The sequence below is a fragment of the Sapajus apella genome, unplaced genomic scaffold (assembly GCF_009761245.1).
Source record: "Sapajus apella isolate SASKATOON/1434 unplaced genomic scaffold, GSC_monkey_1.0 scaffold105, whole genome shotgun sequence".
NCBI classification, from domain to species: domain Eukaryota; kingdom Metazoa; phylum Chordata; class Mammalia; order Primates; family Cebidae; genus Sapajus; species Sapajus apella.
Genome location: NW_022437045.1, coordinates 3,989,060 through 4,061,148, shown reverse-complemented (window position 1 = coordinate 4,061,148; position 72,089 = coordinate 3,989,060). Strand labels below are relative to the sequence as shown.

At 36.4% G+C, this 72,089-nt stretch overlaps 1 long non-coding RNA gene across 1 annotated transcript; it reads right to left on the bottom strand.

Annotated features, from left to right (window-relative positions):
* Positions 1-55,141: 55,141 nt before the first annotated feature.
* LOC116536912 lies at positions 55,142-66,158 on the bottom strand. The gene is made up of 3 exons (XR_004262867.1): positions 66,147-66,158; positions 63,570-63,577; positions 55,142-55,235 (listed from the first exon to the last, which is right to left on the bottom strand). It is a non-coding gene; the product is annotated as an uncharacterized LOC116536912 (long non-coding RNA).
* Between the last annotated feature and the right edge of the window lie 5,931 nt (positions 66,159-72,089).

Sequence of the window (72,089 nt, the reverse complement as noted above, 5' to 3'; positions counted from 1 at the left end):
GAGCCCCGTGAACGAGAGGGAGAAGCAGAGGCTGCAGCTGCAGCAGTGGGATTTTGAACAAGACTAGGGACTCTGCTGGTAAACTTGGGGTGGAAGATTCAGGGATTTTGATAGAAATGGTTCAGAACTGAGAATGGTTTTGTTTTATTTTGCCATTATTAGTACACATTTTCCTCCTAAAATGATTTGAAAAATGGGGGTGGAATCTCTGAAATCACCTATTAAAGCAGCAAGAAGAGATGTAACAATAAATAATAATGGCAGTAATGCACACAATTAACGTTGTTTGTTCACATCTTCCCTCATACTAAGTGGAAGCTTCCCTTTTGGTGCTTGGAGAGTGGAGGCTGAACCTGCCTCCCTCAGATGCCTCCCAGATGGCTGTGATTGTCGCTTGGCTCTGCACTGGTGAAAGCTCCTGTGACAGCAGGTTAGGGAGTTGGCTGTGCCACTCCACCTGTGATCTGTTCAGAGGCTGGAAGCTGTTTACACACTAAAACGTAAATCCAAAATGCTCTAAGCACAGTCAGGTAATGGGAACTTTACTTTGAAAACCTGGTCTGTCCATAGATGTGTCCTGATACATTATTAATAATCCTCTCTTACTTTGGGAAAGAAACATCTCATGTTAATTTAATTGGTATTGTGCTACAGTTATTTGAGGCTGTAAAAAAGCAGTATGTTTTACTTCAGAGCACAACTGCATTATAATTGGCATATCTGGGGTGATTTTAGGACTTTTAGGACATGGCTAACTTTGTAATAAAAAATGGTTATTTACTCTAGTGATTTTCACACTATTTTTCATGAAGAGAAGCTTTTCAAATGAAGAGAAGCTTTTCAAAGAGGTCAATTAAGTATTTTGCCTAAAATATCCCAACTAATGGAAGAGATTTATTTTTAAGCCTTTGAGCTTTTTTTTTTTTTTTTTGGTCTTTTACATTGTTAATAAAATAATTTGATTTGATTTTGGCATGCAATAGTCTCATTAAGAGCAGTTATCCTCTTAAAATTAGTTTTATTATATGGCTTAATTTTTCTGGCTCCTAATTTATTCAGTCATGAGAAAGGCTCTGCTGCTACAAAGATCCTTAAATGTCCAACCGGGAGATGTGGGGAAGATTGTACCAAAGTCTCAATGGGGTAGTTTCTCCTGTGTGACAATTTTGCCGGTAGCTTTGGTTGCTCACGTGGCCAAAAAAAGTGTGAATTGCCAACAATCCTCCATTATTGTTCAGATATGTTTCCTAAAATAGAAATGGGGGGGGTCCTTCTGACTTTCTGCATATGCAAAGGCCAGGAGTGAGGAAAGTATGCTACATTTGCAGAAATGTGAATAGCTTAGTATAGTGGGGTGTAGAGGTAAGGAGAGAAAGAGAAAATATTATTTTACGTAAGGCAGCATTTTCCACGCTGCATTCTGTGAACTCTGGCAGCCCTCCACAAGAGTGAAGGTGTTTCCCAGGAAGCAGAGGGGAGACACTCCACAGAGAACAACACCCTGGCACATCAGCACTAACAAAGCGGTTCTTTTTCTTAACCTCCATGTTCATATTTGAGGGCTATGACATAGCATAATTTAAAAACGCTGCTTGCATGAATTTGAAAATCTGTGCACGTGAGACAAGTAGAAAGTTTGAGGATTTTGGTGAATAATTTTTTGGTGATTTTTTAAAAAGAAGAAATGGAATATTTTATGAAAGCATAATCTAAAATATTAATTATTGATATTTGAGACATTCTGTAAGGCAAATAGGTGCTGCTTATCACTCGTACTGATTGATCATGAATGAGTTGTAGGTGCCCAGAGACACTGATTCTTTCTCTTCCCAAGAAAGGCCAGGTGGGGCCTGGGGTAGCTCCAGCTGCCAATATCCTGGTTGGTTTCATTCTTATGCTGTATGAATATTGTCCTTTTCTCTGAATGTTATGATGTGAGATGGATGGGAAGTGCTGTGCTGAGGTCCTTTTCTTGATTTTATCACCAGTATGTTTCCCTGTTGTCTGTGGAATTTTGCTCTGCAGATGTCAATGTGTCTTCTACTAAGGGAAGATTGTACCCTCTCTCACTACAGGAATCCAGCCAGCATTTTTGAAATATAAACACCTCAGCAAACCATTATGAAATATTTGATGATCAGTTATTTCTGTTTCACGAAGCCTTAGGGAAAAATAGCATCATATGATTACTGAGCAGAACCTATATGCCAGGCACCCTGATAATCTGTGAGATTGGTCTATTATTATCCATTAGAAGACACACAAGTCAGTGTAATGAGCAGGTTTAAATTCTAGCACCACCACTAACCAGTTTTGGCAAGTTACTTAACATCTCTGTTCTTTAGTTTCCTAATCTATGTAATCCTAATCTGTGTAATCAAAGAATGTGCCTCATTAGTTAGCTGATCAAAATGAACAGCCCTATTAGTTGCTTGATAAAAATAAATCGTCTGTGTGTGGTGTTCTGAGGATTATTATGTATGTTATGTTTAGAAAAGTGTCAGCCACGTGGTAAGTGCTATAAAAATATTAGATATTATATTTATTTTCAGGGATTCCCAAGGTAGGTGGAGGGCATGGTCATCAAGGTGTCCCTGCCTGGGTAAGGATTCAAAGGTTCAGTGAGTATGTCTGAACTGATTCCCTGCATCTGAGATGCCTGTGGTGCAGGCCCCAAGATGTTGTCTTAAGCAGAATTTTCCTGTGTGTTATTTCACTTCCCCTGATTTCTGAGCCTTTATGAGCCTATTAAGGGGTTACTCTCCAGGTTCTGAGCAATTCAGTAGCCTTCCAATACAATCCTTTCTGTTTAATTTAGTCTAAGTTGGTCTCTGTTGTTTGTAAACAAAAACTCTGACTAGTACATCCTCATTTGGATATTTAAGAAAAAGAGGTTCAGAAGGATTACAAGTCTTACTCAAGTTCTTGAAATTAGTGAAGAATAAAGAAGGGATTCAGCATGCATTATCCCTATTGCAATACCCTGAGCTCCACTTACTAGAATAAATCCTTGGAAATACTTCCTTTAAAATAATGATGGAATTTTGTTAAGTTTTCTGTGAAAAGATCAATATATTTATTTAGTGAATGATTAAATCGAGTTATTGGATATTTAAAAGAAGGTTTTGTTTTGTTTTGTTTCTAGCAATGTGAGGCAACTGCCACTTGAATTCTAAGATATTTATTGAAACTTCATTTTGTGGCACTTTTATTGGTAAATGCTCTGCCGAATATTATTATGATCTTGATGTCTCTGTCTCTTGTTCTGGGTATCCTCTGTTGTATAAAGCTCAGTGTAAAAAGGTAAAATTTGAGATAGATTATAATGTGTGCAATAAGGATTAGGTAATAAAGTGTGAATTACAGTATTTTACAATATTAATTTAGTTAATCAGTAAAAGTGAACTCTAGCTTAGTTAATGTAGATACTAGAGAAATTAGTTTTAGGAATGGAAGCAAGCTTTGGAAAGACCCTTCAGAGAATGATGAATGCTATGAATTTAAATTGACCAGGTTGCTGTCTGTGTGATATTTCCTTAATCTGAACTATCCCATATATAACTACTACAGTTTGATATCAATTCATGAGCCCCAGGGGGATGTCACTGCAATCTCTTCGGAATTATATGATGTCTTATAGAAATGATTTGGTCTATGGCAGTCTCACACTCTGGTATTTAGGTTTTGATGATGATTATGGGGTCACCAAAGCAGTCTGACACAAAAAATGCCAAAACCAAACCATAATTCTGGAGTAAAAGTAGGAATTAGAAATGAGTTATTAAACTAGAGATAGGTCTTGAGACAAGGTCAGGTTGAATATGACGTTAAAATAAAGAAGGCCACAGTCTATGTCAAGAAAGGATGAAAAACAGGAAAGATCAGAGATAGGAGGAGTTAGGGAGATGAGTAGTGGACAGCCATTGAGAAAAGGCAGTGAGCCTTGTGTCTGGGCTGTTTAAATGACTGCTGCTCAAAATGGTGATTTTCTACCTTGGGGCACACATAACTACTCTGTGACAATACATGTAGGATTTTGCCCAGGAGTTTCTGGGCAAATGGATCTGACCATTTCATATCCTTAAGGACTGTGTAGGCAACCCAATGATGCTTGTACCAATTGAGAAAGTAATTCAGTAAGTTATGGCTCATGACATCTAAACATTGGAAATCTAGTCACTAGTCAGAGAAAATAATTCTGTCTTCCACTAATCTCCAGCTTTAGTATTTTCAATCAAAAATGAAATAAAACAGAAAGATTTTTCTTTTATTTATTTACTTTTTTGAGACAGAGCCTCACTCTGTTGTCCAGGCTGGAGTGCAGTGGCGCCATCTCAGCTCACTGCAATCTCTGCCTCCTGGATTCAAGCAATTCTCCTGCCTTAGCCTCCTGCGTAGCTGGGATTACAGGCATGTGCCATCACACCTGGTTAATTTTTGTATTTTTAGTAGAGATGAGGTTTTACCATATTGGCCAGGCTGGTCTTGAACTCCTGATCTCAAGTGATCCACCTACCTCGTCCTCCCAATGCTAGGATTATAGGTGTGAGCCACTGCACCCAGCCAGAAAGATTTATTAGAATAGAAAAACAATAGTCCCCTGTATACCTTTGACATTTCCAGTTCCATTTTCTAGAGCAAACTAATATAAATAATTCATTTTTTTGTTCTGATAATTTACTTATATTATTTGATTTGCTAATTTATCTATTTGCTTAGATTCAAAAGAATAGGATTTAGCCTACCCTATACTCCCCTCTCCTCTTATTATACTTTTTGATAAGACTTTTCTTTAGCCACACTAAATAATAGACTTTATTTCTTGTTCCATCAGATTTAAGCAATATCACTTGAGACCCTCAACAATCTTGAAGGATGATGCTACCAGTGGTTCTGTCATTGTCTTTGCTTCTGCTTCTCCCACCTCTCTTACCTTATATAAACTCTGCCTTTACTTTTACATTCTCAGGGTTATAACATTTGTACTAAATTCTGCAACCGCAAAAAATATTTCATCCATGCTTATAGGCTGATTCCAAAAAAGTTAAAACTGTACTATTTAGTCTGTTCCATGGGTTCTCTTGGAGGTTTCTCTTTCTTTTATTTTTAGGGCTATTGTTTTTCTTCATGTGCCTGGTTATCTTTAGTTGTTCATCCATGTCTAAGATTCAGGACTTGGTCGAATTTGAAGGAAGCTAGTCTGGGTTACTCTCCCAATGTTGTGTGTGTAGGGTGTTTTCCCACTACGTCTTCTCAATGAATAGGAAATATTACCATGATTTCCGTGTCTGGGAAAGGGTTTGTCAATGGCAAGCTTCACTTGAGGATGAGCAGGAAAGGAGCTGGTTTTTAGACTGGGACCTCCAACCTGCTAGAATGGGAAAGGCTTTCCTGGAGCTCCAGAAATCCTCCCATCGGCCCTTTATTTCCATAGTTATTTGGTAAAATTATTTGGAGTTCTCAGGTGTTTGCCAGGGTAAAATCTGGACTGCCTTGGGAGTGTGAAATGAAGGAGATTTCAAGCTTAAGACACTAGTTCTGAGAGTTTCTATATCATGCTCCCTTTTTTCTCATGTCATCCTTTATGCTTGCTAATCTGTGTCTGGAGCCTCTCTGGTCTCTGCCTTAAAGATAAAATCTCTCCTTTGATATCATATTCCTGTGCATATTTTGCAATGCCGTTTTTAATCTGTCTACAGGGTTTTACTCTGTTTCTGTCTGAAAGACAGAAACAGACATTTGTTAAAAACCTCTTGTCTTAGAATGGACCATTCTCTCTGATGTAATAAGCTTGTTTATGTATTATTATTTTACTGGGGACATTGGAAGTAATGGAGACAAACATCTCTTTAAGTCTGCATTTCTGATGAAACTTTCTCAGACTTGATGAGACTCGATCTGAAAACTAACAATGACTTTTTGACACCTCTTTGGAAAGATTTTACAAATTCTTCTAAAATTAAAAGTAAAAGAAATTAAGTTGCTATATTTATAATACTTTGAAATATGCATGAAGCTACTTACATTTTTAATATTATTCATCAAGGACATAGAGCTAGATCCTAATCTGATATAATTGAGGCATCAGTTTTTTCTGTCTAGTGAATCCCTGAATGTTTCCTGAAAAATGAGTGTAAGATAGACATCTAAATCCTGTAGCAAATTCTGTTATCTTCCATGATGACTGAGATTGTTTTTGTTTGCCTAATACGTTTTGTCCAGGGGAAAAAAGAATAATTGGGAAATAATCCACAGGGAAACTTTTACTGGAAGTCTTTAAGACCCAGCTTGTTTCATTTATTTGCTGGTTGATTTTGAAACTTCAAAATGCCTCAGAGAAGAGTCAGATGACCATGAATTGAGAATAGAGTTGAGGCGTTTCAGTTTACATGGTGAGGATGAGAGAACCCGGCTTAATCAATAAAAGGATTAAAATAAGCATGAGATCAAAGCTTTCTAACAAATGGAAATTAGGGAAGGACTCTTAGATGCTACGTAAAATGGAAGCTTAGGAATGGAGCATTATTGAACAATCTAGCTGCATATTTCATGTTTCCAGGCATGGGGTAGTTTTGGGTCAAGAAGTAAAAATCATCGTTAAAAGTTAGTTCATTTATGTATTTAATCATACTTTTATTCATTCTACAAATATTTATTGAGCAACTATTAAGCTGCTTATTATGAGAATTCTGGGAATCCAGTGGAGAAAATGTAGATTTGGTTTCTGTTCATCGAAAGATTAAGATCTAATGTGGGTTCTAACAATTAAAGAGACAATAGTCTTTGCTAAAATCTAGCTAGAGACACAGCACACCAGGGTAAGTCAACAATTTCTGCCATGACACATGTGTTTTTATATGCTGAGTATAGTTAAGTAATTTATTAGATTTTTTTCAAATACAGATATTGACATTAATAAAATAAAATAAATACATTGGACAGTGTGAGCAGCCTTAACCATCAGCTTAAAATTACCTTGGCAATGTACTATTCTCAGCAATATTCATGTACAAATGATGTGGGTTCCCAAAAGTTTATAAAAAGGAGCTATAGGTAATTTTCCGAAGCCTAATGGTACTGAGGGGTTTTGATGGACTCTTGTACTTCCAGCTGAGGAAATGGAAATGAAACCACTGGTTTACTTTGGGCAGATTCCAAAACCAATTGTTGGATTTTTATCGATGCTTGCATTCCCCTTGTCCTTGCTGGTCCTTACCTGAGTGTTTGCAGTTCTGAGATTTGATAGGGCAAGTGGAAGAGTTAGAGTGGGTCGAAAATGCTGTCTGCCTTTAGGAATCAGGCTGAGAAAAAGTTCAATAGGAATGAACTGAGCATGCATTTAACAAGTTAAATCTACATCAAAGGGAAAGAAAGGAGCCACTTGATAATAAAAATGTTGCTTTGATTGAAACTGGGCAAAAAGCCAAAGGTACTGGAAGGAGACTTTTAAACATACTGAATTGTTTCTGATCAAACACTTTATAAATCTAGGGTAAAATGTGAAATTTTTCTAGTAAATTGTGAGGCTACATCAAAATGGACCTCTTACTGAGCTCCAGAGTTGAGCTCTTGTTCATAAAGTTCTTTTCTTTCTAATTAAAGAGCAGATATAGATACATACATTAATTCAAAATAGATTTACTGAATGTCCATCACGTACCAAGAATTTCTTACCAGGAATTATGATGAGTTACAGGTTTCTTGAGGAATCACCACACTGTCTTCCACAACACTCCCACCAACAGTGTAAAAGTGTTCCTATTTCTCCGTATCCTCTCCAGCATCTGTTGTTTCCAGATATTTTAATGATTGCCATTCTAACTGGTGTGAGATGGTATCTCAATGTGGTTTTGATTTACATTTCTCTAATGACCAGTGATGATGAGCATTTTTTTCATATGTTTGTTGGCCACATATGTCTTCTTTTGAAAAGAGGATCTAGAAATAGAAATACCATTTGACCCAGAAATCCCGTTACTGGCTATGTACCCAAAGGATTATAAATCATTCTATTATAAAGACACATGCACACATATGTTAATTACAGCACTGTTTATAATAGAAAAGACTTGGAAACAACCCAAATGCCTATCAATGATAGACTGGATAAAGAAAATGTGGCACATATACACCACGGAGTATTATGCGGCCATAAAAAAGGATGAGTTTGTGTCCTATGCAGGGACATGGATGAATATGGAAATCATTCTCAGCAAACTGACAGAAGAACAGAAAATCAAACATCGCATGTTTCACTCATAATGGATGTTGAACAATGAGACCACATGGACATAAATAAAAGTGTGCACCTCCTCTGTTCCATACCTGCATGTAGAATCATCGTGGTGCTGTGCTTTGTTCTCCAATACATCAAGTACATTTTTGGTTGCCTTTCTGCCACATTTGCAATGGGTCTTTCAGCCCGCACCAGTGCTTGCCTGTATTATTGCTTTTCAAGTTGGCCTTGTCTCTCCCTGACAGTTTCTTTTCTACCAGCAGCTGAAGGCAGGGTCTCCCTGCTGCCTCAATTAAAAAGTGCTCATTGAGACAACATGTGGACACCGGGAGGGGAACATCACACACTGGGGTCTGTTGGGTAGTGGGGGTCTAGGAGAGGGATAGCAGGGGGTGGGGAGATTGGGGAGAGATAACATTAGGAGAAATACCTAATGTGGGTGATGGGGGGATGGAGGCAGCAAAACCATGGCATGTGTATAGCTATGTAACAATCCTGAAGAACTGCACATGTACCCCAGAACTTAAAGTATAATAATAATAATAAGGAAAAAAGAAGTTATAGGTTTCTTCTTTCCCATATTTCTTTGATTATAAAGAAGTAATTTAACAGATTTCACCAAAATTTTTATTAAAACAACCAAGCATTCTTAGAGTATAACAGTACTCATTGGTAAAGCAACTTTATTTGGACATAATAAAATTAACACACTGTGTTATATTTCAGGCTATTTTATTCACTGCTTTGTCAGTGTTTGGGAGTAACTGTTTAAGATTTGTTTCCTTTATTATACTGTCAAATGCCGGAGCAGGAACTGTGATTATTTTGCTCAGGACTAGCACATAATAGGGAATGGGTAAAATGTTACCAAATGAAGCTGTCATACATTGGGATATATTGAAAAAACTAATTTTTATGACTTGATATCATCTTTATATATCATCATGGTTTGTGTCTAAGTGAGAGAGAATTGATAAGATTTAGAGAATTTTGATGTGAAATCTGTCTAGCTCACAATCAGAGACATTAGAGATAAAATGATGAAAACCTAATAAGCCAAAATTAAGTGCAGATCCAGATAGTTAGCTGGTCTCCTAGAGGAATAACAGCCTAAGAAGCAGAAAAACTTTCTCCTGGGGAGACTGAGTGTCAGGTAGCCAGACAGTTCTCCACTGGAGACCTGTGATAACCCTGATATCCGTAGCCATCAAGCATTTAGGAGCTCCAAAGGCAGGCTCGGTGCAGCGCAGGGTTAGATAAAAATTAGTTTTACCTACAAATGTGTCTGCTTTCTGCAGCCTAAATGACAATAACGAAAAAAACATAAAAAACAAAGTTCTAGTGTAGCTGATATCAATTTAAAGGGAATAAGGTGAAGCAAATTGCCTTTGCAAGGGTTTCTAAGAAAAAAATCATCTTTTTTACATTTAAATTTTCATTTAATTAATTAATTGATTAATCTATTTATTATACTTTAAGTTCTGGGGTGCATGTGCAGATCGTGCAGGTTTGTTACATAGGTATACACATGCCATGGTGGTGGTTTGCTGCATCCATTGCCCCGTCATCTATATTAGGTATTTCTTCTAACACCATCCCTCTCCAGCCTTCCCACCCCCTGCTATTCTTGCCCTAGCCCCTCACCTCCCAGGCCCCAGTATGTAATGTTCTCCTCCTGTGTCCGTGTGTTCGCTCTCTCTCTCTCTTTTTTTTTTTTTTTTTTTTTTGAGATGGAATTTCGCTCTGTCGCCAGGCTGGAGCACAGTGTCGTGATCTCAGCTCACTGCAACCTCTGCCTCCCAGGTTCAAGAGATTCTCCTGCTTCAGCCTCCCAAGTAGCTGGGACTACAGTCGCGTGCCACCACACCCGCCTAATTTCTTGTGTTTTTAGTAAAGACGGGGTTTCACCGTGCTAGCCAGGATGGTGTCGATCTCTTAACCTCGTGATCCTCCCGCCTTGGCCTCTCAAAGTGCTGGAATTACAGGTGTGAGCCACCACACCCTGCCAAAAATCATCTTTTGTATTGGATGGATACCAGAGTCAAACAGCAACAACAGCAGATAACATTTTTTGATACTTGGTAACAAATACTTGGTAACATTATTTGTTAATAGTGCTTACTATTTGCGAGTGCACTATGAAATAGCTTGTATGCATCATCTATTTCAATCCTTGAAAACTCTGTAAGTTCTACACTCATTAGGTCCATTTTACAGATGAGGAAACAGATGATAAGACAAGTCAAATTGACCAAGAAGGGCAGAGGGAGGACCCAGATTCAAGCTACTTGGCTCCAAATCTCATGGACTTGGAGATTGTGTAACACTGCCTCATCTTGGAGAAGAATGAGCATAAGGGCAAAAGAAAAGAAACATACCCTGGAGAATGAGACTAGCAGGTACTGTACAATGAAAATCAGAGTGGAACAGCTTTGAGGGAAGAGCCTGTAAACCACTGAAGGAAGTTTGTTAAGAATGGTGGTTTAGATAGGGAGGCTGCAGTGTGATGTTCATGTGGATAACTCATACTCTATTCTGTTGTAGGTATAAGGAAGCAGAGAAGGTACTTCTGCTTAGTAAGGAAGGTGGTTTTATTATAATGCCAAATCCATTATTGTCCTAGGAAACTGATAATCAATTGGTGTGCCCAGAAAAGTGGTGTTCCTATTGCTCTTCATTATATGCTGCCAAGTGAAATCTTTTTTTCTAAGTGTGATACAAACAACACAGACACTTTGGGTTGAGGAAAGCTGTTATTGTTTGAAGATATTCAATTTATTAATAGATTTAATAAATAAAAATTTATTGCCCTTGCAAGGGTTTCTAAAAAAAAAATCATCTGTTGTATTGCATGGATACCAGAGCCAATTAGCTGCGACAACAGGTAACATTATTTAATAAATATTTATTTATTAAATAGATATAGAGGTATATAAAAATATCTCTAATGTGCCAGACATTGACCTGGAGGCATAAATATACTATAAAACAAATAGACATCTGTTTTTACATACTTGGACCAGACAATAAATAATGAATATAATACATTCATAAACTATATAGAATATTAAAAGGTACTGTGGAAAAATTAATCAGGGTATGAGTGGGGTGGGTGTTGGAAGTGCATTGTAATTCTAACTGGTTTGGGCAGACTAGAACTCTCAGAGAAGGTGACATTTGAGCAATTATTTGAAGGAGGGGAATACATTGGTCCGGAGATATTTCAAGGAAGAGTGCGTCAGCAATAGGAACAGCCAATGCAAAGGTTTCAGATGTCCTATATGTTCTATATTTGCTCCACATATGTGCCATTTGTGTTCCTGGGTAGAAGTGGTGGTGGTGTCCATGGATGTTCTTCTCTGATTGCTTCTATTTTCCTAGTGAAATAATTAGCAGGATTGTTACCTGAGAGTGAGGATGGTGGAAGAGGGAAAGGGGATATGAAGGAAGATGAGAGAGGGTGACATAGTCATCCATCAGTAAAGACGGAATGGGTGTATTAGCCTGCTAGGGTTGCTGTAACAGAGTACTATACTGCTGCTTAAACAACAGAAATTTATTTTCTCACAGTCCAGGAGGCTGGAAGTCTGAGAGAGCGTTAGGGCAAAGATCTGTTCCAGGCCTCTCTCTTTGATTTGTCAATGGCTGCCTTCTCCTTGAGTCTTCATATAGCCTGCCTTCTGTAACCAACTGTGTTTACATTTTCTTTTCTTCTAAGGACCCCAGTCATGTTGGATTCGGCCTTATCCTAATGATCTCATTTTAACTCAGTTACCTCTTTAAAGACCTTGTCTCCAAAAACCGTGACATTTGAGGTACTGGGAGTTTAGACTCAATATATGAATTTTGGGAAGACACAATTCATTCCATACATGGATAATGTGCAGCTAGAATAGTCAGAAGTTAAGAATTAATGAGGAAGAACTTCACTAGCGGTGAGAGTTGAGGGTTTATATTTAATTTTTAAATAACCACTACTCAGAAGCTCTGGATGTAGCACTTTTAAATTTCTCACCAATACCTGAGAAGATACAAATGTGAAAGTTTAAATGGCAAAAGAAAAATAAAACAAAACAACTGACCTAACAAATAATAAGACATAGAGGACAAAAAGAGAGACACACACAAAAAGCCTTAGAACAAGCCTGGCAAAAGTGGGTTCTGTGTATGAGTTTTTTTTTTTTTCCCCCCTTTAACACAGAGAAATGAAATAATTAATAGAAGAACCAACCCCAGTGAAGCAAAACTGCACCAGATAAATTATCACTGGAGACTAGATATTGACCTTGGGATTCTGCACAGTAACCTTCTCTCTAGCTATAAATCTCAGAACACAATTGAACTGTCACTCATGTTAAGATTAGCAGTGTCATGGGCAAATCACATAACAGATCTGTTGTCAAAGGCTTCATCTCTATATGTTCTGCTTGTCTGAAAAGAGAGAAAAGAAATAAAATCTTATTAAGAAACTGTGTAGGACAAGAGTGAAAAACATCATGAAGATGCAGAGGGAGAAGGTGAATTTAAAAATTAATAAAGCATTGACTATAAAATATTAGGTAGATTATAAAAAAATCCTAATAGAATGCAATAATATATCATTCCAATGAAATAGAATAAAAAAAAATCCCTAAAGGGAGATATAGGATGTGATGATAAAAAAAGATTCTTGAGACAAAGAAGGACAGCAAGTAAATAGAATAATAATCCACCCTGGATTGAGTAGTCGTCAGAATTAAAAAGTGAGAAATGGGGATAGCCATTTGGAGGATAGCATTTAGAGGTTTTTTGAGAATGTAGAGGTAAATGACAGCAATAAGAACAATAAAAGAACTGATCTTACTGCTGAAAAAATATTAAAAACCAATAGGAGAGAAACAATAGTTAAAGCTATAACCAATTAAAACTACCTTGCAAGAGCAAATTGAAAGGCTCATAAATAATGAGAACAGATTCACACTGTGACATATCCTGAGTCTGCACAAAGAAAGCAAAATTAAAAAATCAAATGACCAACCCCTTCCAGTATAACAAACTCCTGATAATACATTCATGGAGAAGAAAACATCATCTACTAAAATGTTTGATGCAATCCAAAATGCCAAAAATATAGAGCTTATTTTGTGAAATTTTAATTTGATCAAATAATTGTATAATTAGCCAACTTGTCTTTTGCATATTAAGGGAGATAAAAATATATTCAAATATAGGAGTGGTACATAAAAGTGCCACCTATATGATATTCTTTAAAAAAAAATCACTTGATAACACCAGCTGACCCAGAAGTGAAATGAAAATCAAAAGTTGAATGACAGGCTAAGGAGATAAAAAATAATCATATAAACTGTAGTAGTATTGTGATTCAGTGAAATGATGAAGAATATTGAGATGAAATGTTTTATATTCTAAAATTTATAATTGAAATAATTCTGCATATTTATGGGATACAAGGTGATGTTTTGATATGTGTATAAATTGTGTAATGATCAAGTCAGGGTAATTAGCATATCCATCACCTTAAACATTTATCAATTCTTTGTGATGCAAATATTCAAAAATCTCTTTTCTAGCTATTTTGAAATATACAGTACACATTATTGTTAAATCTAGTCATCCTACTATAGATGCAATAGACCATCAGAACTTATTTCTCCTGCCTAACTGTAGCTTTGTACCCATTGACCAAACTGTCACAAAATCCCTCTTCTTCATTCTCTGGTAACTACTACTCTCAACCTCTATGAAAACAACTTTGTTTATTTCATGTATGATAATATCATGTACTATTTCTCTTTCTGGAGATTGCATATTATCTCCAGATTCATCCATGAAGATTGCATTCCTTTTAATAGCCAAATAATATTCAATTGTGTGTATATATATATACACACACTACATTTTAAAATTCATTTATCCATTAACAGATATTTAGATTTATTCCATATCTTGGTTATTGGACTAATGCTGCAATAAACATAAAGTGCAGATATCTCTTTGACATGCTGATTTCATTTCTTTTGTATATATACCCAGTAGTGGGATTGCTGTATCACATAGTCATTCTATTTTTAGTATTTTGAGGAACCTCTATCATGTTTTTCATAATAGCTGTATTAATTTACATTCACATAAGCAGTGTGTAAAGGTTGCCTTTCCCCACAACATCACCAACACTTGTTATCTTTTGATTTTTTGTTAAGTTGTTGTTCTGATTGGATAGTAACTAATCTCCTTGTCGTTTTGATTTGCATGTCCCTGATAGAGATATTGAGCATTTAAAAATGTATCTGTTGGCTATTTGTTTTCTTTTGATAAATATCTGTTCAGGTCTTTTGCCCTTTTTAAAATTGGATTACTTGCTTTGTTGTGTTGAGTTGTTTCAATTCCTTATAATTTTGGATATTGGTCACTTATCAGATGTGTAGTTCGCAAACAAATTCTTTCATTCTGTAGGTTGTTTATTTGCCTATTGATTGTTGCCTTTGCTGTGCAGAAGCTTTTTAGTTTGATATAGTCCCATTTGTTTATACTTGCTTTTGTTGCTCATACTTTGAGGTTTTATCCAAAAAATTTCTTGCTTAAACCAATTTCAGGGAGCTTTTCTTCTATGTTTTCTTCTGGTAGTTTCATAGTTTCAATTCTGACGTTTAAATCATTTTTTATAATAATTTTTTTGTAGTGAGAGCTAAGAGTCTAGTTTCATTTTTCTGCATGTGGATTTCTACTTTTCCCACCATCATTTATTAAAGGGGCTTTTCTTTCTCCATGGTGTACTTAGCACTTTGTTGAAAATCAATTGGCTGTAGTTGGGTGTATTTATTTCTAGGCTTTCTATTCAGTTTCATTTTTTCTATGTGCCTTTTTTTATGCCAATACTATGCTGTTTTGGTTATTATAGCTTTGTGGTATCTTTTAAAGTCAGGTGGAGTGATGCCATCCAAAAATAAACCAACCCAAAATAAGTGGAAGGGAAAAATAATAAATATTAGAACAAAAATAAAGTACAGACAAAAAGGCCAAAAGGACAACAAAAAAGAAACACGATGACGTTTCTTACCCTGTTCTGCACTGCTTTTTCATAAGATTTTCTTTTTCTTTTCTTTCTTCAGTAAAGCAGAACATACAGAGATGGCGTGTTCGCCAAGAGATGTGTTATGTGATTTGCCCATGACACTGCTAATCTTCTTTTTGAGCAGATAAACAAAATAGGCAAACTTTTTGCTAGACTGAAAAACAGAGAAGACTCAAATAAATAAACTCAGAGATGAAAAAGGAGTCTAGTAACAACAATTAAATAAAATTAAAGTTCAATTGATATGTACCTATGCATAGAACTATTTGCTATAACTTGGGTACATTGTATATTTCTAAAGAAACTAAAGAATCTATTAAACTCTAAAAAAAAAATCATTAGATACTATTATGAACAATTACATCCCAACAAATGGAGAATCCTAGAAAAAATGGACAAATTCCTGAATATATACAATACTCAGATTGGATAATAAAGAAATAGAAAATCTCAATATACCAATAAGTAACAAGATTAAATCAGTGACAAAAAGTCCTTCATCAAAGAAAACCCCAGGAATCAGATTCAACAAAACACTTAAAATGGAACTTATATGAATTCTTCTTAAATTATTGCAAAAAAGTCAAAGTGGAGTAAATTCTTCCAAACTCATTCTACGAGACCAGCATTGCCCTGATGCCCAAACCAGACAATTCTATTGACCTGTAGAAAAAGAAAACTACAGGTCAATATTTCTGATGAACATATATGCAAACATTCTTAACAAAATACTAGCAAATTGAATCTAACAGCATGTAAAAAATTGTTCACCATGACCAAATAGAATTAATCCTAGGGATATAAGGATGGTCCAACATATGCAAATCAATAAACATGATGCAATTCATCAGTACAATGAAGGACAAAAACCATCTGATCATCTCAATAGAAGCAAAAAACAAAAAAAGCATTTGATAAAATTTAACATCACTTCCTGGTGAAAACTCTTGACAAAGTAGGTATAGAAAGAACATACTGCAACATAATAAAGGCCATACATAAGCAATCCATAGCTATTATCATACTACATGGAGAAACCTAAAAGCTTTCTTTCTAAGATCTGGAACAGGACAAGGATGCCCATTTTCACCACTTTTGTCCCACATAGTACTGAAAGCTCTATCTAGAATAATCAGGCAAGAGAAAGAAAGGGCATCCAAATTAGAAAGGGGAAAGTCTCTGTTTGTAGACAACATGATCTAATATGTATAAAACCCCAAAAACTCCACCCCTGCTCAAAATGAAACTAATAAATTCAGTAAAGTTGTAGGATACGAAATAAACATACAAAAATTAGTTTTTTTCTATAAATTTCCATATGCCAATATAGAGTTAAGTGAAAAAGAAATCACAAAACTAATTCCTTTTACAATAAGTACAAAAGCACCCTAGAAATAAATTTAACCGAAGAGGTGAAAGATGTTTACATCAAGAACTATAAAATATTCTTCAAAGAAATTGAAGAAGACACGCAGAAAATGGAAAGGTATCCCCGGCTCATGCATTGAGATGGACATTGTTAAAATATTCATACTAACCAAAGAAATCTATAAATTCAATGCATACCCTATGAAAATACCAGTGACATTTTTCACACAAATAGAAAAAAAAATCTTAAAATCTGTGTGGAACCGCAAAAGACCCTGAATAGCTAAAGCAATCTTGAGCAAAAAGAACAAAATCAAAATATTTTCTAAATTAAAATGAAGACATTTAAAACATATAATATTAAAAATAGTATAACAGCAATTGCTATATAATTGCTGATGTAATATTACATTAGCAAAGACCAGTATGGGAATTAGGAAAACTCAAAATACTTAAAGGTTAACACAGTAGAATAGAATGTATGTCTTCTGAAGCACTGTGGATCATATAAGTAAAATACAAATTCTAAAAAGCCCATATAGTAAAGAAAGCAAAAGAAACAGCAGGACCCTGAAACAAGGAAGCAGAAGGTAGACAAGATATATGAGCTAAAATTGAGCTAAGAAAAAAAATTTGTGTCTTCTGTTTGAGAAGAATGGGTTATTATAAGCAATAGCATTAAAAAGATACCCATTCTAAATATTTTGTGGCAATGTTTAAAATCACAAATATAAAGAAAAATATTGTAAAATCATATAAAGTATTTCAGAAGGCTGTTTTAATTTAAAGATGGAGCTCTATTTTATTTTTAAAACAACAAAAATCTTATTTATTAATAGTGTCATAAAAAAAGTACAAAAGGATTTCCAAATAAAAGAACAGGCAAAGTTTTATCAGGCAATTGAAAGGTTTACAATATTGGTGTTAGATATTTAGAATTCCAGTTAAAAGTCATTTAATAGTTGGAAATCATTAAGTGGGGCAAAGAAAAATTAAAATAAATCAATGATAAAATTAAAAGGCAATGGCAAATCTGGGCAATATTTGCAAAGTTTAATACAGTCAATAAACTTTCTGTATCAAAAAAATCTTAAAGGCAATGTAAATAATTGAGGCAAAAAATAAGAGAAATGGAAGTAGCAAATAAGTGTGAAAAAGTTTAACAATTAGAGATCAAAGGAATGCAAAATAAAGTGACAATCTGTTTTTCACCTACTAGTATGACAGGTGTGGGTCTATTTTTTGTTATTATATTTTTAAAGTAATAATGACAACTTTGAATTTGTAGGTAATTGAAAATTCTAATACACTGTTGACAGACCTATTCTTTTTTGAAGGCAGTTTAGTTACTTGCATCAAAAGCCTTAAAATATTCATTTCCTTTGATTCAGTAATTTCACTTCAGGGAATTTATTTTAGGGGAAAAAAGCATGTGTTCATACAATAATGTGTTATAAGAGAGTTCATCATAGATTTATTTGTGCTACTAAAAAACAAAAACAGATTTTTCTTTCCTATTGTATTTTACTAAAGACAAATTTTAAAGTAGACTACTTTGTAACTATTTCAAGTTACATTTCTGAAATACATGTGATGAAAGAGACAATCCCCATAGTTATGAATGTTAAATAAAAAAGAACAGGTTAATAAATTTTCATTACTCGAATTCTATTTATAAAGTATCTTTGTAGAAAAAAAACACAAAATATTAAAATAGAAGCGAATATTTAAGAATGGTAATTTTTTTTTTTTTTTTTTTGAGATGAAGTCTGACACTGTCGCCCAGGCTGTAGTGCAATGGCTCGATCTCGGCTCACTGCAATCTCCGCCTCCTGGGTTCAAGCACTTCTTCTGCCTCAGCCTCCCAAGTAGCTGGGCCCACAGGCGTGTGCCACCACACCCAGATAATTTTTTTGTATTTTTAATAGAGACGGGGTTTCATCACGTTGGCCAGGATGGTTTCGATCTCCTGACCTCGTGATCTGCCCACCTCGGCCTCCCAAAGTTCTGGGATTACAGGCATTGAGCCACCGCACCTGGCCAAGAATGGTAGAATTCTGAGTGATTTTTGTTTTATTTTTTATTTGGTATATTTCCAAAATTAACTGTAATCATAAATCGATGTTATAATAAATTTTGATGTAAAAATACTCGCCCAGTGCTGAAAATAAAATAATATGGATTTCATTTGACTATTTTTCAAACTCAAAGTTATTTCTGATTCCTCACATAGAATTATCTTTTGTGTCAACTACAGTATCCTTTATGCATTTCTCTCAAGATACCTAAACTGTGGGGTTTTCTGGGCTCAGTTGATAACGTATTTGTCTCTGTCTTTAGGACTGTGACTTTATTAATCTGTTCTCATACTGCTGTGAAGAACTACCTGAGACTGGGTAATTTATAAAGAAAAGAGATTTAATTGCCTCATGTTTCCACAGGCTGTATAGGAAGCATGGCAGCATCTGCTTCTGGGGAGGCCTCAGGGAGCTTTTACTCATGGGGGAAGGCAAAGAGGGAGTAGGTGTCTCACGTGGCAGGAGCTGGAGGTGCCACAGGCTTTTAAACAACCAGATCTCAGAACTCACTCACTCACTATGATGAGAACAGCACCAGCAGATGGTGCTAAACCATTCATGAGAATTCTGATCCAATCACTCCTCATGATCCAATCACCTCCCACCAAGCTCCTTTTCCAATGCTGAGGAACACAGTTCAGTGTGAGATTTGGCTGGGGACACAGATCCAAACCATATCATGGACTATAAGCCCCTCAGTTGTAGGTATCCATATTTATTTATTTATTTATTTTTATTTTATTATTATTTTTTTGAGACAGAGTCTCCCTCTGTCGCCCAGGCTGGAATGCAGTGGCACAATCTCAGCTCACTGCAACCTCTGCCTCCAGGTTCAAGCGATTCTCCTGCCTCAGCCTCCCGAGTAGCTGGCATTACAGGCACCTGCCACCAAGCCCGGCTAATTTGTGTGTGTGTGTGTGTTTAGTAGGGATGGGGTTTCACCATATTGGCCAGGCTGGTCTCAAATTCCTGACCTTGTGATCTGCCCACTTCAGCTTCCTAAAGTGCTGGGATTACAGGCATGAGCCACTGCACCTGGCCCCTATTCTATTAATATTTTAAATATGAAATGCCTCAACAGTGGGCTGTTTCCCACATATTGATAATTCTTGTTAAATATTGGCTGAATTGAATGAATTTATTCTACTCTGATCATGGAGATGGAAACTTATAGGCAGAATAGGTTTATAAAATCAGTCAATAATACAAAGCACTTTGGATGTGGGTGTTTTAATGTTGTACTCTCCTAATTTACCAACTTAATCCATTTCCTGTTTACCCTGAGAAATCAGCTCTGGCAGCAAGAGGCACTTTTTTATTTTTTTCTAAATGAGAAACAGATTAAATATTCATATGTTCAGTAATTTGGTCCCATCTTATTTATCTTCTCTTCTATTTCATAGAGATGATATAGTTCTAAGTAACCTACATAAAAACTCTTTTAATTACACATTTTTAGTAAATACTGGGCTTGAAAAAATTTGTAATTTAAAAATTCCATAGTGACATAATTAAAAAGCCATCATGCTTGAATTGAAGACTGTTCTACTAGAGAGTGCAATGATTTCCCACAAATTGAAATGCCTAGAGTTAGTACAATTTACTAATTTTCATGTATATTACATTTCTATTTTACATAAAGAAGTAATAATTTTTCTTTCTTTGGAATTTTAAAAGAGGGAAAATAATGGGGTAGCATGTATCAGGGAAGCTAGCTGGATGACCTCAGAGTATCATTGATGTGTAAGGGCACAAATAGCAAGTATGCCTATGGAGGAGTGTAATAAATACAAACTGGAAAAAAACTACCTGAATGGATATTACAGCTATTATTAGTGAATCCTCTATATGGTCTTTTATATTTATCATTTTACTCCAGTTGATCAAGTGATATTTTTTAAGGCCTCTTTGATACTGTCTTATGATACATGGGGAACTATAATTTAATTGGGCAGAGTAAACAAACAGGAAAAAAAAAGATAAAACTCTATCTGAATGTATGATGACCATGTGGTTCATGCCTGTTTTCCCAGGGTAATTTTTAATAGCATTTATTTTCACTCATCTATGTGTCAAGGATAATTTTTATAGTCACCTTAGTTAGTGTGATGGTTAATATTAAGTGTCAACTTGATTGATTGAAGGATGCAAATCACCCTCACAGCCACACCCACTGTTCCTGGGTGTGTCTGTGAGGATGTTGTCAAAGGAGATTAACATTTGAGTCAGTGGACCAGACAGGCAGACCCACCCTCAGTATGTGTGGACACCATCCACTCAACTGCCAGTTTGGCTAGGATAAAGCAGGCAAAAGAAGGTGGGAGAAACTTATTTGCCGAGGCTTCTGGCCTTCATCTTTGTCCTGTGCTGAAAGCTTCCTGCCCTCAAACATCAGACTCCAAGTTTTTCGGCTGTTGGACTCTTGGACTTACTCCAGCGGGTCTTGGGCCTTCTGAAGGTTGCATGGTTGGCTTCCCTACTTTTGAGGTTTTGGGACTTGCACTAAGCTACTACTGGCTTCCTTGATTCCCAAGTTGCAGACGGCCTATTGTGGGACTTCACCTTGTGAGCATGTGAGTTGATTCTCCTTAATAAGCTCCCTTTCATATAGATATCTATCCTATTAGTTTTGTCCCTCTAGAGAACCCTGACTGATAGTTAGGGTACATTTAAAAACGACAAATGACTGATAGATATATGTAAAACTGAAGGACTTGAGATGTGAGATTTTTTCCACTGTGGCCTTCACATACCCCTGTTTCTGGCAGCTTTTCCAACCTCTCTTGCATGTGAAATAAACCCTATGTCTCTTCACTCTTTTGATAAAATCCTGCCCAAACAATGTCTTCTAATCCACATGAAAAATCCCTCTCTTCTCATTTCTAGAAAGAGTTGAACTTTGACCAACCTCAAAGCTTCATAAAACATTCCAGGACTCCCTTCCCCAATTTAGAATGTTTCTACCCTCCTTCACAGTCTTCTCTTGCCAGATATTTTTGAATAAAGTCCTGGGAATGGTGCTCTGGTTGATTTTCTTCCTGAAGCAGAAAATATATAGGAATTCAGAGGTGAAGTGGGAGAGATTATTTTGAGCTTTTGTGATCAGTGGAGATTAAGGGAGTGAGGAAATCTTTGAAGTTAGCTTAAATGAGTGAATTATTTACAGATTAAAACATAGAATTTATATAGTTAGAGCTTATTATTGAAGATATGTTTTTGCTTAAGTGTTCCTACATATATCAAGGCTAAAAATATGTGTAAGACAAAATTAGAAGCTGGAAAACTCCTTGTAAAGGTAAATATATGAATATATGCACCAATTAAAATATAAATAAAGCCATGAACTGTGGAAAGTCTTATTTCAGAGAGTATTTCAGTTTGCACCAAATTTTTCTGAGTATTAATATGGATTTCTACTACCTGTAATCTCAAAAATTTCTCTTCAAAAGGAACTTTTAAATAAAAAACCATTTACTTGGCATAGCAAAAGAGCTAGAGATTTCAGAGAAATATTTTTAAAACCCTTTGATTTATTATAATGTGACAAGGACATTATCACTACTAAAAACAAATATAAACGTGTTATTGAAGTTATAAATGCAGAAACAATATAATCATCAAAATATTCATGTTAACTTCTGAGCTACTCATAACAGCCAGGTTAAACATGTGTTCATTCCCACAAATTTCCATTGCCCCTACATGTATTCTTTTGTCCTAGTCATTATGTGTTTTAGGGCTGAGTGCTGTTCTTTTCAGATACGGAAGAAACAATGGGGTTCCTGTTTCTTTCAAGTGGGATTTCAGTGTAGTTACAGAGCATTGTGCTTACCTGGTCTACCCTTTGGATATCTATGGTCTGAATGTTCATGGTCCTCAATGCAATAATATTGAAGTGTGGGGCCATGACCTTATAAAAAAGGTCCAGAGAGCTGCCTTTCCCTTCTACCAAGTGAGAAGGCACCATCTCTGAACCAGAGAGACAGCCTTCCACAGACTTCAAATATACTGGTGCCTTGACCCAGCCTTTAGAACTGAAAGAAATTTCTGTTATTTATAAGTTACCTAGTTTACAGTATTTTTGTTATTGGAGTCAGAGTAGACCAAGGTAATATTTTAGATTAAAGGAATAAGGCTCTGCTTATGGACCAGTGGTGTGCTGGTGAATGTTTTAACAACAGGCTGTTTGAAAAAAAAAGTAGGGAACTGATTTGTAGTGTTTGCCAATTTTCGTGCTATAAATACTACCATTAAGGCCATGTCAAGCTACCAGTGCAATGTCACTGAAATACAGCTGGAAAGAGATGTGCTGAGGGACACCATTATAAATATTTTCATCGCACAGGCATGACAGACGTGAATAACTTCAAGTGTATAGATCAAAGTAAAATGTAGGAAATTAAGTAGGAAGTGATGAGTTTTGCATATTTCTTTTTTCTTTTCTTTCCTTTTTTTTTTTTTTTTTTTTTTGACGTGGAGTCTCACTTTGTCGCCCAGGTTGGAGTGGAGTGGTGCAATCTTGGCTCATTGCAACCTCCACCTCCTAGGTTCAAGTAATTCTCCTGCCTCAGTCTCCTGAGTAGCTGGGATTACAGACACGTGCCATCACGCTCAGCTAAATTTTGGTATTTTTATTAGAGACAGGGTTTCACTGTGTTAGCCAGGATGGTCTCTATCTTGCCCGGCCCTATTTTCTTTGCTTTAGTATTATTTATTTAATTGGAAGTTTATGTAATTTAACTTTTAGTAACCACTGTGTTTAACAACCAGCTTGCAAAATTCCTGAAAATGTAACAACAGGCTTCCAAGAGCTGGTAAGCAGGCCTCGGAACAGTATGTTTTATGTGTTTACTCCTTTGTTTTTGAAATATGGTCCTACAGACTGGCACGTCATCAACACCACCTAGAAATTTGTTATAAATGCAGAACCTCAAGTTCCATGCTAGATATACCTAATCAGATTCTTCATTTTATTAATATATTCAGATAATTTCTACTCAAGTTACAGTTTTAGAAGTCCTGGAAATTTTCCTCTAAGTCCGTGCCAGGCTCAGGGATGGAACAGCTTTTGATTAACTGAAAAGTTTACTACTAACACAAGTATTCAAATTTGGAGCCATATATTTTTAAAGCCTGTAACTGAAAAACTCAATCAGATTATAAATATTGAAAGCTAGGGGGACCATGGAAATGGGACAAAGGTTAATGTACTAGTCTATATGTATCATCCACATGACTTTGATATAACCCAATTCAAAATAAATACCTACTTAATGGTGACAGCCATAGGAAATGCCTAATGACAAAACAAAGGGTGTGTCATGCCATTTATGCCTTCATGATGAAAATATCTAATTTTAAGTTGGATGTCAACATTCCAATTTTTCTTCCTAAACAATAAGTGTTTACAATTTGATTCATAACTAACAGATCTGCACATGAAAATTAGAAACACTGGAAAAGACAAACATCACAGAGATGGATTGAACATACTACTGAATGTAGCATTCCAGAGACAGGCAAAGTAGGAATCTGGATTTTGCAGAGGATTTTGGAAAAAGCTGTTCTTCTTAACAATCTCAATAATCAGATATATAACATTAGGTGTATTTCAATCTGCGTTTTCCTCTACCCCCTCAGTGTTGATTTTGATAACCTGGGAACAGAGAGACCATGATGACAGAGACGAAGTTTCTCTATGAACACAACAACACAGGTTTTCACTTAAGAAAGGCTGTTGCGGCTACTGATTATTGCTGAGTACCCAGCCTCACCAAAATAGAGAGGCTAGATCCTCAATGTGGCACTGATGCCTGTGGGATCCAGCCGAGGCAGTGGTGGCTGAGAGGTTACAGCAAACTGTTTCCATGATGGTGGGTGCAGAGCCACCTTCACTGGGTAAAGTGTGTATTCTGCATATGAATTTACCTTCCCTGACTGTGACATTTGCCACTACCACTGTCCATGAACCCACAAAATGCCCTATCTATAGTCATGATATCCTGCTCAGCATTGCTACTGCTGCTGCTTCCTCCTCCTCCCTCCCCATCCTCCCTCCCCCTTCTGCCCCCCTCCCTTTCTCCCTCCCCCTCCCCCTCCCTCTCCTTCTCCTCCTTTTTGAGACAGTTTCACTCTTGTTGCCCAGGCTGGAGTACAGTGGCATCATTTTGGCTCACTGCAACCTCTGCCTCCCGAGTTGAAAGGATTCTTGTTTCTCAGTCTCCCGAATAGCTGGGATTACAGGTGCCCACCTCCACACCCGGCTATGTTGTATTTTTAGTAGAGGTGGGGTTTCGCCAGGTTGGCCAGACTTGTCTCAAACTCCTGACCTGATGTGATCCACCTGCCTTGGCCTCCCAGAGTTCTGGGATTACAGGCCTGAGACACCGCGCCTCTGATCAAAGAACTGGTTTCAGAGTAAAGAAAGTACAGCAGTACCTCATGCCCAGGGAATTCACTGGTCTTTAGACATACACTGGTTTACTGGAAAGGTGGAATGGCCTCCTGAGGTCTCTGTGACAATGCCACTTAGAAGACTACACCTTGAAAGGAGGGACTTTTATCTTATAGGATACAGTATATTATTTGAATCAGCATTATGGGATGTTTTCTCCCCCCTAGACCTGGGTCATAGACCAGACCCTGAAGATCTGGGTCTGGGAATCAAGAAGTAGAAGCGAGGTGGCTGTGATGCCATTGATGTAGATATAGATATGTAGATAGGACAGATCTAAAAGAGGAAGCTATGCCAGTTATTAATGTATTGCCACTACGCTCCCAACTCACCCTTGTTTGCCTTGCTTTGTGGTGTTGCAATTACATCCTGAAGATGGCATATACCCTGTGCCAGCTGGCTTGATGTTAGGCCTACTGAAAAGACATTAGAGCGCTAGAAGAGGAGGAAGGGATTTTTTGGCTTCCATGTTCTGTTTCCCATGGAACATTAAGGATGGTGGCATGAAGGGGACACAGCATCACACCCCCTAGCTGCAGTGCCCTCTGTGGTTTACTCAAGACACCCCCTGGCACATGTGTTCATCACCACTGCAGTCAACTGCATTCTCCACCAAGGTACTTGTTCACCAAAACAACAAGATATTCTTGTGGTTCCACCATGAGTGATTCTATCACGTTCCTTCATCACCAGGTGCTGGCAGCATGTGGCACTCATACCATCTCCTCCAAGGTTTAAATCTCAGCCTTGTAGTCTCCTCAACATTTCTAAGTTTCTTCCTTGTTCACCATTGCCTCAGCCCTGGGAGGATTTGTGCTCTGTGGCTGCTCCCTCTGTATCCCTTAGCAACCAGGTTTTACCTCTCAGATATTCTTTCCATTTTCCCTTTCCAAATTTCTGATGGAGTTTCTGTCTTCTGACTGGATCCTGACTAGTAAACAAAACTTGCTTCTTAAAAATTTTTCTAGCTGGGCATGGTGGTGTGCGCCTGTAGTCCTGGCTACTCGGGAAGCTGAGGCAGGAGAATTGCCTGAACCCAGGAGGCGGAGGTTGCGGTGAGCCAAGATCGCGCCATTGCACTCCAGCCTGGGTAATAAGAGTGAAACTCCATCTCAAAAAAAAAATTTTTTTTTTCTTGGGTATGAGCTTCTCACAATAGCCTCAGTAATTAATTACAATATTGATTAAGTTAAAGCTGAGAATTAAATGGAGTTCTCATGCTACTGTGTAGGTTTTAAACTAATCCTTTTGTGGAATTGAAGAACTCTTCTGTATATTGTTATATAGACACACCAGTTTTGTGGGACATTTTACTGTAATTATTACTTTTTTTACTATATTCCCCAAGTTCTCTAGGTTTGCTCTCACAACCATTTACTCCAACTGGGTGGCATAAACAATAGGAATTTAGTCTTTCATAGTTCTTGATTTCACATTTGTAATGTTAAATGCATAGGGGAAACCCTGAGAAACGGGTAGGGGAATCTTTTCTTGCTGCCTCCAAACTTTTAGTGGATTGCTGGTGGTTTTTGGCATTCCTTGGCTTGTGGCAGTCTCCCTCCACTCAGCCGTCATTATTGCATGGCCTTTCCCCATGCATCTCTGTCTTCAGGTAGCCATTTTTTTTTATAAGGACATTAGTTGTTTGGATCAGGGCCCATTTTACTCCAGTACAAACTCATTTTAACTAATGACACATGCAACAACTCTATTTCTAAATCAGGTCACATTTTGAGGCACCAGGGGTTAGAACTTCAGTGTATCGTTTTGAGTGAGACATATTTCAGCCCATAACACATTCCTATCATGAAACATTAGTCATTAAATTTTCTGACATATCAGTATGCTCCTGAAATACTATCAGGCAAGAAACTGGGTTATTAAATAGGCATTATCCCATTTTTCCAAAAGAAAATACGTGTTTTATAAATAGAAAATATATATTCATTTATCTACTTAAAATGATAATAATAGTTATCTCTGCATTAAAGAATAGTAGGATTATTTTTTAAAGTACCTATTTTTATTTTATAATTTTTCTCCAGTGAGTTTGTCTGAATTCTGTGATAACAGTTTTTTAAATTTAAAATTGTACAAGATGTTGTTATAGATAATGCATTTGTGGGAAGGTGTACTTTCCAGTTTTTTAAAACGTTTTTCATTTTAAAAAATCTAATATTTTAGACAATGTGTTTGTGGCAGTGAGAAGTGGTAGAATGGGAAAGGAAATTCTGGCTTGATTACAGACTTGAGTATTCGAATCAGGCTCTGGAATAACTGATTGGGTTGTAGACGTGCACAATTGTCTAGAATTGTTGTAGGAGTTGGGGAAGTTAGGGTGAGATTGTTTTCTTGTTCCATATGACTCAAAAATTAAGCTTTGACACAAATACACAAATATGGGTGTGGCCAACTTGCTGTTGTCTGTGCTAAAATTGTTTCAGAGTGACCAATTTAAACCTAAAGGCTTAGACATGAGGGAATCTCTGCAATCTGTCTCTTGTAAGGGATGTTAAACCATAAATAAAGTCAATGCACTTATGTCTCTCTCTTGCAACATTTCCAGAAAAATGTTGTTCGTGGAGTTGTTCCAAAGTGATATGAGAGTCATGGCCAATGCAGGCATTTACTTTTCGATTTCTGGATTCTATATCTCTGTGGCTTCTGATTTGAATTTCTATCCTTCTAAATGATTCCCTCTAAATAAAGGGAGGCTTAGTGAAGAGGTATTTTGGTTGTAAAGCAGGATAAAACACTATAAGCAACAAGTCACAATGCAAATAATATTAATCCCTGTATCTGGCATATTTGGCAAGAATTCACTGAGAAGTAACATCGGTGGTTTTCAAACATCAAAAAAAAAGGGGGGGGGCCTTAGATAGTTTTTTAATACTTCAGCATAAGGAAAGCATAGTTATGGAGTTTGGCTAAAGACTAAAATAAATTGGACAAGTAAATATCTGGGCCTCTTCTTCAAATTTGCTTGGCATGGTCCATATAGCTTCTTGACACTTTCTAGGGAAATTTCAGGGGACATTCCTGAACTTCTTTTGGTATCCTTCATGAAGAGTCGAAGCTTAAAATGTCAGGAAATAGAGTAGTGAGTTAAAGTTGGTTTACCTAGATGGTATCTACCCAATTCATTTCTCTCTGGAGACTCAACTCTCACCCACGACAGGTCACAGGTCAAGTTTTATCACTTAGTAGCCAGTTTAATGATAGGTCACTTTTGCTCCCTTGGCCATAGACAATTGGACTAAGGTTTAATACTTTATCCAAATTGGGCATAATCTATTTGGCAGCAATTTGGATTGCTCAGTAAGAGATTGCAGTCTTTGCTTTGCTGGTCTCTATCTACCAAATCTTGCGATCATTTCAGTTATTGGAAACAAATAATAATGAAATGTTTTTCACTATATAACAGTGTAAAAATGAGCAAAATTCCATGAAATCAACTCAAATACAATCAATTTATTTTAAATGGATTTCTTCAGATAATTAAGTTTACAGGGGTTTACAAGAAATTTTATATACTTTCCTAGTACCTTTATATTAGGTTGGTGCAAAAGTAACTGTGGTTTTTGCCATTGAAAAGGGAAGAATATCCACACCTTTATCATTCAGGGACTTCCAAAAGCTTGTGCATTTCAGCTCCAGTTAGGTTGAAATGTCATCTCTCCTCTTCCCTGTGATTGACCCAAACTTCATTGCAGGCTACATTGTTGTCTGCTATGCTCATCGTCCAAGAGAGGTCTGCTTATTGAAACTTTCTCCATTGTCACCATCTCAGAATTGAATTTCTTTTGCTGGTGTTTTCCACTCTTCATTTAGCAAATGTGTATTAAATACCTGCTTTCTGCTAGAAGCTGGGTGTGGAACTGGAAAGTTATAATGACAAGACAATCTTCTATCCTCATTGACCTCACATCTTGGAGAACAGAAACATTAATAAGATATGTATTTATTTTTTCAAATTGGAAAACACAAACTGTATATATTTATGGTGAACAACAGGATGTTTTGAAATAGTTACATATTGGAGAATGGCTAAATCAAGCTAATTAACATATGCATTACTTCACATATTTATTTTTGTGTGTATGGTGAGAACACTTAAAATCTACCCTCTTAACAATTTTTTTTTTTTTTTTTGAGACGGAGTTTGCCTCTTGTTACCCAGGCTGGAGTGCAATGGCGCGATCTCGGCTCACCGCAACCTCCGCCTCCTGGGTTCAGGCAATTCTCCTGCCCCAGCCTCCTGAGTCGCTGGGATTACAGGCACGCACCACCATGCCCAGCTGATTTTTTGTATTTTTAGTAGAGACGGGGTTTCACCATGTTGACCAGGATGGTCTCGATATCTTGACCTCGTGATCCACCCGCCTCGGCCTCCCACAGTGCTGGGATTACAGGCTTGAGCCACTGCGCCCGGCCCTCTTAACAATTTTTAAGCATACGATACATTGTTATTAACTATAGCACCAAGAATCTAAATCAGTTTGTTTAACAAATTTAATAAATACTTATTATTTCCTATGTATTCCTCACTGTTCTAGATGTCACTAATCAAGTAGTGAAAAAAAAAATGATAAAATACCTGTTTTCAAGGAGGTTACTTTGTAGTTGATATAAAATTATAGACACTGGTACAAATGAGAAGAAATATTACAGGGTTCAATTATGCCCGTATACCAGGGAGATATAATCTAAGCAAGCAGTTTGAGAATATTTCCTAAGTTGTGATGTCTAAGCTGAGTCCTGAAAGCTAAAGAGTCAATTAGGCAAAGAGGATGAGCAGTGGAAAATATTTCAAGTAGGGAAAACACATTAAGAATCTGAGCTAGTTACCAAATAATCATGAGAAAAGTGCTGAAATATGAAAATTCAAAGGTAATTAAAAGTACTAGCAATTAGTACTAAATACCTGGCCAATTAAATTAATTAAGTGATCATGGGGCTAGTTTCTCTTGAGACTATTTCCAACATTCAATTTACGTTAAAAAAATTTGCTGTATTTGAAAATGAATATTCATTAGGGAATTCTTATCAAGATAGGAAACTACAGATGATTAGATTTAGGGTAAACTCAGTTATGTAGAAATACGTTAAAATTCGATTGCCAAGACACAAGCAAAAATTCATAGACTAGATAGTTTTGAAGTTAGTATACTTAAGATAGTTATATGTGCACTATTGACTTTTTTTTTTTTTTTACAAGAGAAAATAGCAGCACTAAAAGATTTCTCTTTTCCGTTATTTTTGAGTTTAAATGATGATTGCAGGTTAGAAAATCAGAAAGTTATATTCTAAGTCTGTAACTTTATTTTGTTGAAAACATAAAGGTTTATTTGAATTTTTGTGGTACAAATGATTATGAAGTGAAATAACATTTCTAGTATTCTGATTATTCTTGAGGATAATATAAAATATAATAGACTGATATAAAATATTGCTAATGCATTATAGATATAAAATTTAATAGAATTAACTGAGTAATGAGGACACTAACAATTGTTAGATTAAAATGTTTTTGATTATCCTCTCTCTGTTTATGTAGTCTAACTTCTTAGTTTTCCATATGAATTTCGCTGTAGTAATTTGTTCTTCTTTAATTACAATGTTCATTTTTTTCTTCTAAAAATATCCAGTGGCCTAGGATAAAGCAAGAAATACTTAAAATACAGATATAATAATGCATAGAGTGGAAACTAAAATGTTCGCCCAGGACAATGTAGACAATAATTTGTTGATAAGCTTTCGTATTTATAATGCATGAAACATCCTATCCACAGGTAGGTTTGTGACTTGGGTGCAGCCAATCCTATTTCTTTACCTCCTTTTCCAGGATGGCCCAGGTGATTGTTATCATTCAAACAAGTTCAGCCATGGTTATTACTACATATACAGATGTGAAGTGAGAAAAGGTCATTTATTTTTCTCTGTGGGTATAAGAAGCCTGGAGCTTCTCTTGACCATTTTTTTTTTCTATTACATGAAGTAAGTCGGCCTAAGAATAAGGTAATCACAAAAGAAGGCAGAGCTGAGTAGCGAAGAATGCTATAGAGACTGCAAGGCTACATTTGAGCACTTGAAGCCAGAAGAGTTCAACGTCAATTATGTAACTTTAGGTTTAGTTCTATAAGCCAACACAAATGTATGTATTATGTATTTGTGCTTAATCTAGTTTAGATTGGGCTTCTGATAATTAAAACCAAGCTGAAGAGATGTGACAGGGAATATACATCAAATTTTACAGAAACAGATAATTTATATATTACTTAAGCTCCTTAGGGACATAAATGTCTTCTCAATCCAACCTGACACCCAAAACTTCTATAGTTTTCTCGAAAAATACACCGAATTACAGAGAAATTGCACTCATAAATATAGATGAAAATATTAAATGTGAGTAAATAAAGGCAAATACCACAAAATAATTAAATAGTGCTAATAATTTTTTTCCAAGAATTCATCAATAGAAACCTTATTAACATAGCTTTTCATATTCATATCCAAGGGAGACTTTTTGATCAACTTGATAAATATCAAGTTATATAAAATGCAACTTCAGTCTAGATTAGCCAAAAACATTATAAAATAGAATGAAAAATTTTTCATTTTATAAGAAATACCTTGAATGAATAGATAGCCTTATATTAAATTTTAAAAAATTAGAAGTATCTACAATCTATTTTGGAACAAGAAATTGTTTTATAAGTTATGGCACATTGAATTGACACAAAACCATAAGTAGTAGAAAGCATGAGAATGGATACTGTAATTTTCAGACTACGTCATTATATAGCTGAAAAGTACAAAATGGCCAAATCAAATAATATTTGTTTGATTAAAAAATAAATACATAAATGAAAATAGCCATCATTAAATAGTTAAAAAGTTAAAGTAAAAAAAGATAAGAGCATTCACAACAAAATCTACTTCATAAATTTCTTAGGAATAGGATTTTAAAATTTTTTTCTGCTACATTGAATACTATCTACCTTATACTACACTCCTTTATAGAGCTTTCATCCCTGAACACAGATCATGGTAGACTAATTTTACTAATGACTTATGTTGATGGCCTCCCTGTATGCCATTTTATTTTGCACTATAACTTAGCAGTTCCCTTCCACCCTGACTTGGCTCAGTTGTGTGTCTTGCTTGGGCCAAGAAGGAGTGAGCCAGTGTGATACAACATAGACCTGAGGGATTCTTACACATTAGGACTTACCCTTTTGTATCCTTGTTCTCTTTCTTTGCTTTGGTTCCAACCAGCCATCCTAGGCTACTCTAGGGCCACCTGACCCCCAGTATGTGAAAGAACTCACCCAAGATCCCAGAATTTTCCACCCACTCTGAAGCTAACTGTAGGTATGTGATTGAGCTCAGCAGTGACCAGATCAGAAAGCAGTCTAACTGACTTTCAAGCTCCCAAGCAAGACTAAATTCTTAGTGTTTAGGTCACTGGGCTTTGTGTTGTTTTCTTATGCAGCAAGGGTTAATTTAAGCACAGATAAATAGATAAGAAAAGACAAACCTTTGGGTCTTTAGAAGAAAAGAGTGATTCTTTAATATGTGGCAAATGGGTAACGTTTTTGAAAATAAATTGGCAAGCTAATCAATCAAGTTAGAAACACGTCTCACATCTTAAACCATACCGAATTTGAGATGAATAAAATGGTGGAAATAGAAAGCATATTCATTGTAAGTGTGCCATTACATCGAAATTTTAATTAAAAATATATTTTGCCAGGTTCAGTGGCTCATGCCTGTAATCCCAGCACTTTGAGAGGCCGAGGTGGGCGGGTCACAAGGTCAGGAGATTGAGACCATCCTGGCCAATGTGGTGAAACCCTGCCTCTACTAAAATACAAAAAATTAGCCAGGCCTGGTGGTGTGTGCCTATAGTCCTAGCTACTTAGAAAGCTGAGGCAGGGGAATCGCTTGAACCCCGAAGGCGGAGGTTGTGGTGAACCGAGATCGCACCACTGCACTCCAGCCTGGTGACAGAGCAAGACTCCATCTCAAAAAAAAAAAAAAAAAAAAAATTATATTTAATTAAGTAATGAAATTTAAAAAAAATCTATTGCTCCATGAAATTCAACTTAGGAAAAAACTTACCTGTGTTTTAGAGGGTGCTCTATGCAAAGCACTTTATCCACTAGACCTGAATGTTCAGCCTGGCAAACACACTCCTAAGAATGAAGAAACTTTCATTGCAGTAGTGTAGATAGCCTGAAAGATTACACAACACTTGTTAATTGATTAGTTTTAGATGGTACAATTAACATTTAATTTGCTTTTCTTTACTTGTCTTTGTGCATTTCTTGCTTTTTTTCTGTATCCTCTAGTTTTTGGTAAACACCGCTTTCATAATCATGCAGTTCTAAATGTTTTGTACTGCATATTGTTATTTTCTCCTTAGCCCACAAGTTATTTGTGAGTGAATTCTTTTATTTTAGTTTCTTATTTTTTTTTTTGATAGAAACAACTGATTATTGACTTGTAATTCTTTTAGAAAGGGTCAGAAAACAATATATATGATAACTTTGGGCCTCATTGAGACCTCATGTAGTTGATTTAAAGCACGTTATTATTATTATTATTGGAAAGAGGGGTTATGTAAGAGACTGTCTGTATCTTTATTAGCTCAAACTTATTAATCATGTTCTTCAAATCTTCCTTACCTTCTCTATCTTTGTTTGCTTGGTCCAGGAGTTTCTGGACCAAGCAAATATATATCCTGATAATAATCTGGAGATGTCAAACTCCCATTAAAGTTTTATCTATTTTTGCTATGTTTTCAGGAACATATAGATAATTGTATATAGTCAACTTTCTCAGAAAACTATGCAATACATCCTTCTCTTTCCTCACCTCTTCAATACCCGCTTCCTTATTCTCAGCTAATAGCTTACTGAGGAAATAGACAAATAAATGAAGCTTTCCACATTCTTTCTCCATCAAGTCTGCCAAACTAGCTGCTACCTGATATCCTTCTTGTTACAATGGGTGATTGCTCATCTCTTCTAGAGCTTAGTCATCCTTCTAGAGAACACAAAGCTTGCCCATGAAATTGTCTCTTTCCTTCATCATTAATTTCTTCCTTTAATTCTATTTTCTTTAAAACCGCCCATCTCCTGTTACTCTTCACATCAATTATCTTCATTCAAATGAAACCAGCATGGCAGCCCTTCATTTCTTGACCACATTGTATGAGCTGTTATGAGATCATTCTCGGATTAGCCTTTTGCTGATTACAAGTGCTGGGGTAGTTTGAATTCTTTTTATTGGACAGAGGTAAAGGGTGAAAACACATCTGGTTTTTCACTTTCAGTCATTCCATGGCAGTGATCCTTCCTAAAATACACAAAGGTAAAAATACTTTGTCAATACAAGAATTAATTTTCTTTCTGCTGGAAACTGCTGGTTTATGGGAGGGATGCACATTCTTTCTGTGAATATGACTTCCTTGCAAAAATGATGAAGTTGACCTTACTATGTAAATACAAATTCTTTCTTGGCTTGATTTTTATTATAAAGGTTTGTCATCTTAATTAACAAAGACATGACTGCCACAAAGCAAAGTTTCCTATTTCTATCCTAATAGAAGGGTAAGATATGTATATGTGGGACTGGCAGCTGTGTGAAGAAAACTGGAGTTGAGGAATTTTCGGCTTACTTTGTCCTAACAGTAGGGATATAAATCTGCTATTTCCAAAGGATGCAGGCTGCTTTTATAGTCTTATAGAAATTGTTCTTTACCTCATCTTTTTGAAGACCATGGCCACTGTTGATTTTTCCTCTTATTATGAAGAAATGGAAGACTCATTAATCTGATGGGTTTTTTGGGTTCACCCAGTTCTCCTAGAAATTTTGGTTGGATATAATGATGGAACTTCAGGTCATGCAGAGCTGTGTACAAAATTTTATTTCTCTACTTACTGTCTGTTTGATTCGAGCAAAGTTATTTAATCTCTTGTCTCATTTGTAAAAACAGGAAAATCTCATGGCTTGTGGGAGAATGATAGTCTACAGGATTTTTTTGTTAGGGATTACATGAAATAATAGATATAAAGTGCCTAGCATGGTACTGGTCATATATTAAGCATCATATAGATGTTTCATTTTTCTCCTGATTAGCGTCTGTAAAGGAAAGAGCTGGAGTCCTCTCTGCCCCCCAGAATTATGTTAAGACCCCATTCAGCGTACTTGAAAAATATCTTAGCTTTTTGTATTTTTATCGTCCCCCCACCCCCTTGATATTCATGTCTCACAGATGATGCAGTCAAGTTACACTTTTGCACTGCAGATATAAAGTCTGCAACTATATGCCAGTCCTTAAGCTACTGGGATGGGAAATACATTTGACACCCCAGCCAGTGCTTAGGGGATCTCTTTAAGACACTCGAGAACAATCTTCAAGATTGCACTAGTGGAGGAAGTTCTGTTTTGCATTTCCCTCAAGCAGACTCTGCCATGGTCTCATTTGTGTATGATCTATATGCAAATTGGAACAGAGTGCCTTTCCAGAAAATCCTTTTTTCCCCTTTCCTGTAGGCAGACTCTTTTATCCCAAATCCCATCCCACATGCTTAGGAAACACTTGATGACTTGACTCGCAAGCCTGGAGAGACACTTGTACATAGTCATTGCATGTTCTCAGTTGACAGCTGGAGAGCCTCTCCTGCACAGCTGCTCCCTCTGTGGCAGCCAATCCATCTGGCTGGGGACAGCATGGCCCTTTTCTCCATCAAGTGTAGCACAGGGGCTGTCTTTCCTAGTTGCTTGCCCTACATAGGACTGCTTGTCTGCTAACCAGAGACAAAAGATACAAGTGGCTTCACTCCATCTTAGACACAGAAAGGATTTTTACGGAGATAATGAAGACAGCCAGTATTCTTTCTTGTCTGCTTTGGAAGTAGTTACTAATTCCAGTAGTTAATGTTAGCAAGAATATCTTAATGGCTGGTAACCATTATTGGTTATAGCAAGGAATATTGTTAGGGTTATAATTGCCTTTTCAGAGCAGAGGTGTGGATTGATTTCCATTCTTGAGAATTAGCAATACACTTTTCTGACAATATTAGCAACTACCAACTCAACAGAGATTCCAATTATTAATAGTTATGGTGTGCTCATTTTTATCAGACTTCTGGCATGTGATAACACTTAATTTTATGCCTGCTTGAAAAAGGATATTAACACTTTTTAATTATTCTTGTTGTGTTAGTTTCTTGTGGCTACTATAAAAGTTACCACAGACTTGGTGGCTTAAAATGACAAAACTTTTTTCTCTCACAGTTTTGGAGGCCAAAAGTCTGAAGTCAAGGTGTTGGCTGGGCCATGCCCCACTCCAGAGGCTTTAGGGGAAGATCTTTCCTTGTCTCTTCCAGTTTCTGGGAGCTTCTGGCATTCCTTGGCTTGTGGGCACATCACTCCAATCTCTGTTTCCATCTTCACAATGCCTGTGTGTGTGTGTGTGTGTGTGTGCGTGCGTGTGTGTGTGTGTGCGCCTGCACGTGAGTGTGAGAGAGATCCCCCTGTCTCTCCGATAAGAACGTGTGTGATGGCATTTAGGAATCTCCCAGGTAATCTAACACAGCATCCCCATCTCAACATCTTTATGTTTACTGCATCTGCAAAGTCCAAATTTCTAAATAAGGTGGCATCATTTACAGGTTCCTGGAATTGGACTTGATATTATGGAGGCCATTTTTCAGTCAGTATACTTGGTAAGCAGCACTGTCAGTTGATGGTAAATATGATATGTATGATTTTAAATATGGTGGTATTTGAAGAAAGGGTATTTAAAATTCATTTACTTATTTTGGACTTTTTTTAAATTTAACTTTTTCTTTGTCACTGACACCTAATAATTGTACATATTTATAGGGTACAATGTGAGTTTCACTGCATATATACATAGGGTCACGGTCAAATTTGGGTGATTACCATACATACAATAAATAAATTTAAAATATATCCTAAGGTAAATAGCAAAAATGTGTACAAGACCAAGAAAAAAATAAATTTGTGAATGAGTTTGTGAGGGATGGCAAGGCGAACAGACAGAAGAAAAAGGAAAAGCCAAGAAACTGGCTTCTGAAAGCATTAGAATAATTCTCATTGCTAAGGAAACCACAATTTCCTGTCTCTATCTCAGCTCTGAACAGCTGCTTTACTTATAATTTGGCTTCACTGAAGGACTTTAATTGCTAGGTGAAGAAAAGCCAGGGTACAAAGTTAGAAAGGAAAGAAAAATTGTGGTGATACAAAATGACATAAAAACAAATTGTTTAAGATAATTCGTAAAGCTGGTGCTTTTAAAAAGGTTATTGCCCCTCTCTTTCTTTCCACAAGTACCCTAAGGATGGTGACAAAGTTATTGAAAGGGATTGCTTAAAAGCAGTGCTTTTAACCTTTCTACAGATGAAGAATCATAAAGTGATAATGTTAATTCATTTTCCCCAGCTGGAACTGTCTGTGTCAAATGGATACTTTGCTTCTTCACCCACTTTCCCTTCTGTTAAGTATTTTATTAAAGGAAGCCAAAATGAATGGATTGCTGAGGAACCTCAAAGTGCCTCAGTGAATGGGAAGAAAGCCTCAAAGTTTGCTAGTAGCGGGGCTTTTGCTAGCTCTAGCTCTGTGGGAATGTAGTTTTATCTTGGACTTTATCATGTAGAGTTCTATCAAGGGATTCTTCTCTTCCATTCTCCTTTTTCATTTTCCCCTTTGAGTGCACAGAAGAGACCAGCAGCTTTCCTCCTCCTCCGCTGCCTCCAACACTAGTGGGAAGTTCGAACCTCTCTTTTCCATTCTATTTTTCTGCCAAAAATCATTTTTTTCTATTAAATAATTTTTACAAAGTAGAGGGTAGTTACAGAAATTAATAATTTCAAGCTATTTAAATATGTTTTTGTGCATATATAATACCAAACAAATATTCAGAATTACTTTATCTTTTACTTAGTGAAAACTCAAGATGCTCTGTCAGAAACAATCATCCAGCAATACTTTCAGCATCAACTTAAAAATGTCTCTAATCAAGAGCATCCAATGTAATCTATAATAATAGAAATGTTCACATTCTGTGTTGCCCTATATGATAGCTACAAGCTGCCAGTTGCTATTAAGCACTTGAAATGTGGCTGGTGTGACTGAGAAAACGAATTCTAAATTTTATTTAATTTTAACACATGAAACTTAAATAGTTATGTGTAGCTAGTGGTTACTGTATTGGGCTGTGAGGCTGTAGATGGTTTGCACTGGCCTTACTTTCTTCACTCTTATTCCACAATATTTCTGACTGTGTTGCTGCTTTTCATCCATTGATGGTAAGCTACGCCAAAAGGTACTTTTGTATTCAGAAAAAAAATGTTAGATCCTGAAAAAACTCAAAATGTATTTGGAAAGAACACTAGGATAATGCTGTGTACCTACTTGCCTTGGTAGTTATTTAGGTGATAAATGTTGGGGAAGAAGTTGTAACAATATTACAGATGTGATGTGATCATTTTATTTCAGTTACTACCCACCTACTCATATATGACTAATACATCCTGAAGATTAAAGTTGTCTTTTCAGTATCTCAAGTGTATCCTTGACTATGGGTCACCTAAATCACACCCCTTAGGAAAATGACAGATGCAGACTAAATACATAGTCTTCAGTCATGCTCTTGATTAAGAGGGAAGGATGGAAATAAGTGCTAGAATATTTGGAAAATTAAATGCCCTAGGAAAAATGTGTCTCTATCTCATTATTTCAAGAGCTTCTGAAATCTCACTCTTGTAAAATCTGCCCAGATCAGTTCAAAATCCAGACAAGAAGTGTGCTAATTTAACCTGTACTTGGACTCACCCCCAAGTTCTTACATAGATAGTCATCTGATCAGGAATAGTTCTCCTTCAATGTTGCATCATTATGCAGAATAACAGCGTAATACCAGAAGAGCAATAACATATCAATATATTCTTAATAAATGAAACAAATGGGCCAGGCACAGTGGCTTATGCCTGTAATCCCAGCACTTTGGGAGGCCGAGGCAGGCGGATCATGAGGTCAGGGGATGGTGACCATCCTGGGTAACACGGTGAAACTCCATGTCTCTACTAAAAATACAAAACAAAACAAAAAATTAGCCAGGCATGGTGGCATGCACCTGTAGTCCCAGCTACTCAGGAGGCTAAGGCAGGAGAATCACTTGAACCCAGCAGGAAGGGGTTGCAGTGAGCCAAGATCGCACCACTGAGCTCCAGCCCTGGTGACAGAGCAAGATTCTGTCTCAAATAAATAAATAAATAAACAAACAAACAAATAAAAAATAATAAATAGGTGGGTGATGAACAATGAGAACACTTGGGCACAGGGAAGAGAACAATACTCACTGGGCTAGGTGGGGAGGGGTGGAGGGGAAGGGAGGGGAGGGACAACGGGGTGGGGGGTGGGCGGGGAGGATGGGAAGGGATAACACCAGGAGAAATGCCTGATGTAGGCGATGGGGGAGGGGGGGATGTGAGGAATGGGGGTGTGTTGGAGACAGCAAACCACCACGGCATGTATGTACCTATGCAACAATCCTGCAGGAGGCAGTACCCCAGAGCCCAAAGTACAATAAAAAATAAATTGATAAATTGATATATCATAGATTATAAACTTCTAGTTGGCAGGGATTATGCCTTCCTCGTCATTGAAAATCATTGTCAACTTTAGCATCACAAAGGTTTAAATACTTAAAAAAAAAAAAAAACCCACTTTCTGCTCTTGCCGCCATATGAATGAGTAGAGCTCCAAGCTGCAGCAGAAAAATCATTTCTTTTACAATTGATATCCATTCAGTGATCATGCCCAGCATGATTTGGAAAAATGTTAGATATTTTGGAAGTTGAGATTGAGGAAGATAAAAGAAGGAACCTGGTGTATAGCAAGGAGTGCAGTTGCTTCTGGAAGCCCTCGGAGCCTGGGAAGGGGGTGTACTTTGCAGAGAGGTGAATGAGGAGAGGGGGGACAACAGAGGAGAACACATGGCTCCTTCCTGTTTTCCTTTCAAGTCATCTTGCTGTTAAGCAATAAAAAATCTAAATTTCCTAATCCGAATTAATGGACTTACCAGAGTCTATTTCTGTTTGGTTCATTTTCACTGTATATTATAGAATGGACGCTGTGTGTTGGTTATTTTAAATTGTGAATATGATGCTGCTGAGTGAAAAATAAGAACAACTGATGTGTCTGGTTTTCCAAACCAAACGGAGCTCCTATCCCCCTTTTTGAGATCTGGAAAATCATTCCAGTGTCTCTTCTCCCTGTTTCTGACTACAGCAATCCTGGGATTTGAGGTGCCACATATCAGGAGGCTTGAGTTTTGGCAATTAGCTGTTGGTTTCCATGTTTTGATTATTAAAATAAGTGAAAATGAATGTTAATTGCCACTCCATTTAAGAGTTCTAAAAATAACTAATGGAAGTCTTTTCCATAAAGAATATAATGAGATTACCAATTAATTTGATGGAAGCTCTACAGAAGCTGCCATATGATTCCTTGAGCTGTTTTGTCCAGGTAATGAGGGGTGATTTCCCTTTAAAACTGTGCATTTGTGTTAGAAAAAAAGACAAAACCCTGAGTTTTCTTTAAAAAGTAAAGAATGCTAATATCCAAGTGGATTAATATAACTCCTAAAGAAAAGGTTCATTTCCAATTAGTACAACAGAGAAAAGCCACAAAATCCAATTAAACTCAGTTTTCAACTTTTCATTACTGCATATATGTATGTATGTTTATGTAAATATCTGTATATACGTGTGTGTGTGTGTGTGTGTGTGTGTGTGTGTGTGTGTGTGTGTAATACTAGTTTCCTAGGGCTGCCATAACCAAATATCACAGAGTGGGTGACTTAAAAAATAGAAATTGGCTGGGCATGGTGGCTCACACCTGTAATCTCAGCACTTTGGGAGGCAGAGGCAGGTGGATCACCTGAGATCAGGAGTGCCAGACCAGCCTGAACAACATAGTGAAACTGTGTTTCTACTAAATATACAAAAAATTAGCCAGGTGTGGTGACGGGCACTTGTAATCCCAGCTATTCGGGAGGCTGAGGCAGGAGAATCTCTTGAACCTGGGAGACAGACATTGCAGTGAGCAGAGGTCGAGTCATTGCACTCCAGCCTGGGCAAAAAGAGCAAAACTCTGTCTCAACAACAACAACAACAACAACAACAACAACAACATCCAAAATTTGTTTTCTCACAATTCTGGAAGTTCTAGATCAAAGTGTTGACCAGGTTGGTTTCTGAAGCCTCTTGCCTTAGCTTGTAGATGGCCATCTTCTCCCTTTGTTTCCAGGTGGTCTTCTCTCTGTTTCTGTGTTATCATCTCCTCCTTTTGTAAGGTCACCCAGTCAGATTGGATTAGTATTTATCCTGAGGACCTCGTTTTAACTTAATCACCTTTTTAAAGACATTATCTCCAAATAGTCACATTCTAAGGTACTGGGAATTAAGACTTCCAGGTGTAAATTTTGGGAAGATGCAATTCAGCCCATAACATATAGTTCCTCAAAACTCACTTATCTTGAATTCTTTTTGCTTCCTTAAGAACTTACTTATTATTTTATAATGTGCAATATACGTAAATGGGACAAAAATTTAAAAAGCATAAAGTATCTGGAGTCTCTTTCAAAGACCATCAGTTCTCATCCTCAGAAGCAGCCACTGTTATCAGTTGCTGGTTTAATCTTCCAAGAGATGTATGTGTGTGCCCATGTATCATTAGGCAGAAACAAGCAGGATGCAAAGCAGGGTGCATAGTGCTTCTATTTGTATTTCAAAAATAAAATACCTACAAGTATATATGTATATGTGTTTATGTATACACTGACTTGTGTTCTCATGGCTTTATAATTTAATTTAAATATTTGACACATTTGGAATTTATTTATGTTTAGGTATAGTTTTGATCTCATATATGTGTTTCTAAGTAGTTTTCTCTTTGTCTGAAAACTGTTTTCTTGAGCAATCTATCTTACCTCCAACATTTGAGATTCTACCTTTATCATGTACTGAATCCTTGTAACTATTTGGATCTTTTAATGAATTTTTTCTTTCAATTTGTGGAGAGACAGTTGTCCCCTTCTGTCCCCAATAGCTCTCTTGCTGCATTGCCTGACAGCATGCTAGTGAAGACCTGTAGCTTCTCTTCCTTCTGGTAAGAAGGGTTCGCTTGGCTTCAATATTCCTTGGGGTCTTTGGCTGCTTCTAGCACAATTTTGTAGTTTCTTTGGCCACACGGCATCTACATGTAACCTACAAGAATGAGAGCAGTAGGCTAGTAAGGTCTTACTGCTGGACCACATTCCATGATAAAGTCTAATTTGCCCAGCCCAAGTGTGTGTCTCCTTGGGATTGGGAGAGATTGGAAACATCTGTGTCTTACACTCTCTGATGTTTGTAGCAATAGCCCCAGACTTTCTCCCAACACTGTTGATTTCAGATAAGATTAGGAATTTTGTAACTTTATATTAGAAAGTTCTAAAGTTAGTTTCCCCTTACTATTCTATCTTTCAGATTTTCCTGTTTTCGCTTATTTTCTTCTATAGTTCCAAGAATGTTAATATTTAAAATATTCTCTCTTTATAGAGTAGATGTTTATTCTCTCTCTGAGACAGCTTAAGGGGTTGAGACTCACTCTCATTAGAGAAAAATAAAAACAGGAGGCTGGCACTGCCTCTGCTTGATAATGGAGTAAAGGGGCCTGCATGGAGAGACATTTACTCTTCTGGAGATAACAGAGGAATGATACGGATGTCTGGAGACCAGTTGTGAATCCCATGAAAGGGAGCTAGCATGAGGTTATCTTGAAAGGAATCTCCTGCTTGGAGGGAAGATGTGACCCTAAGAAGGAGTGGGTCACCAGAGCTCAACACCCAAGGAAGTGGTCATTACCTTGACAATCGGAGGCAAGACACTGTCCTCATGAAGAGAATGTGCCTGCAATGAGGTTTTCTGTTTCCTCATTCCGAGTCCACCTGCAGCTCTTCAAAGTCAATGCCTATGTGCTGTACTACTGTGCATTGGGAGGACCAGGGCAACAGTCTTAATGACATTTGTAGAATTGCATTTAGGAGTTGGTGCCCTCCCAAATCACTCTTACATTGGATATTCTCACATGTTCGTAGATCATCCCCTAGTGAAGTCAGTTACCTGATGTTCCCTACTTTTAATCAAGAGGCAGGCACCACCATTGACCACCTTCTGTTATGCAGAGATACAGACAGAAGGATCAGGAAAATAGACAAAAGTCCTTTAGCCCACAAATACTATCATAATATAGGCATTTGTAGGCCTTAAGTCATAAAATTTGAAGCAGTGGTAATTATATTGCTCAAATATTTTTTATCTTTTAAAACTTGACTGATTTATCTATTGCTAAGACCCATGTTAAAAATTACCAAATGATGGTGAGTTTGTCAATTTAGCATTGCATTTTGCAATACAAATGACCAAATTGCCCATACAAGATATAGAAAGTATACAGAAACTGATATTATAGAAAAAGTTTTTACAAAGGAACAGTAGCCAGTTTTGGCAGTGTTTCAAAAAGTATTCTGGACATGGAAAAAATAATGAACATGTAAACATCTTTTTATGAAATTATAGAAGATTGATACCAAAACCTAAAGATAAGGTAACACAAACAAAAGAAAATACAAACAAAACTATAGTTCAGTTTAATTATAAATATTAATGTTAAAAAATTATAAATTTAGCAAACAGTGTATCAACATATTAAAAGAGTATTTCATCATAAATCCATCCATTATGGAACTAACAGGATAGTTCAACATTAGAAAATAAATAAAATTCATATTAATAGAAAAAAATAGAAAAAACAGAGATAAATTAACATTTACTAAAAAAGGAATAAACATTTACATGATACTTCACACTTTAATATGCTAAATTGTATCTATTCTCTATCTAAATTTATATTTGCTTTGCATTTTACTGAATGCCCTTAACTCAAAGCAGCACAAGTAGCAAATGTGTTTGTCTTTTTGCCTCAAACATTTTCTGCCTCGTCTCTCTTTCCCATTTTTTAAATAGTATTTGAGGCAGATCCATCCACTTAGAGGTATTAAGGTTTCCAATCAGGTTCAATCTCACATCCAATGGAAAATTCTCTCTAGCTCAGGCCCCATCATTAGTGGTCCTGCAGCAGGAAAAGGTGGGAGAAAGTTTGTTTATTCTTCTGTTCTTCCTTGCTTTTCACTTCCACTTTCCCATCATTTCGATGCTTCCAAGTTTCCTTTTCTTCCTTGGTTACCAAATCCAGGGCATGCAAGTTGAACTCTCCCAAGAATTCTTTCACCAGTTGATTTTGGTGCACTCCTGTGGAACTAAACTTCCCAGCAGCTGTGCAAACATCAAGCCAGGGAGGGAGGTGCCAACTTCTTCTTACAGAAACTTCCATCTGTAAGAAGATGAATGCGCCCTCTTTTGGAGCTCACTGTGAGGAGGGGGCAGCATTTCTCCTCTTTTCTTCATCTATAGGCCAAAAACCTACTTCCAGCACAGGTTCTTTCTTCTAGACTTACCTCAATCTTCTGCCGATATGGGCTGGGCAGAGTGACAACTGGTTGCAATTGCTGAGCAATCCCTGGAATGCTAGACATGGCAGCTTCTTGATCACTCCCTAGAATGCAGAGTTCCTACCTACTGTCCTCTGCTTTGAGGTTTAGACAAAATTCTAAGAACAAGAAAGTTCTCGTTATATAACTTGTTAGTATATATAGTCCTGGGTTTTCTAAAGTTTAAAGCCTGATCTGCGGGCTGTTTTCTAGCTTCTGGACAAAATTTTTGGCATGCAACTTCATAATTTTTTTTTTTTTTTTGAAATGGAGTCTCGCTCTGTCACCAAGGCTGGAGTGCAGTGGTGTGAACCTCTGCCTCCTACATTCTAGCAATTCTCCTGCCTCAACCTCCCAAGTAGCTACGACTATAGATGCACGCCGCTATGCCTGGCTAATTTTTTGTATTTAGTAAAGATGGGGTTTCACCTTGTTGCCCAGGCTGGTCTCAAACTCCTGAGCTCAAGCAATCCACCTGCCTCGGCCTCTCAAAGTGCCAGGATTACAGGCCTGAACCGCTGCTCCCGGCCATTTTTTTTTTTTTTTTTTTTGTCATTTAAAGATGATTTTGGCATAGTTTCATAATTACATAAGTTTTGTAATATCACAGTTTCAGTCTTATCTCATTCAAAGCTTCCCTCAGGCCCAGCACAGTGGCTCATGCCTATAATCTCGGCACTTTGGGAAGCCAAGGTGAAAGGATTGCTTGAGCCCAGGATTTCTAGACCAGCCTGGGAAACATGGTGAAAACTTTTCTCTGCAAAAATTTTAAAAATTAGCTGGATGTGGTGGTGCATGCCTGTAATCTCAGCTACTTGGAAGGTTGAGGTAGGACGATTACCTGAGCCTGGAGAGGTCAAGGCTGCAATAAGCCATGATTGTGTCACTGCACTCCAGCCTGGGAGACAGAGTAAGACCAGGTCTCAAAAAAATAAAAATCTAAAAATAAAATAAAGCTTCCCTCATCTACAGTGTGAGCATGTTTAGAACTCATACTTCCTTGCTATGCAAAATGGTGGAAGGTTAGTCTCCCCCAGTTGCTGACCTCTCTCCTCACTTTGCTAAGGCAGGTTGCTTTAGCCAAGATGGCAAGTGTATACCATGAAAGGTAACAATCTTTGAGTGGCTTCTCATAAGAGGTAGTCTCCTGAGACAAGAGGATCCCAGGTGCTAGATCATGTGGGATGGACTCTAGAGCCTTGAGCCTGAGGCCAAGTCCCACGAGGGCAGCTGGAGCATGTCCTGCTCACATTAAGGACAAATGTATAAAACACAGAAATCTCTGGAGAGATCTGCAAAAACTGAAATGTAGTTGAAAAAAATTAACAAAATGTTACTTTTAACTGCTATGTGTTATGAAGTTGAAAAATTAAAACTTGAATGTTAACTGGATAAACAATGAAATGAAGGGAGAAATAAAGATGTTAAAAAAAAAGAAAAATTAAAACTAATCATGACTCAAAAATAATTTCGAAATTTAGAAACTATTTTGAACTAAATGATAGCAAAATATATATCAAATCTGATGGGTACAGCTAAAGTAGTACTTACAAAAAAATGTATAGAGGTTCCTTTCTCTTTCCTTTCCTTTCTGTCCCTCCCGTCCCTTCCTTTTCCCCTTCTCTACCCTTCCTTTTCCCCTCCCTTCCCTTCCTTTTCCCCTTCCCTCTCCTTCCTTTTCCCCTTCCCTCCCTTCCCTTCGTTTTCCCTTTCCCTTCCCTGCCTTTTTCCCTTCCCTTTTCCCCTCTCCTTTTTCCCTCCTTTCTCCCTCCCCTTCTCCCTCCCCTTACCCCTCCCCTCCCCTCCCCTCCCCTCTCCTGCTCTTTTTTTTGACAGGGTCTTGCTCTGTCACCCAGGCTGCAGTGGTGCATCACAGCTCACTGCAGCCTTGACCTCCTGGCTCCAGAGATCCTCTCCCATCAGCCTCCTGAGTATCTGGGACTACAGCTGTGTGCCACCACACCCAGCTAAAAATTTTTAGTCTTAAATTTTTATTTTAGGAAAAGACTTCTTAAGGATAAAAGAATGCAAAAGAAATAATGATAATGAAGTCATAATTGAGAGGATCAAAAAGGCAAAAATGTCTTTCAAAGAAAAATCATTTAGACAAACTTTTGACAAAATTGATCAAGATAACAAAAGTCAGAAATACTTTGTTAAGAAATGATTAAGGGGGCACAATTTAGCTACAGTGCATATTTAAAAGATAGCATTGAATATCATAATAACTTCGTTGGCTGAAATCTGAAAACTTAGGATAAGTGAACATATTTGCAGAAAAATTACTACCAAAACTGAATTAGGAATAGATAGGAAACTGAATCATCTTATATCATTAAATAAACTAAATTATTTGTAACAAATGTTACATTTACAAAAACACATATTCATATGAATAATACGAAGACAATACATGGCAAGGATGACTTTATAGATAAGTTAATCCAAACTTTCAAAGAATAGGTAATTACAATTTTTAAATCCAGACATTTATGTTCTCACTCATAAGTGGGAGCTAAGCTAGGAGGTTGCAAAGGCATAAGAATGATACAATGGACTCTGGGGACTTGGGAGAATGGGTGGGAGGGGGTGAGGGATAAAAGACTCCACACTGGGTACAGTATACACTGCTCAGATGATGGGTACACCAAAATCTCAGAAATCGCCACTAAAGAACTTATTCATGTAACCAAATAACACCTGTTCCCCAAAAACCTATTGAAATTAAAAAGAAAAGAAACCCATCACATTGTAAAGAACAAAGTAGACATGAAAGTTGTGTGTCTCTCTTCTCAATGCAGACAAAAGTGACATCATATTAGTACCCTTAAATCAGATATGATGGAATAATTATACCACAGAAATAGGCAAACGTTACAAGTCAAGGTTCTGAAGACAGTCAGTTAATTATTTACCTGTATGCCATTGGGTGGGGAACTTACATTATTTTGGATTATATTCTAATCAAAACAATATGATATTCACACAGAAATGAACAAGTATCTAAATGAACAGGATACGGCTGGGTGCAGTGGTTCATGCTTGTAATCCCCGGACTTTAGGAGGCTGAGGCAGGTGAATCACAATGTCAGGAGTTCGAGTTCAGCCTAGTCAATATAGTAAAACCCAGTCTCTACTGAAAACACAAAAATTAGCCAGGGATGATGGCATGAGCCTGTAGTCTCAGCTACTCAGGAGGCTGAGGCAGAAGAATCATTTGAACCTAGGAGGGGAGGTTGCAGTGAGCTGAGATCACACCACTGCACCTCAACCTGGGTGTCAGAGCAAGACTCATTCTCAAAAAAAAAAAAAAAAAGGAACAGAACATAGAGACCAACAGTATTTATAAATATATGTGAAAAATTAAAATATGATAAAGTTGGCATTGCAATTTAGTTGCAAAAGAATGGCTTATTAAGTAGATGATGTTAATGTAACTAGCAATTCAACAAAATCAGAGATAAACTGTCAGCTAACACTACATAGAAATAAATCCTAGTTAGACTAAACACTGATACAAAAAGGAAATGATAAAAATTTTAAAAGAAAATTTGTAAGGTACTTGTATATGATTTGGTTGAAAGAGGAAAGAAATTAAGGAATAACAATTTTACTAACTCCCAATTTTAGAATGTATATGGCAAAAGCTAAGAAAGCTTTAAAAAAGTAGAAAAAGTATTTGTAATAAATATTTATTATCTGTAGCAAAAATTCTTCCTAGAAATTTATAATTAAAAATAAGGCCAGGGGCAGTGGCTCACACTTGTAATTCTAGTGTTGAGGCAGGAGGATCCCTTGAGGCCAGGAGTTCCAGACCAGCTTGGGCAACATAGTGAGACCCCGTCTCTACAAAGAAAACAAGCAAACAAAAAACAATCCTAGGATAAAAAGCAAACATAAATGGGCATATTAGAAGAAAAAATACAAATACCTAATAAAATTATGAAAATGTACATAATTCAGATGTAGTCCAAGAAATGAAATAAAAGCAACTGTTAAATATTATTTTTACCATTCAAACAAAATTAGAGGAACAGATAATATCAAGGCTAGTGAGATGTAGGGAAACTAGCTTCTGCAAGTATTATAGTATTATATTTCTCCAGCTTTTATTTAGAAAGCAATTTGACAATTGTTACTGAAAGTAAGAAAACACAACAGCACACACACATGCACTTTTTTAGGAGACAATTTTCTATGGATCTCCCATATTTCTGTACTTCTTGAAGGCAGAGACACAGATTACCTTTGTTCCAAACTATATTTTCAAAAATACTTGTATAGTGAAGAACTGTGGAAGGCAGAGATGATATCTTAATGTGGAGCAAAAAGCTGGTGTGTTTACTGGTAATTATGAGAGATTCAAGTTTCTTAAGTTTAGTTTCCTCTGTTGTAACCAAACCTATGGTGAGTACCTGGCCCTTTCTACATCACACTATGAGAACTGAGACTTGGGTAAGTGGTGCAAATGCTATTGCTATGAGTAATAAGCCATTGCTTTTCTCTTATCCTTGAATCTCACGTCATCTGCCAACATTTGTAAAATTGTCACAGGCTACCTTGTTAGCTTGCAGGAAGGGCGAAAATCTGAATTTTCACAGTTCTTGAGACTTTTGGCTCAGCAGTCACGTTTCTAAGAATCTATGCTGTGGAGATAAAAATAATAAGGCATAAAAGCATAATAATAAGGGGGGGAAGGTCAAATAACTACAAACAATCTGGACATGCATCCATATTGAAATGAAACAATTTGTACTCTAGTTGTCTTATTAAATATTATGAAGCATACAAATGAAGTTGAATCTGTATCTTTTGAAATTTCGGGTAAACTTTCACATAAAAAAACAAATTGTAAAAACAGTTTGGGATCAATGTGTTTGATTCAATTTTTTGTAAATTAAAACAAAATGAAACTGATTTAAGTGTTTGAACGTGAAAAGAGGTATAGAATTTCTTATCTTTGATTAATTGAGGGGAAAGCCCTTTCTAAATTCTACCTATTTTGCTCTATGAATGTTTCAATTTTCTTGCCTCAAGTTGCTTGTCTTGAGAGTTCCGAATGGGAATCCCCAAACCAAGACTATGTCCACAGGCTGTTTGTACTAGGTGGAGCCAGGCTGAAGCTTTGTACCAGTTAAGACATTAGGTCTGGCATCTTTGTAAGAAATTTGGTGTTCACTTAAAAGTCAATTTCTGGTATTTCCAAGGAATTTTAAAACATTTTCTCAATTGAGTTAACTGGAATAACACTGTACAAATCTGGGTTTCTGCCTGGAACATCCAGGACCAAATCAGGCATTCCCCTAAGTCAAAATTCCAACTTTAGTGTGGTCTCTACACACTCCCTTTTATTTTCTGGTGGTGGCCCCAAACCATCCCTGCTCATGCTGGGCTCAGATTTTTCCTTTCTTCCTTTCTTCAGAATTTAAGAAGGCTTGGTGCAAACACATAAGCAGCTCAGATTGAAGGTGGTGATTTAAATGTGAAATTCAGCTTGGTTTGACAGCTTGGCTTTAAATCTTGGCTTCAAACCTTGGCTTTAACTCCTATTACCACCATCAAATATAACACTTTGAAATGCTGACCTGGGCAACTCAACCCCACTGTTAAAAAGGAAACGTCCTGGCAAGCAGGAGTGATTTCAAAATCATATAATAATGGGAACTCAATAGGGCTTAAAACCCCCCTGAATTTCCTTTTCTGTCCACCTGACTCACCCCAAAGCTGCTCCCATGCTTATCATTCTCCACATCACAATTTTTCTGTAACCTTTGTGTATCTTACATTTTCTTCATACTCTCTTGCCTTCCTCCAATTCTTCCTCACAAAAGCCAGAACATCAGGTCTAATAAGAAAGGTCCTCCATAAAGCAGAGGGAGTAGAAAAGAGACCCAAATGGGACAACTTAGAAGATCCTTTATGAAGGTAAGTCAAAGGAAGGCTGGGAGCACTTGTAGGTTAATGACTTTTTACTGACATAGGGACAATTAAATATTCATCTTTTTCCTATTAAACAGAGAGTATAATTACATGATCAATCTTAAAGTCTGTGGATTTGAAACCACTAGCAAATTCCAAGGTCATCCAAACATCTATGTCTATTGCTCACCTAGACTACAGACACAGATTTTATATTCCTGAGCGAGAGGAATCTCTTCTCCTAAGCAGCCAGCCATAGGTATTTATGATCCTTATTCCTCCATTAATACCTATTTGATGGACAGATTTGGGAACTTGAGATTCCATTGACAGAAGGTAGCTATTGACAGAAGTACTTAGAAGAAAGTACTTTACATCCAATATAAAATCAGTAGAGACCAGGCGTGGTGGCTCATGCCTGTAATTCCAGTACTTTGAGAGGCTGAGTAGGGGAATCATGAGATCAAGAGATGGAGACCATCCTGGCCAACATGTTGAAACCCTGTCTCTATTAAAAATAAAAAATTAGCTGGGCATGGTAGTGTGCACCTATAGTCCCAGCTACTCGGGAAGCTGCGGCAGGAGAATCACTTGAACCTGGAAGGCAGAGGTTGCAGTAAGCTGAGATTCTGCCACTGCACTCCACTTGGGCGATGGAGAGAGAATCAAAGAAGAAAAAGAGTCTCAAAAAAAAAATCAGTAGATATAAAGGGCTAGCCCTAAAAATCTCACAAAGGTGGTGCATTCTGGGTTTTTTTTCTTCCATACATACTTTTTTAGAAGGAAAGATAAGTGGACTATTTTTAACTTCAGAAATAAACTCCAATTATTTTAATCAGATGACCAGATAATGGAAACTACTAGATCCCTTCTCACGCCTGCAGTTTCACATTCAATAAGATTGCAAAGTGCTGAAAGATTCATTAGAGTCAGTCAGTGCACATCAATGAGGCTTCCACCCAAAGAAAGAGGACTCTGAAAGCAAGCAGGTGTACAGTGAAGAGAGCCATGGATAATTCACAGAACTTTAATTTTGTTTATAAACAAAAACTAGAAATGGTATCATAGTGGTTTTCTACTTACAGAAAGATAACAGACAAGAGCAGCAGGAAAACCAACAAAGTGGGTCTGATGGAGACATTCTGCAACACGAAAGATAAAGATTATAGCAGAGAAAGGATATCCTTTATAAAAGGATATCCTTCCTGTATAAAACATTTTAGCAGTACAATTTAGGAGGTGCCCTTTTTCTCTATCAGCTAAAGTCAGAAAAACATAAACTATATGGAATGAGAAATAGATAAAACAAAAAAATGAAAGAGGAGCTAAAAGGCATATCTAAAATTAACAGAAGTGAGAAGTGAAAAAGATGTGTGTTTAAATTAAAACACTTAAGAGTTTATGTATACACCTTGTTATGCACTGAATTATGTGCCCCTAAAGTTCGTATGTTGAGGCTCTAACCTCAAATGCAACTGTACTTGGGGATAGTCCCTTGAAGGAGGTAATAAAGGCCTCCTTGAATGAGGTCATAGGGTGGATCTTAATCCAAAGGACTAGTGTCCTTGTAAGAATAAGAAGAGATACCAGGAGTGAGCACACACAGAGGAGAGGCCATGGGATGACACAGGGAAGAGATGGTGTCTGTAAGCCCAGGAGAGAGGCTGCCCCAGAAACCAAACCTGCCAGCAGTTTGATCTTGGACTTCAGCCTCCAGAACTGTGAGAAAATAAACTTCGGTTGTTTAAGCCCCCAACATTTTCATATAATACAGCCATAGCAGACTGTATTATATGAAATATACACACCTCAAGCAGTGATAGGCCGAACTGAAACTCAAGAAAGTTAAAAGACTGCTGTCCAGCCTGGTGACAGAGCAAGACTCCATTTAAAAAAAAAAAAAAAAGACTGATATGGAAGAATTATAACTTCAGAATCTTTTTCAGAAGGTGGAGAAAAATAAAAACCAATCAACAGAAGGGAGCAGGGAAGTGTAAGACTCAGGAGACAGAGAATAGGGATTCAACATATAGGTGTTCGGTATATTTTTTTGATAGGAAAAACATAATAAAAATTATAAAGAATTTAAAGGATTCATTTAAACTGAAAATACTACAAATAAAAATGGATCCTTATAAACAAACATATTTAATTATGAGACCAATACTTTCATGTAGTCTGATGGTATTATACAATTTCAAGATTAAGAAAAAAAAATCTTGTGATTCCTAAACTATGTGCCAAGATGTCTGGGGGTATTGCCATAAACTGGCACAATGGGATATTTTCAGTTTTTGAGAGAAACAGAAGAATATAGGACATCTTTTTTATATGTGTAATTTACTAGCTTAAGGTAGTTCATAATTTGAATTTCGGATTGTAATTCATTTCTTTTTATGACGTCACATTTTTGTGAAACTGGATTTTTGGTGGGGATGGATGTTTTGATAAAAAGCACATACTATATGAAAATCAATGTGTAATAAGAAATGACACTGGACGTGTCCAATATGATTTCAGGGTTTGAGAAGTTACAGTTACATTTGTGATCAGTAGGCACACATACTTCATTATTATGTAATTGTGGTTATGAATAGCTTGAGGGTGGTTAGTAAGCGATATTAAATTATTTAAGGGTGCCATGAACCAAGCAAGTTTGGGAACCTCCAATTAAGCAGGAGGGTATTTGAGCAGGAAAAAAGATAATGCAAAATTATTTATTATAAAAATAATAAAACTTAGCTTGTCTCAGTCTTATTCCACAAAAGTAAACCTCAGATGGCTAAAGAGGTTTCTATTAATACTTAGCCAAACTAATCTCATTTATTTTCAATTTTTTTGGTGAGAGTATGTTCATGGTATTCATTTTCTTAGTTCTGAATGTCTGCTAATGCCTTTTAGTTCAAAAGAATTACTAAAAGATATTAACAGAAGAGGTATTTATACTAAACAAGGAATAAATCAAAATTACTAAGCTTTAGGGAAGATCGTGATATAAATTTATCTAAGGCATTAATAATTATTTATATAAATGGTTTCAAATCCATTTAAGAGATAAATAAGTTATTTAAAAAGAAGATAAAACATTAAAAATACTTTTTTTTTGAGACAGGGCAGATGCAGTTTTACAATTTTAGCTCACTGCAACCTCCACTTCTGCCTCCCAGGCTAAAGTAATGATCCTTCCACCTCAGCCTCCTGTGTAGCTGGGACTACAGGCACGTACCACAAAGCACCATCCTGGGCTAATTTTTGTATTTTTGGTAGAGATGTGGTTTTGACATGTTGCACAGGGTGTTCTCATACACCTGAGCTCAAGAGATCCGCCTGCCTTGATCTTCCAAAATGCTGGGATTACAGGCATGAGCCACCACACCTAGACTTAAAATACATTTTAATAGTAAAAATGTATGTCTACAACCCTACTTTATCAGATGATATATGCTAACATGATTAATACAAATATTTTATCTGTTAAATTTCTATTAAAATCCCTTTTTTCATGCTTTCTTGAGAGAATACCATGTTCCAAGCACTTCTAAAGTATTGAAGCAATTTCCTAATGTGTAAAGATTTCTTATGACATTTTATTTACTCTCTAGCTTATTTAGTGAATAAATGTTTAGAAGTTATAAAACAGTAATTTTTTAGCCCTGTTTATATATGATCATAAATTGAAAGGAAAAGAACACAAGAGAATGGGATTTTATTTGATTTTTGAGATTTCAAAACATACTATGTAGGAAAATATGTAGTAAAACATCTGATTTTCATTCTTTTTGTGTTGAGTTTAGTAATAGAAATTTATAAAATAAAAATATTAAGAAAAGTGCAAGCAAAATCAATATTCTTCCTAGCCAATTTTAAAGGCTGGACATTTTTATAATATGCAGTTTAATGATTTCATAAATAACAAATTATAACAAGTTAGGCATATGCACTGGCCTTTATTTTTATATTACTCACTTATCAAACTATTTTTTGAGGTTTCTAGGATATTATTCAGGCAGGAGAATAGGGTCTAAAGACAGGGAGCCTAAGGCCAACCTGAAGCTGACTTCTTGGAATTGGACTGAGAGGAAAACCCCACCTCTCCATGCCCAAGTGACAAGGGGTCAGAGGTCCTTCCCTCTACAAAACTCTTTCACCCCTATGTCACAAACAGGAAATGCCTCTGATTGGTCTGAGCCAAGCCTTCACTTCAGTCTCTAATTGGTCATGGACTAAGCCTTTATTTGCATAGGGTCTGACCAATTGTTGGCCTCTAAAAGGTACCCAGGGGTGTCACCAAATTCTTTTAGTCTAATAAAAACCCTAAAGAACAGTGCAAAATCAGGGTGCTTCAGCTGCTTGCTGTAGCCCACTCCCACTTGGTAGAGGGTGATAAATAAATCTGTGCTTTCTTTGCTTCATTCTTTTGTTGCTTTATTTGTTCATGTTGTTCAATTATTTGTTCCACAAGCCAAGAACCTGGACAACTCGCAGCCAGGCCATTCCATCTAGTGACATTATTTATCTTTCAACCACAAAAGTACCATGAGCTAAAATAAACTGGTCCTAATATACAGATTTGTTTTAAATTAAAGAACATAAATATCAAAAATTATCCCAAAAAACTGGACAAGTAAAATATTAAGATAATAATAAAAAATGGCTTTACTCAATTAATTTTTGGAAATAGGCAGAAGTAAAATAATTTTGGCAAATGTAGATTCTGTTTTCAGGTTTGAGACTAATGTGGCCTTGCATATATTAGAGGAATGTTCATATCCTCCTCAGAGCCTTTCCTACCAATCCCTGATTGGTTTAGGAACAGTAGGAATTTGCTTTTAGAAGGGTTTTTCAATAAGCTGGGAACCAGAGCCCTTGATACTGCCCCTCCTAAACTGCAAACCTGACTGCAGTTCTGGCACCCCTTGGGAATATACATCTCAAATTCCTTTATAAAATATGATAGGTTAATGAAGTTTAGTTTCATGACCAATGTCTTGCTAATATTTTGAGATTTTATGGACAAAGAAAAATATATAGACATATATGAATTTTACTGCCAATAAATGAACCATTTTTAAAAGAGTACTCTTTGAGTTTTTTATAGGTATGAAATACATGCAAATAGTTAACATATTAATATTTTATATACCACTGCTTTTCAGACTTTAATGTGCCTAAGAATGACATAAAGATTTGTTAAAATGTAGATTCTAGTTCAGAGAGCCACATGAATCACTAAATTCTGCTGTTCCAGGGACTTTGAATAGCAAGGATGAGAACGATGACCAAATTCGAGTGTAATTGAAAATGAAGACATGGAAATGAAGACCCTTATGAACCAATATGAGAGTTTTATTTCTATTTTGAAAGCTAAAGGAATTTGATCTGTCATGACCATATTTTTACTGTAGAGAAATCACTCTGGAATTTGTTTGAGTATATAGTGGAGGGGAATTGGACTACAGCCAGAGAAACTACTTAGTAGACAAAAGGTAATCCAGTTACCATGGTAGAGCCCCATTTAAAGACTGCCGGTCCAAGGACTATAGAGAGCCAGTTTATACAAGACACTAAACTTGACAAAAATATAGTGCCAGTTAAGCCAGACTTTCACTTACGGCCTTAGGTAACTGAGGAAAAGTAAAATGACCCTGCTTCTAGCAACATAGGCTATACATCTGAGCACAAAATAGGACATCATGTCTTGTTTCTCTTAATGCATGTCTTGTTGATTTTTGTTGGAGGTAGAGGTGCATCCCATACTGGGCAACTTAGACCTTATATTTGACGATGAGATCAGCCAACTGAAGCCTCTTGAAGTTTGACATTTCTTGTTATTACCTGTTTCCTTCTAAACTGAAATAATGCAGGGGCTAGTACGGTAACATGGAAGTGAACACTGTACTTTACCATCTAAATATGAGCCTTTAAATATACCTCCTGAGATATGGCATAGTTTATAAAATTGACGTAGTGAAAAATGCCTCTTTTAGTATATCCAAGTGAAGTATCTAGATCCCTGGTAAATACTAGTGACTAATGTTATCTGGCAATGAATGAAGAAGACTTTGAAGTAAAACAGAATTCCAAATAAGTAAAAATGCAATGTTCTATCACTAATAATCAGTCCTTTATTTTTGACACAAAGAAAAAGCTAGACAGATTCTAGCTAGGTTCAGTATGTCAACACAAATAGGAGGTTGAACCAATGTTTAGAGAATATTGTTTGAAGAGGGACTAAGTAATGGCCTTGTGTTTCCACTCATGCGTATGTAACTCTAGGTGGGAGTTTGAATACATTTACAAGAAATTAAACAATAAAAGAAATCAGATAATGGAAAAGGGAAAGTGTTCCTTATAAATCCCTTTATCTGGAGAGTCTTATCTAACACATATCAGTAGCAATGTCAAGGCAATATTTTACTTAAGTAGACATTTTTTAATTCACTCTGTATGCTTTTCTCTTCTTGGTGGTCTAACTCCTCCTCTTACATACTTTCCATTATTTTTAGTGCTAGAGAAGAATAGGGTGGTGTGTGTGTGTATGTGTGTGTGTGTGAATGATTCTGAGGTAGGAGATGTTGATGTATGGGAAGTTGCTATCGCTCAGGAAGAGAATGCAGACATCTTTTACAGGAAAAACAGAAGAGTGAAAGAAATCCAGGCAGCTGATATTAAAGGGCTATACTTAGTTCCACAGTTGGGAATTTGGGGATAGATCACTTCACAGTGTGCAATAGCACAGCCATTCTAATTGAGAAGTGGGGATAGCACATTCAGACAGAAAAAGAGCAGAAGTTGTTCTCCTCCATGCATGTTCTTTCTAAGCTCCCATGTGCCCAGAAGGCGTTTAGAAATTCCCAGTGGGGTAGGGAAAGAAGATGAGTTTGGAAATTTCAGACCTGTTATTGGGCTTCTGCAGAAAGGAGCAGTGTGACTTTAGGACAGAAAGTCAGTGCCTAGACAGAAGTCACACTGAGAATATGGCCAAGATCACAGTGGGCTGAGTCAGGAAGGGAGCATTAGGCTCTGAGCTTACTTAAAAGATCAGACCACTAGATTCACCAACTCTTGACTTCAGAAGTGGGTGTCAGCAGGCACCAGCAAGCAGGAAGGAAAATGCCATTGTGTTGCAAGGGCAAGTGGGGACTCAGGACATAGGACAGAATCTTGCACATGGCTCCAAGGGCCTTGCCCCCTTCTGTCATGATTATGTGTTAGCATTCCCATGTCCAGGTGCCATCTGGAGTTGAAACTTAATATAAGGTGTCGTTACTTTAACAAAATGGTTACTTCTTAAAAGTAACCGTGGCTTACATTCTTTTAAATAGATAAAGAATTGGTAATCATTTCTTTGTGCTTTACTTGATTAAAAGCTAAACAAATGTGACATTTTACTTTTCAATTTAAGGAGCTTTGGTTTTCTAAACTGTGAATTCAAAAAAAGTTCAATTTAAATTCAAACTGCTCACTAGAGGAAGTTAAGAATGATCTCTGGCATGGCAGTAGGTATATTATTATTATGCCTATTTTACATGGTAATGATAAAAAGTTTTTGTGCTTATGAAATAGGATATAACAACTAGGGATATCAAAATTGGTCATATTTCTCAAATTCATTAATAATTAGATTCTGGACATTGCCACTGCCTTTAATTATTTTTCATCTGTAGCACATTGGCTTGGGCAGTTTTTACATTAAGTAGGGCATAATGTTGTAACATTTCAAGAGAAAGTGGTTTCCTTGTAATGTGTATCTTCCTCCATGTGCGTGACTTTAATTTTGACATGGATATGGTCCAAAAGGCATATGAGAAGCGTGGATAAATGATTTGCCTTTAGGGATTTATAAGACTATTCCTTAGTTCACTGAAAAAACTCATTTGCTAAATGGGCCCTCACTGCTCTGTGAGTTGTTTACTTTGCTCTTACGTAAGTTCAGATTGCCTAGTTCTTCTAGGATTAAGTTGGTTTTGGCTATTTCTTCTGATCTCTTTCAATAGTCTAAAAATGCTCAGTCAGACACTTAAAATCATGTGCAAGACAAATCAAACTACTTTTATTTTCAAGCTAATTTTCTGAGAGTAATTTTCTTATCTGTAAAGTTACACCAGAGAAAAATAAGCTTTTAAAAAATAAAGGAAGCAATTCTGATTACTTTAGTCTCTTTGCTGTTTAATGTTAACATTCCCCTAAACATCCTGAAATGTAAAAGAAATTTTAAATAAATCGAAGGCACTCTCTATATTTCCTTAATGAGTATATTTTTGAAAAGAGTATGCTGTATACTGTTTTTGTTCAAAATCTTTTCCTCAGAGAAATAATAGCAACATTGAATAGAAATAAAATGATGCAGAGGTTAAAAGTCTATTGTGAGATTTTTCGTTCTTTCAACAATTAATACATATGTTTTTACATTCAGTTGTGTTTGTTGATTACAACAGAAAATTCCTTGAAAACAGCAGAAAGATCAGTACCTGTCACATGCTAAATATGGTAAATTATGCCAGCTGCATTTCTAGGCACTAACACCAGACGGCGCTAAAACACTGCAGTTAGTTGTCTGCCTGCCAGTCCAGGTGGTGTTCACAGCTTGTTCTAGGCATAATGCATGTTCTGTACATATTGCTAAACTGAGGGATGGGCAGAGTAGGGCAAACTGTAACTACAGTTGGTTTTAGCTGATGCTTAAATACAGGATATATTCTGTTTTCCTTCTGTACAGGAGAGGGAACTCTTCACAGGTGAGCTCAAGAATGTATTTCATTCCACTTTGTCTCTGGTTCTTGATGGCAAAAATTAATGGTTAGGTGCCTGAGATGTAAAGAAACAACTGAGTGTATCTGTTTAAATTAATCACTAGTGATGGAAATTAGGGAAGTGACAGAAAGTAAAAACCCTTAGGCAAAGGCTTAGGGACAACTTAGAAAGAACTAGAAGGATGCATGCCTGGAGTGTAGCGAAGAAACAAACTCCATTTTTGAAAACCCAGTAAAATAGAACAGCTAATTTCCTTTTTTTCTCTGATGCTACTTCCTTTCAAAATGATGAAATGGTAAATGGTGAATTTTGAGCTTTCATGTTATAGTCAATGCAAAAGTTTTTAAGAAAAGCAGATATTCTTGCTGCTTCTTGAGTTAGAATACAGAATGAGAGATCACTGCTGTGTTATGGATAGAAAATGTGATGGAAAGCAGTTGCAAAGTTGGGCATAATTCTATAACATTTTTTTTCTTCTTTTACAGATATATTTGCTAGTAAGGCAGCATCCACACAACAGAGCACTTCAGTTTCAAAGCATGTTAAAACATCTATGTGGTAGTCAGCAGAATCATAGACTTTTTGCTTCTGCCATTCAGTGAGGCCCTGTCATTGACAGAGCTTGGTGACTACCAATTGTTGATGTTGATGGGCTATACTGGGGCTCTCAGGAGAGTTGGGGGTCTCTGTTCTCTGAGGTTTTCTAAAGTTCTGAGATCATGCAGTTTCATAACAATGAAAATCACTTGACAGCAGTAATGGAGTTGTCCTTATGAATATTGATTTGTTTAACTGTTAAGTTGTGAGCACCTAGGAATGAATTTGCTTCTTAATGGCCATATTATACTGGATAGTCTCAGGAAAGGGCTTTTAATGAAGAAAATAAAAACAAAATCTCAAGATGTACTACAATTATATTTTCTGTTCATCAGACAAAATAAGAGAAAATGAAAAATTGTAATTAATTGATGACTTTAAAACTAAAAAGTAAGTTATTTATTCTTAAACAAGAAGTTGTTTCTTCTTTAAGAAATATAATAGCTGAGAACCTCAAAGGAAACATATACCTGAGGAATGATGTGAAGTAATAGATACCTATTACTTCTAAACTTATTGCATATGAATTTATTCACATTTATCACCATTTATACAAAAAACACTTAAAATTTCACAATCTCTCCTGTTTCTACAATTGATAACAGAAAAAATGAGGAGAAAAATTAAGAATATGAAAAATAACTTTGAGACAATACAATATAATACATGCTTCTGCAAATTTTTTAGAGAACATATGTGATGACAGCATAGCATGCACTTTTGTTAAGATTAAAACAGGCTGGACGCAGTGGCTTATGCCTGTAATCCCAGCACTTTGGGAGTCTGAGGCTGGTGGGTCACCTGAGGTCAGGAGTTCGAGACCAGCCTGGCCAACATGGTGAAACTCCGTCTGTACTCAAAATATATAAATTAGCAGGGCATGGTTGTGGGTGTCTGTAATCCCAGCTACTCAGGAGGCTGAGGCAGGAGAATTGCTTGAACCTGTGAGGCAGAGGTCGCAGTGAGCCGAGATTGTGCAACTGCACTCCAGACTGGGTGACAGAGAAAGACTGTCTTGGGAAAAATAAAAAAGAAAGAAAAAAAAAGATTAATAAAATACAATTGCGATTTGATAATGAAGAGAGATTTTCAAATTTATTCCTCAGTTTTTTCTGAAAACGAAAATGTTGTATAATCACTTAACAATTTACCAATTTTCAAGAGATAATATTCAGTAAAATGTTATACCATCACCAATAAGGAGGGAAAAAACATTCTTAATTTTTTTTTGTTAATTGGCTTATTTTCGGGGGGGCAATTTTTTATAACAAGACTTTCAAAAGGCCAAGATCTTCAAGATGGCTTCAAGCTTATCAACTGGTAGGTATTTTCGTAAATATAAAGAGAAATATGAAAGTAATATGCTTCAATAATCAAATTAGCAATTGCAATTTGTGTTTGAATCAGATATTCTTTTGTACTGTATATATTAGGCAAATTTTATGAGACTAAACATTACAAAGAATGTATTTCACTTTCCTAAGCCAGGAGAAAACTTCAGAACCAACTGAAATGTACCAAAATATGGATTTATTGTATTTTATTTGTACATATTACTCTTCCATATAATAGTTTTATGATTTAGAATATCTTGATATTTCATACCTTTATTGGAACCTTTATAGATGAACACAAACTATATACCCACATCATTAAATTTTGATACAAAGACAAAGAAGTCAGTCACAAGTGTCTGAGAGTTGTTTGGTTGGTAGAACTTCTAGAAGGTAGTGAGTTTTGAGAAAATCGTGATAACAGAAAGTAAAACTTGCACATGTGGTATTGCGAAGAAAGAAATTGAAATGGTAGGTAACACTTAAGTAAAAGGCTAATAACCCCATTTTAGAAGACATGAGTATCTGTACTTTAGGATTCTTTTCTCGGTTTGAATAAGTTATTTGAGAATCCCATCTGGACTGTCAGAATGGATATTAACTAAATAGAAAAGGATTCTTGAGAGAAAATGAATAATGTAATTCACTAGAAAAATTTGAAAAACAACAAACACTTGTGATGAAATTCACAGAAACTGTACCTCCCAGGTAGTCTACAGTTGTTCAGTCTGACATTGGATTTTTGTAACTCTAATAAGTCTCAAACAAATACATATATTGATGAAAAGCTGACAATAAATAATGCTAAAATTATCATCATATCTCCAATGGTCTTTTATAAAAGATGATACAACTGCATTCCTTTTAACTTTAGTTAACTATTTTTAGTGAAGCCTTTCAGTGAGAGCTTGTGCACAGACTAAAAAATGATAGAACTCTAGCATCCCCAGAGCAGGCTCAGAGTGAAGCCTACAGTTGGGATAGAGCACATGTTTTGCCTACCTGTTTAACACGTTTTTTGAAAAGAATGTGGTTATGACATATATTACATAAATTCATCTCAATCCATTATACTTCCTTCCAGATACTTCCACAAACAACTTAAAATTATAAAATGAATACACATACTCATTTTATGATTATGAAAAGAGTATACATACTCTTCTTATGATTATAAAATCATCTTATGATTATAAAGTGAGCACATGTACTCCCGAGTTCAAGCGATTCTCCTGCTTCAGCCTCCCAAGTAGCTGCGATTACTGGTGTGCACCACCACATCCGGCTAATTTTTTGTATTTTTAGTAGAGATGGGGTTTGTCCATATCCATCGGGTTGGTCTCAAAGAGCTGGGATTACACTGCTCCCAGCCACTTATTTTATAATTTTTAGTTGCTTAGGGAAGTATTTGGAAGACACTTCTGTTGAAAAGTAACATGTCAGATTTTTATAATTTATACAAATTAAGTAATCTGCTTATATTAAATCATATTTTATTTCTTTTACTCATCTATGTTAAAATGTACTTAATGCACCCTTTATCAATTTTGATTAATTTGCAAACTTTAACATATTATAGTCTAACTAAAATTCATTTAATTTAATATATTCTCCAGTTGCATTTTTTTTTTTTTTGGTTAGCACACAACAGTTATTAATTCTTAGGGTTTGGGTTAATTAATACCATGTTAATCATGAGTTTGTAGTACTTACCTTATTAACAAAGAGAAAAAATAGTATCAGTCTTAGGATCTGAAGTCAGAAAGAATATAGTGAAAAAGTTTAAGATTTGTAATCTCTTTATTATTGGGTTTATCCCATAAGAAGATAATTTTGAATTTTTCTACATTTTTCCCATATTGTCTTACATTTCAATCACCATATAAGGCTCTTTTTTTACACCACAATTAGGTCACACGGATCCTCACCATGAAAGTCTCAAATGGCTTCCCATCTCCATCAGAGAAAAATCCAAAGTTCTCATCTCCATCCAAATAAAATCCAAAGTTCTCAGTCACCTACAACATATGGAGAGATCTCTGAGCACACCCTGACATCTTATCCTCTCTTTCTCATCCACTCCACTACACCAACACTGGCTTCCCTGCGTGATTCCATGTCCAGCACCCTCCAGCCTCACATCACTGCTGGGGAGCTTCCCTTCTCCAAAACATATCTTCCCCAGACATCTAGGCAGCTGATTACTTTGTGACCTTTCAGTCTTTGCTCAGTCTTTCTCAGTGAGGCCTTTCCTGATCATGTTATGGGAAAACTTCCTTCTCTATCACCCTCATATGCTTTATTCATCTTCGTAGAACTAACTTGTTTTCTTTGTCCTTTCCTTCTTCAAGTCATAGAACTTACTGCCACCTGTATTTTCCATGTTCACGTTTCACTGATTATCTCCTTCAGTAGAGTGTAAACATCAAACATTTTTCCATACCTTATTAAAGGTTATATATTTAGTACCTAGAATAATGCTAGAGACACAGTGAATACTGAAACACATTTATTAAGCATGGCAAACTCCTAATTCCTTGAAAAATCATTTTAGCTATTCCAGTTTCTTTGCCTTTCCATATCAATTTTTTAAATTATTGGGTGAATTGTGCTAACATTTTTGAGGAATCTTGTCTAAGATGTGAAATTTATGTGTGTCTACTTGTTTGTAATATCTCCTTCTTATCCTTCTGATGTCTCCATGATCTGTAGTGATGCTCCTTTTCTCATTCCAAGTATTGATCATTTGTGTCTTCTTTTATTTTTTTTTGTCAGACTTGCTCGAGGGTTATCCGTTTTATTGATCTTTTCAAAGAACAAGTTCTTTGTCACATTGATTCCCTTTGGATTTTCCCCACAGTTGGGAGTACTCCTCATTACTATTGAATGGGGGGATGGATAGGAGTGGGTATTCCACCTTCCCATGCGGTCTCTGCTGACACATGGTATGGGTAGTCTAGTTACCACGGGACAATGGTTATAGCTCCGACTCTCCATGAGGCATCCTCTGATGCTGCCCTAGCAAGGAGGAGCCTCAGTGCCCCCAGTGGAAACAGTTTAGGCTTACCACGTGGTCTGTAGTGACACCATGGAGAGGACCTTATCCCCAGCCACAAGGGTAGAAAGTCTTGGCTCCCTGCTTGGCTTTCTCTGGCAATCTGGCAAAGGTGCTGAGGCCTCTCTTCGTAGTTTCTTAAGGACGAACATCTCAGCTTTTTATTCGGTCTTTGCCAGCATAGGGCGGAGGCACAGTTTTTATTATTGTCCAAAAGTTTTCTGTCTTGCTAGGCTGACCTTGTCCTGGTCCTGTGGTTAGAGAAAACAGAGATTTTTCTGGTGTGTTTTTTCTTTGCACCTGCTTGTGTTTCCAGATTGCTCTTCATCAGCTTTACATCTGGGATATATGAAGCTGAAAGAAAACCTACAGAACTCACAACTCTGTTATCTCTTGGATCCTGACATTCTTGACCTGTCTATCTTCGTCTCTACATCTTTCAGAGTCTTCTTGTGTTTGCTTTAAATATAATGTCCAGTCATTTTAGTAGTAGTTAGCAGGAGGAGTAGAAGAAGATGTGTTTGTTTCGTGTTTCCCAAAGCACAAATCTGTCTCAAGCACACATTTGTAACTGCTTTGTAGGGGAATTTGATGGTCTTATATCTCTACCTGACTGCTTCCGTGCCCCAGCAAAATTGATGACAGATGAAATATGTCTTGTACTTTATCAAAACAATCAAACCAACAAATGCATGGAGAAAAACAAATTCTTTTCCTGAAATCACGTCTCTTCATTCTCCCTGAACATGTAATTTTTAAGGGCACAACTCTTTTCAGAACGTCAAGTTTGCTTACTGGAAGAATTTTGTGTCTTTGTGTCTAGAGGCTGGGTCTTCTCTCAAATCACGAATTTTGTTACAACTATTCTAGCCTAAATAATCCAGTGAGGTTATGGAATGATACTGCAATACAACGGTTGTCAATTGGTGTGCATTTTGCCTCTGAGGGAGCATTTAGCAATGCCTGGATTAATTTTTGTTTTTCACCACTCAAAGAGAGAGTGCTACTAGCATCTGCTGGGCAAAGTCCAGAGATGCTGAAAACATTCCCAAATGCACAGTACACACTCAAACAATAACAAATTATCCTGTCCAAAGAGTCAGTAGTGCTTAGATCAACAAACTCTGCTGTAACAGGGTTTGTAACCCTTACTAGAGACACTGGTACCATTCTGCAAATAATAGATGGAAATTGCTCTCTGAGAGGGCTACCTTAGGAGAGAGTGTAGTTTTCAGTTTGTAAGAGAGAATCAGTAGAGAAACTGTAGTCTAAGACAGTCAGAATTGAAAACATGATTCTATGAGAGAAAATGGTAGCCTAATCACACAGATGCATGAATAGTAACAGGCACAGCCAGTGAGGTTGTATATCAAAGAGGATTCTCTCACATTGCTAGTGGCAATGTAAATTTGTACAGACTTTGAAAAATTGTCTGAGAGTATCTAGTAGAATTAACGATGCACTTATTCTATGACCCAGAATCCAAGGCTTGAGAATATAGCCTAGAAATTCTTGCACATCAGTATCAGGAGACTCACAAATAATTTGCAGAGTAGCATTTCTCAAAATAATTAAAAATTGGGAAGGACAAAATTTTTCTCCACAGTAGAATACATGATAAATTATCATCCATTCATACATGTGAATACTGTAAAAAGATGAAAATAAATAAATTACAGTTACATGTATCAACACTGAAAATTTCAAAAACCTCAGCAAGAAATAAATCAGTATTCAAAAAACATGTACAGTATGATTTTATTTATAAGAAGTTCAGGCCGGGCGCAGTGGCTCATGCCTACAATCCCAGCACTTTGGGAGGCCAAGGCAGGTGGATCATCTGAGGCCAGGAGTTCAAAGCCAGCCTGGCCAATACAGTGAAACCCTGTCTCTACTAAAAATACAAAAATTAGTTGGGCATGGTGGCATGCACCTGTAATCCCAGCTACTCAAGAGGCTAAAGCAGGAAAATCACTTGAGCCTGGGGGGCGAAGGTTGCAGTGAGCCGAGATTGTGCCATTGCACTCCAGCCCGAGTGACAAGAGCAAAACTTAATCTCAAAAAAAAAAAAAAAAGGTTCAAACACAAAAACATATTGTATAGTAGTAAGCACAGATTTGTTAAAAATGTTTAAAAGTCAAATAAATAATTGTCTCATGTCAGTATAGTAGTTTTCTAGGAGTTAAGGAGGGGGCTGTGATAAGTAAAGAGGCATAGGTCTTCTGTGTGTGGAATGCGTAATGTTTATTTCTGACTCTGCATGTTGTAAGATTATTATTTTATTAATCATAAATATATATTTAGTATACTCTTTATGCAGTTTATCTCACTATTTGGAGATATTAACAACAAATAATGTGGAAAAATGTGGTGTTAAGGAGTAGTAATTTTTCAGGACATACATTTTAAAAAGGTATGAAAATACAATTTATCAATTGGTAGTGTCCAACTTAGAAAGGAGCTAATCATTTGGACAAGAGATAACAAAAAGAATCATATACATATTATTTTATCTTGGACAAAATAAGTCTTGTGTGCCACCTACCCTTCAACTACCAAACCCGGCTAATTGCCTTAATCTCTTTGTTCTGAGTTAAACTGAAAAGTTGAATTGTTGTAATTAATTCACTTATATTGCAAATTGATGACAACCAGGAATATTCTGGTTACCAGGAAAACAACTTAAGTGAATACATTTACATTCTGGTTTATAGATCAGTTTTGCTAATCTCCCAAGATAAAATGAGCTTTCCGTGGCTTTCTGCACCAGCAAAGCTCAAGACCATTCTTGAGCACGGTGATCCCACATTTATTCTACTTTACATCCTGATATGGTTTTGCTCTATGTCTCCACCTAAATCTCATCTCGAATTGTAATCCCCACATGTCAAGGGAGGGACCTGGTGGGAGGTGATTGGATCATGGGGATAGTTTCCTCCATGCTATTCTCATGATAGTAAGTTCTCACAAGATCTGATGGTTTTATAAGTGTTTGACAGTTCCTCCTTCACACTTGAGCCCTCTTGCCTTCAACCATGTAAGATGTGCCTGTTTCCCCTTCTCCCATGATTATACGTTTTCTGAGGCTTCCCTAGCCATGCAGAAGTTTGAGTCAACTAAACCTCTTTTCTTTATAAATTACCCAGTCTCAGGAAGTTCCTTATAGCAGTGTGAGAACAGACTAATACACATCCCATCTACTAAACTTCTGTTGTAATTTTTGCTATTACAGGGTTCTGCACAATATTACTACTTTATATCTGCATAGAACTTTTGAATACTTTTCAAATTTTTCATGTATATTTTCTTATTGTAACGTCATAATCACATGATGAAATAAGCAGAAGAGTTATTATCTGCCTTTTTAACTGAATAATAAATAGGTTAAGTGACAAATACAGTGAACAATTATGAGGACTAGCTGTGTATGTGGCAGTATAGATAGATTTTTAAAATAGAGTGAAGTGAAAAAAATACAAAATAGAATGAGGCATATGAATATAGCACAATTTATGTAAGATAAAAATATGCCCCCTACAGTATAACATATTGAGAAAGCAGCACAAAAAATTATAAAAGGGTCATATTAAAAATGGTTTCTTATAATGGTGGAGAGGTGAATGGGAATTGAGAATAGAAGAAAAATGGGAATAAATAGAAAAAAAAGATTCTAGTGAAGACAAAACTAAGATGATTTGGAATGAACTGAGAAGAATAGTTTCTTTTTTTTTATCATTGTTTTTGTTTTTAACACACTAGCTGCATTATTAAAATAGCCAGTGATAGAAACCAGATCTCTAGAATGAAATAAAGCGAAAAATTAAATTGTTTTTAGCCTGTACCTCTTACTGTGTACAAAACAATGCAGTAATAATTGTGGAAGGACTGAAATTCTAAAACATAATTATACCCTTGAAGAACTTAAATCAACTTTGAGACAAAACCTTTAATTACAAGAAGTATCCAAAAAATTCAACAGTAGAATGAAATAATAGTTTATGTTAATTATAGAATTGATGCCTTAATGATTAGGCATGTACCTGACTTAATCTAGCAACAATTACTGTATATCATTCATGAAAATATCAGTTATGTGTCAGATTTAAGACACATCAGCTTACAAAATAGAAATTTCTTACCTCCTGAAGCTTATATTTTATCCTGGGGTGTAAGTCCATATAATAAACACAATGAATAAACAAAATGCTAGATTAAAAATACTAGGACGTAGTAAATGCTTTAGGAAAAACAGAGCAGCATAGAGGAGTTTAGAATACTGAATGTGGAGGTTTGAGGTACAAAATTTTCAGTTAGATGATTAGAATAGATCCAGCAAGAAAGTGACATTTGAACAAAGACTTGAAGAAAGCGAGGCAGGGATCCATGTGGATATCTGTTGACAAGAATGTCCCAGGCTATAAAGTGAGATGGTGAAAACTGTAGGTAGAATTGTTTGGGGAAAAATCAGACATTCAGTTTTGGATAAGTTTAGTTTGAGATGACTGTTAGAAATCTGTATTAGCCCATTTTCACACTGCTATAAAGAATTGCCAAGATTAGGTAATTTATAAAGAAAAGAGGATTAATTGACTCACTGTTCCGCTTGACTGGGAAGGCATCAGGAAACTTACAATCATGGTGGAAGGTGAAGGGGAAGCCAGGGCCTTCTTCACATTGCAGCAGAAGACAGAAGAGAAAGTGAAGGGGGAACTTTCAAACTCATATAAAACCATCAGATATCATGAGAATACTCACTCACTATCATGAGAACAGCATGAAGGAAATCACCCCTATGATCCAATCACCTCCCACTAGGTTCCTCCCTTGACACGTGGGGATTACAATTTGAGCCAAACCATATCTAGATTCAAATGGAGATGTGGCTTAGGCAGTGAATATATAAATCGAGATTTCAGGAGAGATGTCTAGGGTAGGGATACAACTTTGGAGTCTTTATATTTTTATTAATTTTCAAGTCATGCTGCTATGTGAACTCTCTAGTGGAGTCTGAGTAGCTAGAATGAAACAGAAGCAAATGTAGTGTTTTGTAGCCCAAATGAAATATTGGAGGAGGGAAATGGTTAATGGAGTCACATGCTGCTGGTCTAGAAATGACAGGACAATAACATCAAGATGAGACCTTTTAAAATAGGTATTATAAATATACTTACAGATTGAAAGTAAAACCTGTACATATGAGATGATAATGAAAAGATATAATAAAATTTGCCAACTAAAATTCATAGAGATAAAAAATACAGTTTATTTTTAAAAATTGATTGGGATTCACAGCATATAAAATATTCCACAAAATAAAAAGAACAGACTTGAATATGTAACAATAGAACTATTCGAAATGAAAAAAGAAGAAATTAAGAAAAAAATGAATAGACTGTCAGTGACCCATGAGACAATATCAACTGGTCCACCACGCATGCAATTGGAGTCCTAGGTGGGAGGAGAGATGTTTCTATTAGTTTCCCATCCTAGTGAGAGGCTCTTGAGAGCTTTTTTGTGGAGTTATTTTCAGGAATGAGTTACACACCATTCTATTATGCCCCCCAACTTAAAAGGATTCTTGTTAGGCTACCTACGTGTCTCCTTGGAACCCCTCTCATCAAGTTTCAGATGGTGTGAGGAAAGCTTATACACTGATAATTTTCTCCAAAGAATGCTTTCTACTGCTTTCTTTACCTCAAGATTCTTATTGCCTTGAGGTGACTTGAAGGTTGCATAACCTATTTTTAACCACCTAAATTCTAAGTCTAGCATAGGCAGTCTAGCAGTTCATATTGCAATGCAGGAGTATTTATACTTATTGTTTTGTGCTAAGCTTTTTGAGACAATTTGCACAATTTTAACATAATTTTAAGCTTAAATATAATTTTGCTAAATCCTAAACAAGTCCTTGTTCTCACATTAGGAAGATTGCTAGGATTAAACCAACTCTTTTAAGTTCCTGCGGTACCCTTATTAATGTTGTAAATGTGCTTTATGATTCTTACAAAATGTGATGTGATGTAAATACAAAGTCATAATAATAGTTGAGCATAATCTTATGAGTCTGCATGAATAACCTTGATGATTACCGAATGTCAACATGAATTGATCAGTTCTTGTGAATATAATGCTACTGTTTCAGATGTTTTCAAAGCTAAGCTTACCTGTACTGTAATCTTTTGCTTCAACTTTTATCACAAGAAAATGACCTTCCAGGCTCTACCTTCCATCATCTACTTATTTCTTTTACCTTCAGACTTTTGTCCCTACGCTACTTCTTTGTCTGAAATAACTTTCCTCAAGTTTATTTTTCTATATTAGTCAAATATTGCCCATTATTCAAGTTTAGGTTTCAGTTACATGTCTTAACTATTTTTTTTTCAGATTTATCTATTTGTTATTTTCTGTTTCTTTGAATTGCTGTAAAGCTTCTACTTTTGAACTATGGAACTTGGCCCTTACTATGACTTATAACATATTATTGTATTTCTTTTTTTGAAAGTCTATCAGTTTTCTAAATTTTAAAAAATTTTGATAGCTCTTGGAGCACAAATGGTTTGCAGTTACATAGATAAATTATATAGCGGTGAATTATGAGATTTTTGTGCACCCATTCCCTGAGTTGTGTACATTGTATCCAATATGTAGTCTTTTATCTCACACCTCTCTCCTACCATCTACCCTCCCCCTTCTGAACCTCCAAAGTCTATTATATCACTCCGTATGCCTTTGTGGACCCATAGTTTAGCTCTCACTTTTCAGTAAGAATATACTGTGCTTGACTTTCCATTCCTGAGTTACTTTACTTAGAATAATGGCCTCCAGTTTGATCCAAGTTGCTGCAAAAGACTAATTTTACTCCTTTTTATGGTTGAGTAGTATTCCATTGTGTATCTATACAACATTTTTTTTTTTGATCCACTCATTAGTTTATGGGCACTTAGGTTGGTACCATATCTTTGCAATTGCAAATTGTGCAGCAATAAACATATGTGTGCATGCATTATGTTTCTTGAGTTTAATTACATAAATGCTTCAGAGCTGGGTGAGTGCACAATATATACAGTGGCAAAGTGTTGTCAATGGAGATGGTGGGCTGGAAGCTCAGAGACCTTTCCAGTGAATGACATCCTTATTTTGATGCATTCATTACTGTTTAGCTTCCAATTTTAAAACACAGTCACACACACAACACTTTCTCCACTCTCATCTTACAGTATCAGAAATCTGATTTTTTTTTAATACAAAGAATGAATCTGTCTCTCAAGAATGATTTCAAAGTAAATGACCTTTGATATAGTTTGGCTCTGTGTCCCCACCCAAATCTCAGGTTGAATTGTAATCCCCACATGCTGGAGGAGAGGCCTGGTGGGGTTGATTAAATCATGGAGGTGGATTTCTCCTTTGCTATTTTCATGAGAGTGAATTCCCATGAGATCTGGTTGTTTGAAAGTGTGTAGCACTTCTCCCATCTCTCTGTCTCTCATTCTCCCACCTGCCACAATTTGAAGATGTGCTTGCTTCTCCTTCTGCCATGATTGTAAATTTCATGAGTCCTTCCAAAGCCATGCCTCCTGCATAGCCTGTGGAAC